The following is a 55,881-nucleotide window of genomic DNA, read 5'->3' as shown; positions in this document are numbered from 1 at the left end:
ATATGTTGTGCCGTAATTCCAGAAAATCGTGTGTTATAGTCGACTATCTCATGGTCAGGTTTCACATATGAATCGTATACAACACTTCCGTCCATACCGACAACGGTTACTTTTGTCAATTCGAGGCCTTTAACTGTGTAGCACATTTCACAATCAACAGCACAAGCATCATTATACGAGTATATACTCATCATAGGATTTCGCTTCGTAGAGACATAACCAGCGTCACTTATTCTATCGGAAGGTCCACTCCAAACGTGACATCCACTCTCAGTACAACCTTCAGAGCCCTTTTCTTGACCGCAACATTCATAACTGAGTAGTCCGTCTTTATTGATTTTTTGAGCTTCCCCCAATGATGGCAACATTTTTCTCGCGTAATGTAATAATCTGCAGCTACGTGGAATATTTTTTTGCATCTAGAGCACGTTTTGACATAAACCTTCTCACCAGGAGGGTGACTTTGTTCTTCCCATTTCGAAGTAACGTTCCCTAAGAGAATTGATTCAGAAGGATAACCTAAACTCCTTAGACAATCTTGAGGAACCAAATATTTGGGTAGTAAAGCCATAAATGTCTCCGCAGAAACGTCAAAGGCAATTGAATAGGCAAGAGGACCAACTGTCCGTTTTCTTGGCCTGTCTACCAAATATGATGATGGTCTTTGGTTTGTTCGCTGTGAAGGACTAGTCGGTTTCACAGAGTACTGTTTATGATAGTTGCTGTTGAATATCTGGGAATGTGGAACAAGAACATGTGAATCTGCAGGGTACGGGTAGTTGTACGTTAATTGGTTTGCATCAGCGACAAATGGTCCCATCGGCCTTGGAATATAAACGTCTCTGAAGATTTCCTTTCCGTTAAGAGATTTCTTCAATTCGATCCGTTTAAACATCGTTCTCTGAAAAATAGTAAAATGAATAATCAATATTGAAGAAATATCAATGGTAAGACTTATTTTAATAATATTCTGGACAATTAATTTCCAATACACCTCAAAGAGAGTATCAACAGACGTTAATGAAATAATTTAATTTCCCTGAATTCCCACAATTATTTTACGGGTAGTAACAAAAAGGTGAAAATTAAACTTCCATCTACTTACCACTATAAAATCACAAATTTCTTATATTAAATTTGAAAATCCAATCAAAACTCACTCCACTTGAGATTCGACAATTACCACACACTCAATGAGGAATGAATCTGGTGCATGCCTTTAAATACCAAATCAACTAATTTATTCAGGTAAGATTCCCGATCACTTCGTTTACCTGTGAGACAGGTAAACGTGGCGCAGAGCATGAGGACCGCGTGTCCTATGCTCTTTCTTTTCGAATAAATGAGATGATGATTGAAAACTCGCAAGTATTTCGAAAACATATATAAAATGAGTCGAATCGAAAATTAGAACTCTGTTTTGCAGCATTTTACCAAAGAAAAAATTCAGTAACAGAATAGATTATCGGATCCTTAGTGTGCTACCAGTTTTTCTAAAGCTCTATTATCACTGGAATTACAGACGAATATAAAAAATATTCATTTAAAACCCGAAACTCCTACTGGTTACGTGAGCAGGATATACCGTATGGCACCAGCCCAATGAAATAATCTTGCGAGAGAAATTTCTATTATTATTATTATCACATGATAATTTTCTCTGAAACCAATTTTGTTCGCATTACGCAATTGAATGGCAGAAATGAGTCAAAGAGATGAAAAGGGACAGTTGATAACTACTTAGCAAACTGATGGGAAAGATTCTTTAAGGTTGGAGGGATAGCGGGGTCTCAATATCAATCATTAACTGTGGAAAAATAAATTGATCCCTCAACAATGGTTTGAACGATAGCACACAAAAATTTAAAAAAAAACATTTTCGCATAGCCTACAATCATAAAAAGGCGGGTCTGTAGTGACATTGAAAAATTATTATTTTTAATGAACAATGCAAATTTATAATTTTCTAATCTGGTTGATTGTTGATATCAAATCGATTTTTTTTCCAACGGTAATCTATTTTGAGACTCACAACTAATAAAGCTCAGATTTCTTATTTAACAATTATTGCACTTTCAAATCTTTCTGTTAAAGTAGAAACAAATTGTTAATAAACTGATGCATAAATAACTGGAAAGTCACGATAAAAATTCTTGACATTGAATTTTTATTCATTCATCTATCTAGTAGGTGCCTGAATTTTTTCAATTCAGAATTTCGATTTTCAACTACATGTAGAATATAAAAATTATAAAAACTATCTCAACAATTTAATAAAATGAATCACTATATAAATAAGATTCACGACGCTCAACGGAATTATGGAAAGCAAATTGAATTTTTATTTTCTATTTTTCCAACGGTAACTATTATGACACTTTTCAAAAATAGCCACAAATAAAAAAAACTCAGATACGTTTGTAACATTTATTGCACTTGCAATGTTTCTGTTTATGTAATAACAAATTGTTAATTAAATAATGCATAAATAGCTGGAAAGCCCCGATAAATATTTTTTGACATCAGATTATTATTCAGTCATTTATCTAGTAGGTGCTTGAATTTTTTTCAGTTCTGAATTTTGATTTACAATAAGTTGAAAATAATAATTATACATTGGAAGTCCAACGTTGGCGCGATTTGCACAAACCGGTGTACTCGTTATCAGACTGTAGGACATCGGTCCTAGAGTTCTAAGAGGAGTTTATTCCGAGTTTATTTCTCTTCTTGTCCTTTTTCCGAATTATGAAAATACCGAATTGTCTTTGAGATATGTGCAAAAAACCAAACCCTTTGTTTTTCAGTCAATTGCTCATAACTCTCGCAATCTTTGTTATTTTCAGTCGAGATATAGTCCCAGATTATATTTGTATAATATCACAAATACAAATAATATAAACAAAATAATCAAAATAATAACAATTACTGAATGAAATAATTCAATATTTTTTTATTATCAGAAATATTGTTCCTAACCCAACCCAATACTCTTACTCAAAAAAATATCAAATTGAAATTATTCTTAAGTCCTAATGTAAACCAATGGCCATTCTTATTTCTGCAAACTTTGGTCCTGGTAAAGGTTTGGTGAAGGCATCAGCTTGTTCACCTGTCGGAATGTATTATAGTATGATTGTATTTTGCTCAATCTGTTCTCTCGAGAAGTGATATTTGATATCAATATGCTTTGTTCCTTTATGATCAGTCAGGTTGTTAGTGAAGCATATGTAACCGTTACAATCCTCAAATGTACTACTTCGAAGTGATTCTAACCAGATAGCTTCTCTTACTACTTCAGTTGATGAAACGGCAACTATAACTTTCATTTTTGCCCCAATCAGAATCTACATAGCCAACAATCAGACTGACATAATCGCATTTAAAATATGTTAATTTAATTTCAATTGTACCTTTTATGTATCTCAATACTCTTTTCAGACCACTTTTCGTCAGTCAGGAAATTCTTACTCTACCTTGTTTATTCCTTTTAGAAACAGTTTGCCTAATTCACAATAAATACTCCAACTCAGCAGTAAATAATGACAGACGTTACCACATGAGAGGATTGTTAATAAACGTAAAATGAAATCAAAACTGAAAAAATAAGTGAATCTAAATGATAACAAACTGAAAACCGTATACGAACTCGAATAATGACAAGAAGTACAATATACAATAAATAACCATACTCTTCCTCACAATGAATTCCACTTCGTTTGTTTTCCCTTCTCTTTACTCACCACTCAGTATGTAAATAATCAATGCAATACAGGTTGATGACTACAACACAAGCATTGCAGTTTGCCAAATGATTGGCTACTTTTTCTGTAGCTCTTTTATTACAGGTTAAAAAATAATGCTTAACTTCTTAAGTAATCATAACATACTATGCAAATCTCAATATGGATTCCAAAGCCATAAAAGCACAGGCAATGCAATTTTCTTTTTTCTGGAAGATGTATATATTGGTTTGAATAATGAAAAATCTCTTGGGGCAGTATTCTGTGATTTCTGAAAAGCGTTCGACTGCGTGAACCATGAAACACTTTTATTTAAACTTCAGTGCTATGGCTTTAGAGGCTTGTCATATAACTGGCTTTACAGTTATCCAACAGGCAGGAAGCAGTTATTAAAACTCCAAGGAAATATATCGCATATTGAGAATAATTCATCAGGTATACCACAAGGTTCGGTTCTGGGTCCTATCATTTTTCTGCTTTATCTGATCTGGTAACCAATGATATTAAAGGAAAGTTCACAATTTTTGTGGATGACACCACGATCCTTTGGCGTAGGACAATTGAAGATAATCTCAGAGACATCATAACTCTGGATTCTGGATATCTATAGGGTTAAACAGTGGTGCGATTTGCACAAACCGGTGTTTCATATGTTTCAACACAAATAAAACGAACACCTAGTAGGTGCCTGAATCTTTTCAATTCCAAATTTTGATTTTCAATAAGACGAAACAATATTTATTCATTAAAAGTCCAACGTTGGCGTGAATGGCACCAACCGGAGTACCCGTGTTCGGACGTATCTTCAACTCTCTTCGAAAATTATAAATATTGGTCCTACAGTTCCGAGAAGTATGACTTTATTCCGAGGAAACTTCTCTTCTTCTTGAAACTTTCTCCGAATTATGAAAATAGCGAATAATTTTGGAGATATCTGCAAAAAACCAAACTCATTGTTTTTCATTCAAGTGCTCACAACTCTCGAAATCTTTGCAAGTGGCATTATTTCCAATGGAACTATCCAGACTGAGATATGGTTCCAAAATATATTTGTTATAATATCACGAATAGTATAAACAACATAATTGAACCAACAACAATATGCTGAATTAAATTATTCAGCACTTATTTATTAACAAAAGGGTGAAGAAGGGATGACTAAATGTGAAAGTCCGCTTTCACTTTCCAGAACATTAGCTGCAAGCAAGCGACAGCATCCTCATAACTGTCGTGACCTATTGCTCCTATCTGTATATCACGATTCAAAATGGTCGATACCAAATCCTTCAGCGACCTTCGATATGGAAGACCATTTTTGTGAGGAAATACATGAGCAGTGTCAACAATGTTTTGATGAACTAGCTTCAAGGCCCGCAAGTCATTGTCCAATGCGTGGCCTATTAGAATCGTCCCTTCGTGGATGAACTTCATCAAATCCCTCTGTACCTGTCTGATGTTTTGAGTATTCTTCATTGCCATATGTTGTGCCGTAATTCCAGAAAATCGGGTATTGTAGTCGACTATTTCATGGTCAGGTTTCACATATGAATCGTATACAACACTTCCGTCCATACCGACAACGGTTACTTTTGTCAATTCGAGGCCTTTGACTGTGTAGCACATTTCACAATCAACAGCATAAGCATCTTTATACGAGTATATATTCATCATAGGATTTCGTTTCGTAGAGACATAACCAGCGTCACTAATTTCATTGGAAGGTCCACTCCAAACGTGAAACCCACTCTCAGTACACCCTTTAGAGCCCTTTTCTTTACTGCAGCATTCATAACTGAGTAGTCCGTGTTTATTGATTTTTTTGAGCTTCCCCCAATGATGGCAACATTTTTCTCGTGTAATGTAATAATCTGCAGCTACGTGGAATATTTTTTTGCATCTAGAGCACGTTTTGACATAAACCTTCTCACCAGGAGGGTGACTTTGTTCTTCCCATTTCGAAGTAACGTTCCCTAGGAGAATTGATTCAGAAGGATAACCTAAACTTCTTAGACAATCTCGAGGAACCAAATATTTGGGTAGTAAAGCCATAAATGTCTCCGCAGAAACATCAAAGGCAATTGAATAGGCAAGAGGTCCAACTGTCCGTTTTCTTGGCCTGTCTACCAAATATGATGATGGTCTTTGGTTTGTTCGCATTGAAGGACTAGTCGGTTTCACAGAGTACTGTTTATGGTAGTTGCTGTTGGAGGTTTGGAAATGTGGAACAAAAACTTGCGATTCTGCAGGGTACGGGTAATTGTACGTTAATTGGTTTGCATCAGCGACAAATGGTCTCATTGTTCTTGGAATATAAACCTCTCTGAAGATTTCCTTTCCGCTAAGAGAGTCCTTCAATTCGATCCGGTTAAACATTGTTCTCTGAAGAATGGTAAAAAGAATCATTAATATTGAACATCAATTTCAATTTCCCTGAATTCACCCAATTATTTTACGGGTAGTAACCGATAGGTGAAAATCAAACTTCCGTCTACTTACCTCTTAACACAAAAAAAATCACTGATTGCAGCCAAATGTCTTATATTAAATTTGAAAATCTAATAAAAAATCACTACACTTGAGATTCGACAATTTCCACACACTCAATGAGGAATGAATCTGGTGCATGCCTTTAAATACCAAATCAACTAATTTATTCAGGTAACATGGCCGTTCAATTCGTTTACCTGTGAGACAGGTAAACTATATTATGCTCTATCTTTTCGAAGAAATGAGATGATGATTGGAAACTCGTGAGTATTTTACCAAAGAAAAAATTCAGAAGAGATTATCTGACCTTTAGTGTGCCACCAGTTGACTGACTATAGTTTTTCAGTAGCTCTATCATTACAGGAATTACCGACGAATATAATAAAATTCATTTTAAAACCCAGAAACTCCTGTTCGTTAAGTGAGCAGGATATACCGTATGTCACTAATCTTGCGAGAGTATTTTCCATTATTACTATCACATGACAAATTTCTCTGAAATTAATTTTGTTCGTCTTACGCAATTGAATAGCAGAAATGAGGCAAACAAATGAAAAGTGACAGTTGAGAACTACTTGGCACACTGATGGGAAAGTTTCTTTATGGTTGAGGAAATAGCGAGGTCTCAATATCAATCACCAATGTAAAAATACATTTATTTCTCAACAATATTGATTTTAACAATTTTTCGAATAATATCAGACAAGGAATTTGAATAATAATTTTCACATCATAAAAAGACGGATGTATAGTTATATTGAAAAAATATTATTTTCAATGATTAATGAATATTTTTAATTTTTATCCTGCGTAAATTGTTGATATCAAATTGAAAAATATCATTTTTCCAACGGTAATCTATTATGAGATCTTTACAAAATAGCTACAAATAAAAAAAACCTCAGATTTGTTTTTGACAATTATTGGACTTGCAATGTTTCTGTTAAAGTGGAAATAAATTGTTAATTGACAAATGTATAAATAACTGGAAAGTCACGATAAACATTTTTTCACGATGAATTATTATTAATTCATTTATCTAGTAGGTGCCATTTCTGAATTTTTATTTTCAAAGAATTGAAATGATATTCATTAATTGGAAGTCCAACGTTGACGTGATTTGCACAAACGAAAGTACCCGTTTTCAGAAGTATATTCAACCTTCTGGGAAAATTATAAATTTTGGTCCTACAGTTCCGAAACGTACCAGTTCATTTCAAGAAATTTCCTCCTCTTCTTGAATCTTTTTCCGAATTCTGAAAAAACCGAATTGTTTTTGAGGTATTTGCAAAAAACCAATCCCATATTTTTTCAGTCAATTGCTCATAACTGTCGCAATCTTTGCAAGCGGCATTATTTCCAATGGAACTATCTATGTTTCAGATTATATTTGGTATAATATCACGAATAATATAAACGATATAATTAAACCAACAACAATATGCTGAATGGAAGTATTCAATAGTTATGTATTAACATTGTTATTGTACAGTCCATAGCAGTCAAAGCTTCATCGGTAAAAATGGGATGATTAAATGTGAAAATCCGTTTTCACTTTCCAGAACTTTAGCTGCATACACGTGACAGCACGTTCACAACTGTCGTGACTCAATACAACAGTGTATGGGAATTTTAAAAACATCACGAAGGAATTCAGATACAAAAATACAGCAAGGACACCCTGTACATATATTGAAACACACAGCTTTGACCGGAAACTACCAAATAAGAGTGGAAAATTCAAATATTAACATTCTTACATCAAAACACATCGAAATACGAAAAACTGATAACAGATATAGATTAGAAAGAAATGTCAGATAAAATTAAATTAACATCTGTGATGAAAAAACGAAAAAGGCCTGATAAACTAATTGTTATTATTTAGGAATGATGTAAAATTCAAAATGTATTATTGTGAATCACTTTCTTAGAAACTGACATCAAGTGATTCTTTTGGAAAATATTGATATTTACATAGAAGTGAGGTTAACTGTTTTTATACGAAACTATAAAATGAAAATGTATCTAAATTCAAGAGCTAATGTTAAATTAGTAGAATAGATAATTTTCCTGAAAAATAATTTGAAAATTTGTATATGTGAAAATTGATAGATGGTGACTAGGGGAACGAAATAGATTTTCAATTTTTTTATCAACAAAGATTCTTCTTGAGGCAAGGAAAGAGACGCCACGCTAAATTTTTCTCTCTCTAAAATTTGAAATATATAGTATAGATATAAATTAAGAAGTGAAAAAAAAAATATATAACCCCTTTAATTTAAACAGAATAGTAGTTAATACTGATTTGTAATAATAAATTCAGTGAAAAAACCTACCTGTCCAGCCAAGTCTAGTAAGATATCCATGAGTTCCAGCTTTGCAGAAATATCACACCACACACACACACCAGCGTTGGAGGAAAGTAAAGTATTTACCTACACCATTTCTAAATAATATATGCATATATTAATGAAAGTATCCAAGAACTGAACAAGACCATCAAAATTAAACCATCAAAATTAAATTGTGAATCAAAAACTCGAGTCTGCAGAAATACAGTGACCTGCAATAGTAAACTGACATTTGCCAAATATGTTCGTGTATTCACTTTGAATAGTTCGTTGTAGATTTAGGACATTTTTAGATTTAAGGAATTTTCTATTTTGACAATTGATATATATATATATATATATATATATATATATATATATAATATATATATATATATATATATATATATATATAATATATATATATATATATATATATATATATTAAATTCTGATATCATTTCATGTTTGGTTTTTGAAATTCGGTTACGGCGTTGTTGAGTTATTGCTTAAAATGTAAAATGTAAACGACTATTATTTTTAAAAATATCTCATACAATTATTCTCTCTGCATCAGATCACATGAAAATTAATCAAAATTTGGGTGTTCGAAGTAATGGTTTCAATTTTGAGTTGTGGAATTCAGTCAGGAATCATTTTGAATATGAAACAATTGCGAAATTGAAAGAGGTTGAACAAATCTTTAATTAATAACAATGTAAATAATATAACTTGATAAATCATTTCATAAGAATGGTAGCTCCCTAGAAATAAGTCATAAAAATTGTTCAAAGTGATGCCCATTAGATATTATACAGGCTTCGAAACGTCGAATCACTTCTCTCGTACAAGTCGCTCTTATAATATCAGGCGTAATATCACTGCACGCTAGTCGAATTTTCATTTTCAGATCATCCACATTCAAAGGGGGAGTAGTGAAAACAATATCTTTTAAATAACCCCATAGGAAAAAATCGAGCGGTGATAAATCTGGGAAACGAGCCGGCCACCGAATTGGACCCTTATTACCAATCCATCTATTTGGGTACGTTCTATCCAGATATTCAGTAACAACCTGTGAATTGTTGAATTGTGAGGAGGAGCACCATCTTGTTGCCACCAAATTCCTTGTCGTTCTGCTATGGGAATATCTTCCATCAACTGGATCAAATCATTTTCTAGAAAATGTAAATATCGCAATCCATTGAGATTTTCATTGAAAAAGTAAGGTCCTATGATGCGGCCATTGAACAATCCACACCATACATTAATACCCCAAGTAGTTTGAAAATTACTTTCGCGGACCCAGTGGGGATTTTCTTGAGACCAATAGTGACTGTTATGTCGATTCACAACTCCATTATTGTGGAATCGCGATTCATGGCTCCACAAAATTTGACTGAATATGTTAGGACTTTCATGTAATATTACCTGAATACAAGCAATGAATTCAAGTCGTCGTTCAAAGTCCGTGGGCTTCAAACCTTGTACCAACTGAATTTTGAATGGGTGGTACATTAGATTTACTCACACCGACTTCTTCTGCAAGAGTACGGATAGAAACATATGGATGAATAATAATATAAGCCAACACATTGATCTCTAAATCTTCAGTTCTAACAGATCTCGTATGATGACGATGCTTTATAGTAGAAGGAAATGACCCAGTTCGCAATTTTTCTACAACTCTCGAAAAAGTCATAAGTGACGGAATGGGTCTGTCTGGAAAACGTTCTTGGTATAGACGTTGTGCTTGACGGCAGTTTTTCTGACATTCCCCAAAAATTAATAAAATATCAATGCAATCACTTGGACTGAACGCGAAAGGCATACTGGAGTTTTCGCACAAAGAACACAGTTACTGTTTTGCAAAGAATCACTGAATCGAACTGACAAGTAGATACAATTCAACAACATTTGTTACTATGGCATCAACAAGCATAAGCTACTTGATGAAATTGTGCAATATAAAGCAATTCACTCTCAATTTAGTCACATTCTCAAGAATTTCAATATTATATTCAACTGATATCGATATCGTATGGTAGAGGTGAGAATAATGGTTTGTATTCAGTAGTAGTCTAATTCAATTTAATAAAAGATATAGACTGGATTCGTGTACGAGTAAATAAGTTTTTTTGAAACTTTATATTTAAGGAAAAGTGCAATAACTCAACAACGCCGTAACCGAATTTCAAAAACCAAACATGAAATGATATCAGAATTTAACGTAGCCTCTGAATATGTAATGATATACAGGGCGTTCTATTTTAAAAAATGGAATTTTGGTCTGTAGCACCTACACCAAACACCCTGTATATTTAAAAATTATATCAAAATATAGCTCTCATGAACTCCTAAAACTTTTGTATGAAACATTTTTGTGTATCTCCTTCAACAAACCAGATATTGCCTGTCACATGAAATGTGGGACACCCGGTATATATATATATATATATATATATATATATATATATATATATATATATATGTATATATATAATTTTTGAATTCAACATATTTTTACTCTGATAATTAAAACTATTCTACATTTTCTAATATCAATTGTGTCTTCTTCGAAATTTATTCACAGGAAAATCTACAAGAAAAGTCAAGTTTGGGTAAGAAATTGTTGTGTTTGTGCCTGAATCCACCTGAGAGAATGAGAAAAATCTCTATACACTGAGGTAAAGGATTTAAACTCAACATGTGAGTCAAGCCTAGTAAAATTTTCATCACAAGTAAAAATAATAATAATAAAAATTAAAAAATGTAGATTTTTCAAAACTCAAATCAAAATTCAAAATCATTTAATAACAACATCATTTATCTTATAATTGCTTCAATTGTAGTGCATATGTCATATATTTTTTCATGAAAATTGGGAAGCAAAAAAGTTTATTAGAATATTTTGATGCTTCAGTATTCCGCAATGATCTGAAACTGCTTCTACTGAAAAACAGTGAACACATGCACAATATCTGTCTTTTCTGTGGACAAATCGTTAGCGACATACAGTTTTCATTCAAGTGTAAAACTTGTCTGAGATATATACATAAAAAATGCCTTTTAACAATTTTTTATATAGATTATGGAATGAAAATTACAGAAAAAACAATAAATGGAATGTGTGAACTGTGTAGATTATATTGAATCAAACTTTTTGAAAATGACAACCCTACATCTTTTGCATTCAATAACATGTTTTTATTTTTAGTTGGTTTTTTCTAACTCTGAATTTTATTTTTCTCAAGTCTCTATGCAACCCCCTTCGAAGCCCAGAATAATGTTTTGCTTCTCACAGTATAATACCATTATTGAATTCAATTATTGTAATGCATATAAAGTTATGGTTAGAAGATTTTTCCTTCTGGGATTTTCAATTAATCATTGAATTTATATATCCCCTTGACCACCCTGAACGACCGATCTCATTTTGTGATTTTGACAGAATTATTGTGACTTCTATGAGTTATGATTCATTTTTGTATTCATAACCCCATTTGACCCCTTTCGACGGGCAGTCTCACATTGTGATTCTCAAAGATCATTATTATGATCGAATCCTATTTTTTCAACATGAAATTATTTTGACAGGATTTTTCCTGGTATGAGTTTCAATTTATTTTTGTATTCATAACCGTATCTTAACCCTTTTGACGGTCCGTCTCATGTTGTGATTTTCACAGATTGTTTTTATGATCGAATTCGATTTTTCTAGCATGGAACTTTTGTGACAGGATTTTTCCTTCTATGAGTTCCGATTTATTTTTGTATCCATGTTATTATTTTCACAGATTGTTATTACGATAGAATTCGATTTTTCCAGCATGAATTCGTTGTGACAGGATTTTTCTTCTATGAGTTTCAATTTATTTTTCATTCATAACCCCATTCGACGGGCGGTCTCATGTTGTGAACTTCAAAGATTTTTATTATGATCAAATTCGATTTTTCCAGCATGAAATTTTTGTGACAGGATTTCCCTTCTATCAGTTTCGATTTATTTTTGTATTCATACCCCATTTGACCCCTTTCGACGGGCGGTTTCATGTTATGATTCCCACAGATTGTCATTATAATCGAATTCGATTTTTCCAGCATGAAATGTTTGAGGATTTTTCATTTTATGAGTTTCGATTTATTTTTTTATTCCTCCAGCATGAAATTGTTGTGACAGGATTTTTGCTTCTATGAGTTCCGATTTATTTTTTTTGTTCATAACCCATTTGACCCACTTCGTTTTATGTTTTGTCGAGATCATGTCCTGACCTGGTGAACAATTGTTTTTGAGCGTTGATATGATATTGATGATCTCATTCCTTGTCGTAGGTTCCAGTACAATTGTAGAGTTTACTGTTGGATCATTTGAAAGCTTTTGGGGTTGTTCGAACTAGGATTTATTTACAGCATTTTTATTCCCATTCCAACAAAATATTTATTGAACATATTGAATTTTTGTTCATTATCGGGGATTACAGCTTTTTCGGTATTGGTTATTAGTATGCTGGTTAAAGAATATTTACTAGTATGTCGGTTTAGTCTCATTGATTATTTGTCAAGTTTTTCTGCTACCACCTTTTACGGATTGAAATTTATTTTTGTAATATTCATTTTTCCTTTTCATCAGTAAGTTATTGAGTTCATTTCTATATTATTTGTACTCTCTGGCATGTACTGATGAACGACTATGCAATCTTTTTTTTTTGAGCATGTCCCTATGTCTCATGGATGTTATTGAAGCTTTTGTAATACAAGGTTTCATTTTATATTGCTTCTGCTTGACATTTATAGTATAAGATGACATTTCATTGAGATGAAAAAGATGAGAAATTGATTTTCTTCATTGAATTAATTTTATTTGATAGCTCTTCCTTTTCTTTTATTCTGTGTGATTGCAATGTAAGTTGGGTAATGATCTGTAATATGTGAATGGAAGATAGTCGGATGGAAGATTGTATTGTTTGAGAAGCATTGCATTATTCATTCATTTATCTAGTAGGTGCCTGAATTTTTTTCAGTTCTGAAATTTAATTTTTAATGGGTTGAAAATAATAGTTATTCATTGGAAGTCTAACGTTAGCGCAATGTGCCCAAACCAGTGTACTCGTTATGGGACTGTAGTACATTGGTCCTAGAGTTCTAAGAGGAGGTTATTCCGAGAAAACATCTTCAACACTGTACTTCCAAATTTCAAGGATGTTTTTCTTATATCATCCCTTCCTATATGAAAGAAATTTTACCCCTTTTAAATTACAATATTCATCAAGAAAAAAAATCACAAATGCTTACTGCTCAGTGCTAATTTGAAAGATTTAAAATTCAATATACGGTAGTACAATGAAAATGTTAAATTGACCAAAATATTATTAATAAAACTAAGAGTAACTAGCAACTAGATGATGTATTATCTTTTTTCTTCTCTATTATTGTTATGATACTAAATAAGTAAATTTATAATTATTTTCTTATACTTACTGTATAATTTTTGGGAAGGGTGGAAGATAGCCTTTGGCTAACTCCTTTCCTTTTATGTATAAATGTATTTTTATGCATAAAAAATGATATATTATTATCATTATAACTCTTATGATATCACGAATAAAATAGACAACAATAATATGCTAAATGAAATTATTCAGTAGTTATTTATTAACAAAAGGGGGAAAAAAGGATGACTAAATGTGAAAGTCCGTTTTCACTTTCCAGAACATTAGCTGCATACACGTGACAGCACGTTCACAACTGTCATGACCTCCTATCTGTATATTACGATTCAAAATGGTCGCCGTCAAATCCTTCAGCGACCTTCGATATGGAAGACCATTTTTGTGAGGAAATACATGAGCCGTGTCAACATTGTTTTGATGAACTAGCTTCAAGGCCCGCAAGTCATTGTCCAATGCGTGGCCAATTAGAATCGTCCCTTCGTGGATGAACTTCATCAAATCCCTCTGTACCTGTCTGATGTTTCGAGTATTCTTCATTGCCATATGTTGTGCCGTAATTCCAGAAAATCTAGTGTTATAGTCGATGATTTCATGGTCAGGTTTCACATATGAATCGTATACAATACTACCGTCTATACCGACAACGGTGACTTTGGTCAATTCGAGGCCTTTAACTGTGTAGCACATTTCACAATCAACAGCATAAGCATCTTTATACGAGTATATATTCGTCATAGAATTTCGTTTCGTAGAAACATAACCAGCGCCACTTATTCCATTGGAAGGTCCACTCCAAACGTGAAACCCACTCACAGAACACCCTTTAGAGCCATTTTCTTTACTGCAGCATTCATAACTGAGTAGTCCGTTTTCATTGATTTTCTTTAGCTTCCCCCAATGATGGCAACATTTTTCTTGTGTAATATAATAATCTGCAGCTACGTGGAATATTTTTTTGCATCTACAGCATGTTTTGACATAAACCCTCTCTCCAGAAGGGTGACTTTGTTCTTCCCAACTTGTAGCAACGTTCCCTAAGAGAATTGATTCATATGGATAACCTAAACTTCTTAGACAATCTTGAGGAACCAAATATTTGGGTAGTAATGCCATAAATCTCTCCGCAGGAACGTAAAAGGCAAATGAATGGGCAAGAGGTCCAAATTTCTGTTTCCTTGAACATTCTACCAAATATGATGATGGTCTTTGGTGTGACCGCAGTGAAGGACTAGTCGGTTTCACAGAGTACTGTTTATGGTAGCTGCTATTGAATGTATTCGGGTAGTTGTAAGTTAATTGTTTTCCATTAGCGACAAATGGTCCCATCGACCTTGGAATATTAACCTCTTTGAAGATTTTCTTTCCACTAAGAGAGTCTTTCAATTCGATCCGTTTAAACATTGTTCTCTGAAAAATTATAAAAACGAGTATTAATATTGAACATATATCAATGGTAAGAATATTTTCAATAATATTCTGGACAATTGATTTCCAATACACACCAAGTCAAGTCAACAGAGGTGAATAAAATAATTCAATTTCCCCGAATTCCCCCAATTATTTTACGGGTAGTAACAGATAGGTGAAAATCAAACTTCCATCTACTTACCACTGTAAAATCACTGATTGCAGCCAATTTCTTAATTGAATTTGAAAATCTAATCGAAAATCACTCCACTTGAGACAATCGACAATCGACAATCACCACACACACAATGGCGAATGATTCTGGTGCATGCTTTTAAATACCAAATCAACTATTTATTCAGGTAAGATGCATGATCAATTCGTTTACCTGGGAGACAGGTAAACGAGGCGGAGAGTATGAGGAGCGCGTGTCCTATGCTCTACCTTTTCAAAGAAATGAGATGACGATTGTAAACTCGCGAGTATTTCGGAAACGAATATAAAATGAGTAGAATCGAAAATTAGAAATCTGTTTTGGAGCATTTTACCAAAGAAAAAATTCAGTAACAGAAGAGATTATCGGATCTTCAGTTGCCACCAGTTTGTCTTTCGGGATACAAGTTTGAATACATTTCCGATGTCCTAACACTGTTTCTTTCATATTTGTAATAAATTTGTATCATATCTCTTCTTTCCTCATTCGTTAAAGTCAATAACAAAATGTCATTGAGTGTAACAAATTGAAAGTTAAATTTAGAAACATCAAAGTCAAAGCCTATTATATGTTAAGAATTCATTTTTTTCAATATCTCCAATTTTTCGGAAAAGAATTCAAATCAGAAAAAATCCATTGCAGCGCCCATAAGAAAAATAAAGTTGATGATGGTGGCCGGAAGACGAAACGTCGGATAGCAACTCTGAAAACACCATTATGTAGCAGAAAAAAAGTGGAAATATGAGAGTGCAATTTATTTTCGAATCCTTCGATTTTGCTGGCGAAGCCAGCAAAAAAAATAACCATTTTCCGATATTTCTGTTTTTTCCGGATATCTCCGGATATACTCGGAATTCAGAACTTTCTTAACGGCATATTGTTACTCAGGTAAATGCCCAACTTTGCCTCAATTTAATCATCTTCGTATCTCTCATAGTTTTCGAGATCTCAATGGTGAGAATCGAATTTGAAACACCCTGTATCTAAAATATGAATACAAATCTAGATAGATGTATGGAGAATCCCGCGGATTTCAAAAAAAGTCCACACAGAGCTCAACAGCTTTACCTAAATGTGGCCCAATTTGTCAAATTTTGCTCAATCTATTATTACAATATGCTTATGAAGGAAAGAAAAGTAAGAAATTTGATATTCCTGTCACGGAGGTAGATGGAGCAGGTGAAAAGAAAGATGAAAATATATTCATGACATTTTTTATTTGAGAAATTAAAGAAAATTATAGAAACGGAGAGACGGTAACCAGTTGGGTTGGAATGCACTGTGGTTCGTCAGTAAATAATGAAGAAAAGAGAATTGAAACTTTCTATGTTTTTACCACTTTCATTTGTAACTAACGTTACTGCAGTTTCGTCCTATAAGGACATTTTCAAACTTATACATTAAACTAACTGGTTTATTACATTAGCCCTTATGTACCACCCCTGTAAGTAATAATAGAGGCACAGTATACTATATACAGTAATCCCACTTCGGGTGATTTTTGGTTTGAATTTTCTACACGCAGACCCAGGAGTTGCAGTCTCAGGTCTGCGCAAACGACGAGTTCAAGACAGGCACGCAATCAAAGCGTTTAAAACACTGCTCAACATAACAAATATTCATATAAACTACTCAAAAAAATACAGTCGATTTTAAAAATTCATGGGATCGGATGTGACAAAATATACTTTAATTTCAACAAGAAAAAAGACAAGATGAAGAACGAGTTTTGTTATTCATGAACCATGGTACTGTGCAAGAGCTCTCTAGGAGGAATAACGAGTCCCTGTGTGTATACAACCGTAATAGCATGGTCTGCACTGATGAGGAACACTTCAAAACGGTTCGCAGTTGGTTCCTTTTTCGAATCAGGCGAAGTCCCACTATTTGTCCTAGAGAGCTCTTGCAAAGTTGTTTTCTTCAAAGTGAGAATCTTTGCAATTATGTCTGAGGCGACTTGGATTCCGAAAGGTTAACAGTCGTAAGGTATTTTTGATAGTCAAATTTACATTATATAAGAAGTTGCTGACTAATAGGACATGTTTCATTTAGAATAACTGTTTTTAATCTACGCAGCAACTTTTCGGGGTTGATTAGACATCTAGACTTGTATAGATTCAAATATCAACATTTGTCAATATATGTCGAGTTATTAGCTAAAGAAGTAGTTGTTTTCTGTCGGAAAACATATATAATGGTATAGTCAAAATGCATTTGGACTTGTCAGTGATTTTATTATCAATTTTTACTTGGATAAAAGCTGGAAGCAGCAAAACAACCTATTATCTTACAGTGTAAATAATTCATAACTTCCGACTCCGAAAACTCTCACATACATTTATAGTTAGTACATACATACAAAAAAATTATTTTTGTATGATTGAACACTACATACTTAATTACTTTTTTACTTCTTCAAGTCCTGAATAGTAACTACATAATTCAGAAAGAATAGGCTCTACAGATTCCTTAATCTTGAGTGATGAATTCGATTAGGAATATTTTTAATAATTGGTCCTTAATATAATCGAATCGGCAAACTCGTCCGCCATCTTGAATTCTCCAATCAATAAATGAATATGCTATATTGGGCCCCAAAAATCACTACAAAGAAATTTCGCATGGATTCGTACCATGGTTCATGAATAACAAAATACGTTCTTTATCTTGTCTTTTTTCTTGTTGAAATGAAAATATATTTTGTCACATTCGAATATGAACATCTGCCGATTCATGAATTTTTAAAATCTACTTGAAACTTAGTTCATCATTGCCCAAATGATCTGGGTTACTTCAATATTACACAAATGCAAAATTATCATTTGTACAATTTTCTCAGGTGCCCAACATGGTTTTCATAGACTGTTTTTTTTTTGAGCAGTTTATATGAATAGTTGTTATGTTGAGCAGTGTATACACGCTTTGGTTGAGATTGTAGTAGGGAGAAATGTCATTAGTGTCAAATACGTCATCATTATAAAAAATGAAACTCCTGGACACCGACATCAAAGGGACCGACGCTGAGTGAAACTACTGTATACAGAAATACTGTGATAGAGGTACTTGGCTTCATTGAGTACCTGAATTTACAATGCGGATGTGCTAATTTGAAAACGGATGACTAAATTAAATCAATTTGATCATTTTCCAGGTGGCGCCCGCAATATTTATGCTTGTGAATTTCCCAGGATTCTAAATAATTGAGTTTGTAACCCTTCCTTGCTTAATGCAAAATTTCCGTATCGTTTAGATTCGGGAACTTGTGGTTGCATGCCAAGGAATGATTTGAAAACGTCGAATGATTTTTTCCTAGTCTGAAGGACCTTTCATGTTCAGCATACCGTTTTTGAAAATTTCGACCACACTATCCCACATAAACTCTATTACACTCCGGACACTTGAGCTTATAAACTCCAGATTTTTCCAACTTGTCCACCTTATCTTTGGCATTGAAAAGGAAATCAGATAACCTGGCATGTGGTGTGAATGCCACTTCCACATTGATTTTTCTGAAAAACCCGCAATTATCTCTGTTCTTTTTCCAAAAAATGTTAGAGTGAATTTACGGCTTTGTTTCTAACTAACTTCTGCGTTGAAACCATTATTACGACCTATCTCTGTAATTATATCAATTTCCCTAGCTAGATTGTTAGAAGACAAAGGCAGTGAGAATGCTCTATGCAACATTGAATTGTAGGCTGCTAATTTATGACTGTCTGGATGGAAAGAAACGCTTGGGATGGTAATGTTTGTATAGCTAAACTTTCTGAAAACATTGAACTAAAATTTATTCTGATTGTGTGTAATGGACTGGTCTATGAAATTTATCTGTTTCTGTTTCGAGTGTGAACTGAATGTTGCTATTGAGATTATTCATGAATGTCATAAATTGGTAAATAAACAGGCGAGAATATCGTCTACATATCTGTACCAAAAATGAATATGTTTTTTACCCAGGTCGGAATTTACTATAGTGGTCTCTAAGATGTTCATAAATATGTCTGCTAAAAGTGAACTAAGGGTGAACTAAAGGAACTAATTGGTGAACCTGAATTCTGTTTATAAAATTTGTTGTTGAACTGTAGGTAGCTCTGATTTAGGCACACATCGAAAGCTGTTGAAACTTTAAAGGAAGTAGTATGGTCTACTTTGGCTTGATCTAATATGTCTAAAGGTACGTATTCATTTGCAACAAAACAGTCGAAACGAACAAAGCGCGCAGGGCGCGCAGAACAAATTCCCCTAGCGAGTACGTCGCGCCGAACGCGCCAAACATTTGTGGGTATATGCAATTTGCACAAAATTATTCGTTCGCCGGTTTTCAGTTAGTAAGGGAGTGTGGAGGATCACGAGCATTTGTGGTTTTTGCGTGAGTTTTTGCTGGTTATATTATTTTATTAATTTGATATAAATAATATTTTAAAATAAATTGATAAGAATTGGAGTAAGGAAAAATGTTTGGAATCGATAGATGAGTATAAAAGGCAACTAATGTTATGGGATCCAAAAAAATAAATGTCATTATAATAAAATAAAAAAGCATGTTGCTTGGGTGGCGATTTCAAATAAAATGGGGTGTACCACAAAAAAGGTGAAAACTAAAATGGAAAGTCTTCTATCGAGTTTTCGACGGAAAAAAGCTAAAGGGACAGAATCCATTGGAACCGGAAGAGGTTTTTATTCCAATGTTTTTGAATTCAAATGTTATTTTAAAAATAGTGTAGTTTTTCCAAGTAAATAAAATAAAAAACTTTTGATATGCAGATACGTCTATATTGATGCTTAGCTATTAATTAGGAAAACTTTTTTTTGTTAGTTTTGCAAGAAAGGTATTCTTTATAAAAAGTATTTCATAAATTTCAAAATCTTTAATAACAGTCAAAATATTTTAAATTAATAGTGACGTATAGATTATTTTTTTGTTATGATGTAATTTTTACCCACTGTATGTAAATATTTTTCTTTTTTTTTAGCAAGAGAAGAAATATACATATCAAAATGGTATGCTTTCCAACGTATGGGTTTTTGTTAGATAAGGATAAACCAAGAGAAACAATAGATTCAGTTGAGGTATGTAAATCTAATCACAAGTCATGTTTGAAATAAAATACTTCAATTTCAAAATTAATTCTTTAACATATATTGAGCAAAGCTATTACGGAGTTCTTTAGCTGTAGATGCCGATTTTCTTGGAATATTTGTAAGAGGCAACAGTGATGTTTCTGAAGGTTTTTTCTGCCTCCAACTGCCAGGGATAAAATTGCCTTGATCGTCTTCTTGGTCAAAACTTCCCGGAGGAGTGTAAATATTATTGGATTGGCGGCTTTTCCTCAGATAATTATGTGAACAGCAAGCCGCCATTACTACTTTTTGTGTTTTTTCAGGGCTAAGCAATATTGGTTTTCTTAGGACCCTAAATATTGCTGATAAAATTCCAAAAACGTTTTCCACTATCCTTCTTGCGCGGCTTAGTCGATAGTTAAATGTTCTTTCAGGCGTTCTTTTTTCATGTATTCCAGAAAAGGGCTTCATAATATAATTCGTTAAAGCAAGTGCCTCATCTGTTAGGAAAACGGCATTGGTTTATTCGAATTGGACAACGGAGAATCTTCTGGCAAACCTAGATCATTATTTTCTAATTTTTCGGTAAAGCGTTGTATTTTTGTATACTCCTCCATCTGATATCCTTCCTTGGCATCAAATGTCAACAAATATAAAATTGTAGTCGGCATCAACAAGGGCAAGTAAAACTATACTGAAATTTAATTTATGATTATAAAATTCACTTCCACTGTTAAAAGGGGCCTGTATTGTAACATGCTTGCCATCCATTGACCCGATACAATGAGGAAATTGCCACTTTTCTTCATACTGTCTACTAATCTGTAACCTTTCTTCGGAATTGCTAGGCATCTAAAAATAATTTTTAACGTAAAATCACAATTTTTATTTAGGTAATGTTTGGTCTTTCAACTTCTTTTGACGAGTTCTGCAAGCCATTAAAATAAATGACTCAACTTTGAAAACATCATGTATCGACTAAAGTATAAATCAGACGAATCGTCTTAACAATATCTTGTATTTTAGGAAAATGATAATGCACCACTTTCTGAAAGTGATAAAGGAGATGTAGCCACAGAAGCCACCAACTCACAAAAAACCGAAATACAAACTGAAAAATACGCCGGTATCTCCAAAACCACGTACATCTGACTTATGAAGTTATGGTTAGAAGATTTTTCCTTCTGGGATTTTCAATTAATTATTGAATTTATATATCCACTTGACCACCTTGAACGACCGATCTCATTTTGTGATTTTCACAGAATTATTGTCACTTTTATGAGTTTCGATTCATTTTTGTATTCATAACCCCACTTGACCCCTTTCGACGGGCGGTCTCACATTGTGATTCTCAAAGATCATTATTATGATTGAATTCGATTTTTTCAATATGAAATTATTCTGACAGGATTTTTCCTTGTATGAGTTTCAATTTATTTTTGTATTCATAACCCCTTCTTAACCCTTTTGACGGTCCGTCTCATGTTGTGATTTTCACAGATTGTTATTATGATCGAATTCGATTTTTCTAGCATGAAATTTTTGTGACAGGAGTTTTCCTTCTATGAATTTCGATTTATTTTTGTATTCATAACCCCATTTGACCCCCTTCGACGGGCGGTCTCATGTTGTGATTTTCAAAGATTGTTATTATGATCAAATCCGATTTTTCCAGCATGAAATTGTTGTTACAGGATTTTTCCTTCTATGAGTTTCAATTTATTTTTCATTCATAACCCCATTTGACCCCCTTCGTTTTATCTTTTGTCGAGATCATGTCCTGACCTGGTGAACAATTGCTTTTTAGCGTTGATATGATATTGATGATCTCATTCCCTGTCGTGGGTTCCAGTACAATTGTAGAGTTTACTGTTGGATCATTTGAAAGCTTTTGGGGTTGTTCGAACTGGGATTTATTTACAATGGTTTGCATTTTTATTCCTATTCCAACAAAATATTTATTGAACATATTTAATTTTTGTTCATTATCAGGGATTACAGCTTTTTCGGTATTGGTTATAGGTATGCTGGTTAAAGAACATTTACTAGTATTTCGGTTTATAGTCTCATTGATTATTTGTCAAGTTTTTCTGCTATCACCGTTTACGGATACAAATTCATTTTTGTAATATTCATTTTTTCGTTTTTATCAGTTATTGAGTTTATTTCTATATTGTTTGTACTCTCTGTCATGAACTGATGAACGACTATGCAATCTTTTTTTTTTTGAGCATGTCCCTATGTCTTATGGATGTTATTGAAGCTTTTGTTATCCAAGGTTTCATTTTATATTGCTTCTGCTTAACATTTATAGTATGAGATGACATTTCAATATAATTTTGGAAATCATTCAAGAATTTACTATAACTAATTTGAACTCTTCTATTACTAAAAACTCCTTCCCAATCCTCGTTCATCAGAAATGCTTCCAGCTCGGAGAAAATTTATTTTCTTTATTGAATTAATTTTATTTGAAAGCTCTTCCTTTTTTTGTGTGATTGCAATGTAAGTTGGGTAATGATCTGTAATATGTGAATGGAAGATAGTCGGATGGAAGTTTGTATTGTTTGAGAAGCATTGCCCAAATAGTTCAGCCTGTACTAACAATTTCTAGTTTTAGTTCTTTTTTTTTCAGTTTCTCAAGTTATCTAGTTTTAATTTCTATTGTAGATTATGCTTACCTGAATAAAATTTACTTACTCACTATATTATTTTTCAATGATTAATGAATATTTACAATTTTCAACCTGGGTAAATTGTTGATACCAAATTGTTTTTTTTTTCATTTTTCAAAACTAGCTTAAAAAGAACTCAGATTTATTTTTAACAATTATTGCACTGCAATATTTCTGTAAACGTAGAAACAAATTGTTATTAACTGGAAAGTCACGATAAAAATTCTTTGACATCGGATTATTATTCATTCATTTATCTAGTAGATGCCTGAATTTTTTTCAGTTCTGAAATTTAATTTCCAATGGGTTGAAAATAATAGTTATTCATTGGAAGTCCAACGTTAGCGCGATGTGCCGAAACCAGTGTACTCGTTATCGGACTGTAGGACATTGATCCTAGAGTTCTGAGAGGAGATTATTCCGAGAAAACTTCTTCTCTTCTTGAATCTTTCTCCGAATTATGGCAATACCGAATAGTTTTTGAGATATGTGCAAAAAATCGAATCCATTGTTTTTCAGTCAATTTCTCATAACAATCACGATCTTTGTTATTTCCAGTCGAGATATGGTTCCAGACTGAACATGTCAACCCATTTTGTTAAAAATGAAGGAGCTGAATATGAGGTGCAGAGTGCAATATTTGATAAAAATGTTTTTGTTTAAGTTGCTTCAAAGTAAAACATCTAATTATTTATATAGTTTACTAAGCAGGCATTCTGACATACATATGGACAATTTGAGAATTAACTCATTCAACATTCCTTAACACTGTACTTCCAAATTTCAAGGATGTTTTTCTTATATCGTCCCTTCCTATCTGAAAGAAATTTTACCCCTTTTAAATTATAATATTCATCAATTTAGGAAAGAAATAAAATCACAGATGCTTACTGCTCAGTGCTAATTTAAAAGATTCAAAATTCAATGTACGGTAGTACAATGAAATTGTTAAATTGACCAAAATAATATTAATAAAAATAAAAATTACTAGCAACTAGATGATGCATTATTTTTTCTCTTCTCTATCATTGATATGATACTAAATGAGTATGTTTGTAATTATTTTCTTATACTTACTGGCTAACCCCTTTCCTTTTATGTATAAATGTATTTTCATGCATAATAAATGATATATTATCATTATTATCCTTATAACTGTTATGATATCACGAACAATATAAACAACATAATTAAAACAACAATAATATGCTAAATGAAATTATTCAGTAGTTATTTATTAACAGAAGGGGAAAAAGGGATGACTAAATGTGAAAGTCCGCTTTCATTTTCCAGAACATTAGGTGCATACACGTGACAGCACGTTCACTACTGTCATGACCTCCTATCTGTATATTACGATTCAAAATGGTCGCCGTTAAATCTTTCAGCGACCTTCGATATGGAAGACCTTTTGTGTGAGGAAATATATGAGCCGTGTCAACAATGTGTGACAACCAGTTTATTAATAACGCTACCAATAAAGGGAAAGCAGTGTGGACATTGGTACAAAAGTACACAGGGAAAACAGAAAAGAAGAACGTTTCAATTCTAAGAATATTGATAAAGAAGAAAAAGATAAAAAATTAATCTTAAACAAAGTAAATAGCTTCTATATAAATCAATGTTCTGAGTCTATCGTCATGACAACAAATGAACATACAAGTTTACATCCAATAAATATAACCCTATTTCTTGCACCAACAACTGAACATGAAGTAATCTCTACAATAATGTCACTGAAAAATCTAAAATCGGTTGGCTATGACGAAATCCCGGTAAAACTCTTGAAATATGTTGCACGTGAACTATCAACCCCTAGCAATTATTATAAACATGATGCTTAATAAAGGAATATTTCCTGACAAATTAAAAATAGCTCATATAAAAGCAATCTTCAAAAAGGGTGACAAAGATCAAATAAAAAATTACAGACCTATAGCATTATTATCAAATATTAGTAAGATTTTTGAAAGAATCATATATAATCGTCTTATATCCTACCTTGAAACTTTCGAACTATTAAGTGATACACAAAACGGTTTTCGAAGGGTAAATCGACAACAAGAGCAATTTATCAAGCTTTATGTTCAGTCATAAATAGTCAAAACAACAAGAAACATAGCTTAATGATTAACTTAGATCTTTCAAAAGCTTTTGACAATGTCAATCATAAAACATTGCTAAATAAACTTGAGGCTTATGGAATCAGGGGAACCTCAGCTAACTTGATAGAATCATACTTATATAATAGAAAACAGTACGTGGTCGAAAAATGTCACATCACAAATGAGGTTATAAGGTCTGATGAACTAACAATAATTAGAGGGGTACCACAAGGATCAATTCTAGGTCCATTGCTGTACATTCTCTATACCAATGAACTACAAATGGACAACAACCTAAACACTATACAATTTGCTGATGACACAACCGTTATCCTTGAAGAACAAAATGGAGATGACTTGGAAAGAAATGTGTTCAATGCTTTAAGTACCCTGGAAGCTTGGTTTGCACAAAATCACCTAAAGCTGAACCCTAATAAAACACAGGCAATCAAATTCTCACAGTCAGCTGAAAATGATTATACTTTTTCGGATGGTAAATCAACAATAACAACTAGTAAAAGTTCAAAATTCCTGGGAATTGAGCTAGATTTCAGACTAGATTGGAAATCTCATCTGGATACTTTGTCAGAAAATGTTGCAAGGCATTGCTATGCCCTAAGAGTCATCACTAAAACAATAAATGTTCAAGCGTCAATGTCTGTCTATTATGCACAAGTCCACTCAAGACTTAAATACGGCTTAATTTTTTGGGGTGCATCTGTGAACGTTAAAAAAATTTTTTCACTTCAAAAACGTTGCCTTAGAATTATTCATAAATCCAAACAAACTGATAGCTGTAAACCTTTATTCATAGAAAAGAAAGTACTAACCCTATACAGTCAGTATATTCTCGACAGCATAATGTTTATTAAAAGCAATCCAAAGCTTTTTAACGACTTTGATAAAGCACACATCTACCCAACAAGAAATAAAGCAGATTTGGTTACTAATATTCCTAATTTTACTTTTATTCAGAAAAATATACCGTATACTCTAATAAAAATCTATAACAAACTTCCAAATGCACTAAAAAGCCTCTCTAAAACAACACTCAAAAATAAACTTAAAAACTTTCTTCTAAATAGAGCATACTACTCAACTGATGAATATTTTAAAGATACCATCCCTTCAGATTTTACCTGCTAAAATGTCTCACATTTAATTGATTTTAATTGTTAAACGTTTTTAACTGTATATTTATTACACTGACATGTTGTTCTACGCTCATCTGGGCATTTTACTTCATTGTAATTGAACAAATAATAAATAAATAAATAAATAAATATTCTATCGGAAGGTCCACTCCAAACGTGACATCCACTCTCAGTACAACCTTTAGAGCCCTTTTCTTGACCGCAGCATTCATAACTGAGTAGTCCGTTTTCACTGATTTTTTTAGCTTCCCCCAATGATGGCAACATTTTTCTATTGTAATATAGTAATCTGCAGCCACGCGGAATATGTTTTTGCATCTAGAGCACGTTTTGACATAAACCTTGTCACCAAGAGGATGACTCTGTTCTTCCCAACCCGAAGAAACGTTCCCTGGCAGATTTGATTCAGATGGATAACCGAAAGTTACTAGAAAATCTCGAGGAACCAAATAGTTAGGTAGTAATGTCATAAATGTCTCCGCAGGAACGTAAAATGAAATTGAATGGGCAAGAGGTCCAACTTTCTGTTTACTTGAACTTTCTACCAAATATGATGATGGTCTTTGGTGTGTTCGCAATGAAGGACTAGACGGTTTCACAGAGTACTGTTTATGATAGTTGCTGTTGAATATCTGGGAATGTGGAACAAGAACATGTGATTCTGCAGGGTACGGGTAGTTGTACGTTAATTGGTTTGCATCAGCGACAAATGGTCCCATCGGCCTTGGAATATAAACGTCTCTGAAGATTTCCTTTCCGTTAAGAGATTTCTTCAACTCGATCCGTTTAAACATCGTTCTCTGAAAAATAGTAAAATGAATAATCAATATTGAACAAATATCAATGGTAAGACTTATTTTAATAATATTCTGGACAATTAATTTCCAATACACCTCAAAGAGAGTATCAACAGACGTGAATGAAATAATTTAATTTCCCTGAATTCCCATAATAATTTTACGGGTAGTAACAGAAAGGTGAAAATTAAACTTCCATCTACTTACCACTATAAAATCACAAATTTCTTATATTAAATTTGAAAATCCAATCAAAACTCACTCCACTTGAGATTCGACAATTACCACACACTCAATGAGGAATGAATGCATGCCTTTAAATACCAAATCAACTAATTTATTCAGGTAAGATTCCCTATTTTTCAGAGAACGATGTTTAAACGGATCGAATTGAAGAAATCTCTTAACGGAAAGGAAATCTTCAGAGACGTTTATATTCCAAGGCCGATGGGACCATTTGTCGCTGATGCAAACCAATTAACGTACAACTACCCGTACCCTGCAGAATCACATGTTCTTGTTCCACATTCCCAGATATTCAACAGCAACTATCATAAACAGTACTCTGTGAAACCGTCTAGTCCTTCATTGCGAACACACCAAAGACCATCATCATATTTGGTAGAAAGTTCAAGTAAACAGAAAGTTGGACCTCTTGCTCATTCAATTTCATTTTATGTTCCTGCGGAGACATTTATGACATTACTACCTGACTATTTGGTTTCTCGAGATTTTCTAGTAACTTTCGGTTATCCATCTGAATCAAATCTGCCAGGGAACGTTTCTTCGGGTTGGGAAGAACAGAGTCATCCTTTGGTGACAAGGTTTATGTCAAAACGTGCTCTAGATGCAAAAACATATTCCGCGTGGCTGCAGATTACTATATTACAATAGAAAAATGTTGCCATCATTGGGGGAAGCTAAAAAAAATCAGTGAAAACGGACTACTCAGTTATGAATGCTGCGGTCAAAAAGGGCTCTAAAGGTTGTACTGAGAGTGGATGTCACGTTTGGAGTGGACCTTCCGATAGAATAAGTGACGCTGGTTATGTCTCTACGAAGCGAAATCCTATGATGAGTATATACTCGTATAAAGATGCTTGTGTTGTTGATTGTGAAATGTGCTACACAGTTAAAGGCCTCGAATTGACAAAAGTAACCGTTGTCGGTATGGACGGAAGTGTTGTATACGATTCATATGTGAAACCTGACCATGAGATAGTCGACTATAACACACGATTTTCTGGAATTACGGCACAACATATGACAATGGAGAATACTCGAAACATCAGACAGGTACAGAGGGATTTGATGAAGTTCATCCACGAAGGGACGATTCTAGTTGGCCACGCATTGGACAATGACTTGCGGGCCTTGAAGCTAGTTCATCAAAACATTGTTGACACGGCTCATATATTTCCTCACACAAAAGGTGTCCATATCGAAGGTCGCTGAAAGATTTAACGGCGACCATTTTGAATCGTAATATACAGATAGGAGGTCATGACAGTAGTGAACGTGCTGTCACGTGTATGCACCTAATGTTCTGGAAAATGAAAGCGGACTTTCACATTTATTCATCCCTTTTTTTCCCCTTCTGTTAATAAATAACTACTGAATAATTTCATTTAGCATATTATTGTTGTTTTAATTATGTTGTTTATATTGTTCGTGATATCATAACAGTTATAAGGATAATAATGATAATATATCATTTATTATGCATGAAAATACATTTATACATAAAAGGAAAAGGGTTAGCCAGTAAGTATAAGAAAATAATTACAAACATACTCATTTAGTATCATAACAATGATAGAGAAGAGAAAAAATAATGCATCATCTAGTTGCTAGTAATTTTTATTCTTATTAATATTATTTTGGTCAATTTAACAATTTCATTGTACAACCGTACATTGAATTTTAAATCTTTTAAATTAGCACTGAGCAGTAAGCATCTGTGATTTTATTTCTTTCTTAAGTTGATGTATATTATAATTTAAAAGGGGTAAAATTTCTTTCAGATAGGAAGGGACGATATAAGAAAAACATCCTTGAAATTTGGAAGTACAGTAAACTTAGTAAACTATATAAATAATTAGATGTTTTACTTTGAAGCAACTTAAACAAAAACATTTTTATCAAATATTGGACTCTGCACCTCATATTCAGCTCCTTCATTTTTAACAAAAATGGGTTGACATGTTCAGTCTGGAACCATATCTCGACTGGAAATAACAAAGATCGTGATTGTTATGAGAAATTGACTGAAAAACAATGGATTCGATTTTTTGCACATATCTCAAAAACTATTTGGTATTGCCATAATTCGGAAAAAGATTCAAGAAGAGAAGAAGTTTTCTCGGAATAATCTCCTCTCAGAACTCTAGGATCAGTGTCCTACAGTCCGATAACGAGTACACTGGTTTGGGCACATCGCACTAACGTTGGACTTCCAATGAATAACTATTATTTTCAATCCATTGGAAATTGAATTTCAGAACTGAAAAAAATTCAGGCATCTACTAGATAAATGAATGAATAATAATCCGATGTCAAAGAATTTTTATCGTGACTTTCCAGTTAATTAACAATTTGTTTCTACTTTTACAGAAATATTGCAGTGCAATAATTGTTAAAAATAAATCTGAGTTCTTTTTAAGCTAGTTTTGAAAAATGAAAAAAAAAACAATTTGGTATCAACAATTTACCCAGGTTGAAAATTGTAAATATTCATTAATCATTGAAAATAATATAGTGAGTAAGTAAATTTTATTCAGGTAAGCATAATCTACAATATGAATTAAAAATAGATAACTTGAGGAACTAGAAATGAAAAGAACTAAAACTAGAAAATGTTAGTACAGGCTGAACTATTTGGGCAATGCTTCTCAAACAATACAAACTTCCATCCGACTATCTTCCATTCACATATTACAGATCATTACCCAACTTGATGACAGTACTACCAACTGTCGAAAGCGCTCGCAGATAATTATTAGAAGATATAAAGCTTCAAATCCTTTTTGTAGAATTTAATATTGAAATATATATATATATATATATATATATATATATATATATATATATATATATATATATATATATATATATATAATATATATATATATATATATATATATATATATATATGTGTGTGTGTGTGTGTGTTTATGTATATATATAAAAGGATTTGAAGCTTTATATCTTCTATTGATTATCTGCGAGCGCTTTCGACAGTTGGTAGTACTGTCATCTTCTGGCACTCCTCAAAATGAACTGGTCATCTTGTTGTCTGTCTCTTTATACGTTCAGAGCGTCTTAACTCAGGTATTTCAGGTACTTTAGGAAATTTGCCTGTATTTGTTCTGCATGAGGTACTCTTCTTCGTGTTAGATCTTCTCTAAGAATGTGTATGGTTTTGTTTAATATATTGAATGTGATGTCTTGTTGTGTTTTGATTTATGACTGTTGAATTTATGGATGTTCAAGTTTTCCCAAATGTCTATGCGGTTTCCTTTGTTGATTTGTTTTATTAGTTTTATGTTCTCTGGTGGGGAGAAATTATTTGTTTTGTATGGCGTGTGTTGCAAAGTTTGATTTATATACTGTTGGATGTGTGTATGACTTATGGCATACACAACGAAAAAACCAACAACTAACTAAGTTGTTTTAGAGATACTTGCAGAAAACCAAACCCAGGCAATCTTTCCAAGCGGAATTATTTCCAATAGAACTATAAACTGAGATACGGTTCCAGAATATATTTTTTATGTCACGAATAGTTTAAACAAATAATTAAAACAGCAACAATATGCTGAATTGAATTATTCAGCAGTTATTTATTAACAAAAAGGTGAAGAAGGGATGACTAAATGTGAAAGTCCGCTTTCACTTTCCAGAACATTAGCTGCAAGCAAGCGACAGCATCCTCATAACTGTCGTGACCTATTGCTCCTATCTGTATATTACGATTCAAAATGGTCGATACCAAATCCTTCAGCGACCTTCGATATGGAAGACCATTTTTGTGAGGAAATACATGAGCAGTGTCAACAATGTTTTGATGAACTAGCTTCAAGGCCCGCAAGTCATTGTCCAATGCGTGGCCTATTAGAATCGTCCCTTCGTGGATGAACTTCATCAAATCCCTCTGTACCTGTCTGATGTTTTGAGTATTCTTCATTGCCATATGTTGTGCCGTAATTCCAGAAAATCGGGTATTGTAGTCGACTATTTCATGGTCAGGTTTCACATATGAATCGTATACAACACTTCCGTCCATACCGACAACGGTGACTTTTGTCAATTCGAGGCCTTTAACTGTGTAGCACATTTCACAATCAACAGCATAAGCATCTTTATACGAGTATATATTCGTCATAGGATTTCGTTTCGTAGAGACATAACCAGCGTCACTAATTCCATTGAAAGGTCCACTCCAAACGTGAAACTCACTCTCAGAACACCCTTTAGAGCCCTTTTCTTTACTGCAGCAGTCATAACTGAGTAGTCCGTTTTCATTGATTTTATTTAGCTTCCCCCAATGATGGCAACATTTTTCTCGTGTAATATAATAATCTGCAGCTACGTGGAATATTTTTTTGCATCTACAGCATGTTTTGACATAAACCCTCTCGCCAGAAAGGTGACTTTGTTCTTCCCAACTTGTAGCAATGTTCCCTAAAAGAATTGATTCAGATGGATAACCTAAACTTCTTAGACAATCTTGAGGAACCAAATATTTGGGTAGTAATGCCATAAATGTGTCCGCAGGAACGTAAAAGGCAAATGAATGGGCAAGAGGTCCAACTTTCTGTTTCCTTGGCCTTTCTACCAAATATGATGATGGTCTTTGGTGTGACCGCAGTGAAGGACTAGTCGGTTTCACAGAGTACTGTTTATGGTAGCTGCTGTTGAATGTATTCGGGTAGTTGTACGTTAATTGTTTTCCATTAGCGACAAATGGTCCCATCGATCTTGGAATATTAACCTCTTTGAAAATTTTCTTTCCACTAAGAGAGTCTTTCAATTCGATCCGTTTAAACATTGTTCTCTGAAAAATTATAAAAAGGAATATTAATATTGAACATATATCAATGGTGAGAATATTTTTAATAATATTCTGGACAATTGATTTCCAATACACACCAAGTCAAGTCAACAGAAGTGAATAAAATAATTCAATTTCCCCGAATTCCCCCAATTATTCTACGGGTAGTAACAGATAGGTGTAAATCAAACTTCCATCTACTTACCACTGTGAAATCACTGATTGCAGCCAAATTTCTTATATTGAATTTGAAAATCTAATCAAGAATCACTCCACTTGAGATTCGACAATCACCACACACACAATGGCGAATGATTCTGGTGCATGCTTTTAAAAACCAAATCAACTATTTATTCAGGTAAGATGCCCGATCAATTCGTTTACCTGGAGACAGGTAAACGAGGCGGAGAGTATGAGGAGCGCGTGTCCTATGCTCTTCCGAAGAAATGAGATGACGATTGGAAACTCGCGAGTATTTCGGAAACGTATATAAAATGAGTAGAATCGAAAATTTGAAATCTGTTTTGCAGCATTTCACCGAAGAAAAAATTCAGTAACAGAAGAGATTATCGGATCTTTAGTTGCCACCAGCTTGTCTTTCGGGATACAAGTTTGAATACATATCCGATGTCCTAACACTGTTTCTTTCGTATTTGTAATAAATTTGTATCATATCTCTTCTTTCTTCATTCGTTAAATCAATAACAAAATGTCATTGAGTGTAACAAATTGAAAGTTAAATTTAGAAACATCAAAGTCAAAGCCTATTATATGTTAAGAATTCATTTTTTTTCAATATCTCCAATTTTTCGGAAAAGAATTCAAATCAGAAAAAATCCATTGCAGCACCCATAAGAAAAATAAAGTTGATGATGGTGGCCAGAAGACGAAACGTCGGATAGCAACTCTGAAAACACCATTATGTAGCAGAAAAAAAGTGGAAATATGAAAGTGCAATTTATTTTCGAATCCTTCGATTTTGCTGGCGAGGCCAGCAAAAAAATAACCATTTTCCCATATTTTTGTTTTTTTCCGGATATCTCCGGATATACTCGGAATTTCAGAACTATCTCAACGGCATATTGTTACTCAGGTAAATGCCCAACTTTGCCTCAATTTAATCATCTTCGTATCTCTCATAGTTTTCGAGATCTCATTGGTGAGAATCGAATTTGAAACACCCTTTATCTAAAATATAAATACAAATCTAGATAGATGTATAGAGAATCCCGCGGATTTCAAAAAAGTCCACACAGAGCTCAACAGCTTTACCTAAATGTGGCCCAATTTGTCAAATTTTGCTCAATCTATTATTACAATATGCTTACGAAGGAAAGAAAAGTAAGAAATTTGATATTTCTGTCACGGAGGTAGATGGAGCAGGTGAAAAGAAAGATGAAAAATATTCATGACATTTTTTATTTGAGAAATTAAAGAAAATTATAGAAACGGAGAGACGGTAACCAGTTGGGTTGGAATGCACTGTGGTTCGTCAGTAAATAATGAAGAAAAGAGAATTGAAACTTTCTATGTTTTTACCACTTTCATTTGTAACTAACGTTACTGCAGTTTCGTCCTATAAGGACATTTTCAAACTTATACATTAAACTAACTGGTTTATTACATTAGCCCTTATGTACCACCCCTGTAAGTAATAATAGAGGTACTTGGCTTCATTGAGTACTTGAATTTACAATGCGGATGTGCTAATTTGAAAATGGGTGACTAAATTGAATCGATTTGATCATTTTCCAGGTGGCACCCGCAATTTTTATGCTTCTGAATTTCCCAGGATTCTAAATAATTGAGTTTGTAACCCTTCTATGCATAGTGCAAAATTTCCGTATCTTTTAGATTCGGGAACTTGCGGTTGCATGCCAAGGAATGATTTTAAAACGTTGAATAATTTTTTCCTAGTCTGAAGGACCTTTCATGGTCAGCATACCGTTTTTGGAAATTTCGACCACATTATCCCACACAAAAACACTATTACACTCCGGACACTTAAGCTTATAAACTCCAGATTTCTCCAACTTGTCCACCTTATCTTTGGCATTGAAAAGGAAATCAGATAACCTGGCATGTGGTCTGAATGCCACTTCCACATTGATTTTTCTGAAGAAACCCGCAATTATCTCTGTTATTTTTCCAAAATATGTAAGAGTGAATTTACGGCTTTGTTTTCTAACTAACTTCTGCGTTGAAACCATTATTACGACCTATCTCTGTAATTATATCAATTTCCCTAGCTAGATTGTTAGAAGACTAGAAGACAGAGGCAGTGAGAATGCTCTGTGCAACATTGAATTGTAGGCTGTCTGGATGGAAAGAATCGTTTGGGATGGTAATGTCTGTATAGCTAAGTTTTCTGAAAACATTAAACTCAAATTTATTCTGATTGTGTGTAATGGACAGGTCTATGAAATTTATCTGTTTCTGTTTCGAGTGTGAACTGACTGTTGCTATTGAGATTATTCATGAATGTCATGAATTTAGGCTCTGATATGTCTAAAGGTACGTATTCATTTGCAACAAAACAGTCCGAACTAACAAAGCGCGCAGCGCGCGCAGAACAAATTCCCCTAGCGAGTACGTCGCGCCGAACGCGCCAAACATTTGTGGATAAATGTAATTTGCACAAAATTATTCGTTCGCCGGTTTTCAGTTACTAAGGGAGTGTGGAGGATCACGCGCATTTGTGGTTTTTGCGTGAGTTTTTGCTGATTATATTATTTTATTAATTTGATATAAATAATATTTTAAAGTAAATTGATAAGAATTGGAGTAAGGAAAAATGTTTGGAACTGATATATGAGTATAAAAGACAACTAATGTTAATTAGGAAAACTTTTTTTTATTAGTTTTGCAAGAAAGGTATTCTTTATAAAAAGTTTTGTATATACAGAGTATTTCATAAATTTCAAAATCTTTAATAACAGTTAATAATATTTTAAATTAATAGTGACGTATAGATTATTTTTTTGTTATAATGTAATTTTTACCCAATGTATGTAAATATTTTCTTTTTTTTTGTAGCAAGAGAAGAAATATACATATCAAAATGGTATGCTTTCCAACGTATGGGTTTTTTGTTAGATAAGGATAAACCAAGAGAAACAATAGATTCAGTTGAGGTATGTAAATCTAATCACAAGTCATGTTTGAAAATAAAATACTTCAATTTCAAAATTAATTCTTTAACATATATTGAGCAAAGCTATTACGGAGTTCTTTAGCTGTAGATGCCGATTTTCTTGGAATATTTGTAAGAGGCAATAGTGATGTTTCTGAAGGGTTTTTCTGCCTCCAACTGCCAGAGATAAAATTGCCTTGATCGTCTTCTTGGTCAAAACTTCCCAGAGGAGTGTAAATATTATTGGATTGGCGGCTTTTCCTCAGATAATTATGTAAACAGCAAGCCGCCATTACTACTTTTTGTGTTTTTTTCAGGGCTAAGCAATATTGGTTTTCTTAGGACCCTAAATATTGCTGATAAAATTCCAAAAACATTTTCCACTATCCTTCTTGCGCGGCTTAGTCGATAGTTAAATGTTCTTTCAGGAGTTCTTTTTTCATGTATTCCAGAAAAGGGCTTCATAATATGATTCGTTAAAGCAAGTGCCTCATCTGTTAGGAAAACGGCATTGGTTTATTCGAATTGGACAACGGAGAATATTCTGGCAAACCTAGATCATTATTTTCTAATTTTCGGTAAAGCGTTGTATTTTTGTATACTCCTCCATCTGATATCCTTCCTTGGCATCAAATGTCAACAAATATAAAATTGTAGTCGGCATCAACAAGGGCAAGTAAAACTATACTGAATTTAATTATAATTATAAAATTCACTTCCACTGTTAAAAGGGGCCTGTATTGTAACATGCTTGCCATCCATTGACCCGATACAATGAGGAAATTGCCACTTTTCTTCATACTGTCTACTAATCTGTAACCTTTCTTCGGAATTGCTAGGCATCTAAAAATAATTTTTAACGTAAAATCACAATTTTTATTTAGGTAATGTTTGGTCTTTCAACTTCTTTTGACGAGTTCTGCAAGCCATTAAAATAAATGACTCAACTTTGAAAACATCATGTATCGACTAAAGTATAAATCAGACGAATCGTCTTAACAATATCTTGTATTTTAGGAAAATGATAATGCACCACTTTCTGAAAGTGATAGAGGAGATGTATCCACAGAAGTCACCAACTCACAAGAAACCGAAATACAAACTGAAAATACGCCGGTATCTCCAAAATCACGTACATCTGACTTATAAAGTTATGGTTAGAAGATTTTTCCTGCTGGGATTTTCAATTAATTATTGAATTTATATATCCACTTGACCACCTTGAACGACCGATCTCATTTTGTGATTTTGACAGAATTATTGTGACTTTTATGAGTTTCGATTCATTTTTGTATTCATAACCCCACTTGACCCCTTTCGACGGGCGGTCTCACATTGTAATTCTCAAAGATCATTATTATGATCGAATTCGATTTTTCAATATGAAATTATTTTGACAGGATTTTTCCTTGTATGAGTTTCAATTTATTTTTGTATTCATAACCCTTCTTAACCCTTTTGACGGTCCGTCTCATGTTGTAATTTTCACAGATTGTTATTATGATCGAATTCGATTTTTCTAGCATGAAATTTTTGTGACAGGATTTTTCCTTCTATGAATTTCGATTTATTTTTGTATTCATAACTCCATTTGACACCCTTCGACGGGGGGTCTCATGTTGTGATTTTCACAGATTCGTATTATGATCGAATTCGATTTTTCCAGCATGAAATGTTTGTGACAGGATTTTTCCTTTTATGAGTTTCGATTTATTTTTTTCATTTCTCCAGCATGAAATTGTTGTTACAGGATTTTTCCTTCTATGAGTTTCAATTTATTTTTCATTCATAACTCCATTTGACCCCCTTCGTTTTATCTTTTGTCGAGATCATGTCCTGAACTGGTGAACAATTGCTTTTGAGCATTGATATGATATTGATGATCTCATTCATTGTCCTAGGTTCCAGTACAATTGTAGAGTTTACTGTTGGATCATTTGAAAGCTTTTGGGGTTGTTCGAACTGGGATTTATTTACAATGGTTTGTAAATGTTTATTCCTATTCCAACAAAATATTTATTGAACATATTTAATTTTTGTTAATTATCGGGGATTACAGCTTTTTCGGTATTGGGATAGGTATGCTGGTTAAAGAACATTTACTAGTATTTCGGTCTATAATTTCATTGATTATTTGTCAAGTTTTTCTGCTATCACCTTTTACGGATTCAAATTTATTTTTGTAATATTCATTTTTCGTTTTTATCAGCAAGTTATTGAGTTTATTTCTATATTGTTTGTACTCTCTGTCATGTACTGATGAACGACTATGCAATCTTTTTTTTTTGAGCATGTCCCTATGTCTTATGGATGTTATTGAAGCTTTTGTAATCCAAGGTTTCATTTTATATTGCTTCTGCTTAACATTCATAGTATAAGATGACATTTCAATATAATTTTGGAAATCATTGAAGAATTTACTATAACTAATTTGAACTCTTCTATTACTAAAAACTCCTTCCCAATCCTCGTTCATCAGAAATGCTTCCACCTTGGAGAAATTTATTTTCTTCATTGAATTAATTTTATTTGAAAGCTCTTTCTTTTTTTGTGTGATTGCAATGTAAGTTGGGTAATGATCTGTAATATGTGAATGGAAGATAGTCGGATGGAAGTTTGTATTGTTTGAGAAGCATTGCCCAAATAGTTCAGCCTGTACTAACAATTTCTAGTTTTAGTTCTTTTTTTTCAGTTTCTCAAGTTATCTAGTTTTAATTTATATTGTAGATTATGCTTACCTGAATAAAATTTACTTACTATATTATTTTCAATGATTAATGAATATTTACAATTTTCAACGTGGGTAAATTGTTTATACCGAATTGTTTTTTTTTTTCATTTTTCAAAACTAGCTTAAAAAGAACTCAGATTTATTTTTAACAATTATTGCACTGCAATATTTCTGTTAAAGTAGAAACAAATTGTTAATTAACTGGAAAGTCACGATAAGAATTCTTTGACATCGGATTATTATTCATTCATTTATCTAGTAGATGCCTGAATTTTTTTCAGTTCTGAAATTTAATTTCCAATGGGTTGAAAATAATAGTTATTGGAAGTCCATTGGAGTCCATTGGAAGTCCAACGTTAGCGCGATGTGCCCAAACCAGTGTACTCGTTATCGGACTGTAGGACATTGATCCTAGAGTTCTGAGAGGAATTATTCCGAGAAAACTTCTTCTCTTCTTGAATTATTTTCCGAATTTTGGCAATACCGAATAGTTTTTGAGACATGTGCAAAAAATCGAATCCACTGTTATTCAGTCAATTTCTCATAACAATCACAATCTTTGTTATTTCCAGTCGAGATATGGTTCCAGACTGAACATGTCAACCCATTTTTCTTAAAAATGAAAGAGCTGAATATGAGGTGCAGAGTCCAATATTTAATAATAATGTTTTTGTTTAAGTTGCTTCAAAGTAAAACATCTACTTATTTATATAGTTTACTAAGCAGGCATTCTGACATACATATGGACAATTTGAGAATTAACTCATTCAACATTCCTTAACACTGTACTTCCAAATTTCAAGGATGTTTTTCTTATATCGTCCCATCCTATCTGAAAGAAATATTACCCCTTTATAATTATAATATTCATCAATTTAAGAAAGAAAAAAAATCACAAATGCTTACTGCTCAGTGCTAATTTTAAAGATTTGAAAGTCAATGTACGGTAGTACAATGAAATTGTTAAATTGACCAAAATATTATTAATAAAACTAAGAGTAACTAGCAACTAGATGATGTATTATCTTTTTTTCTTCTCTATTATTGTTATGATACTAAATAAGTAAATTTATAATTATTTTCTTATACTTACTGTATAATTTTTGGGAAGGGTGGAAGATAGCCTTTGGCTAACTCCTTTCTTTTATGTATAAATGTATTTTTATGCAAAATAATATTAATAAAAATTACTAGCAACTAGATGATGCATTATTTTTTCTCTTCTCTATCATTGTTATGATACTAAATGAGTATGTTTATAATTATTTTCTTATACTTACTGGCTAACCTTTTTCCTTTTATGTATAAATGTATTTTCATGCATAATAAATGATATATTATCATTATTATCCTTATAACTGTTATGATATCACGAACAATATAAACAACATAATTAAAACAACAATAATATGCTAAATGAAATTATTCAGTAGTTATTTATTAACAGAAAGGGAAAAAAAGGGATGACTAAATGTAAAAGTCCGCTTTCATTTTCCAGAACATTAGGTGCATACACGTGACAGCACGTTCACAACTGTCATGACCTCCTATCTGTATATTACGATTCAAAATGGTCGCCGTTAAATCTTTCAGCGACCTTCGATATGGAAGACCTTTTGTGTGAGGAAATAAATGAGCCGTGTCAACAATGTTTTGATGAACTAGTTTCAAGGCCCGCAAGTCATTGTCCAATGCGTGGCCAATTAGAATCGTCCCTTCGTGGATGAACTTCATCAAATCCCTCTGTACCTGTCTGATGTTTCGAGTATTCTCCATTGTCATATGTTGTGCCGTAATTCCAGAAAATCGTGTGTTATAGTCGACTATCTCATGGTCAGGTTTCACATATGAATCGTATACAACACTTCCGTCCATACCGACAACGGTTACTTTTGTCAATTCGAGGCCTTTAACTGTGTAGCACATTTCACAATCAACAGCACAAGCATCATTATACGAGTATATACTCATCATAGGATTTCGCTTCGTAGAGACATAACCAGCGTCACTTATTCTATCGGAAGGTCCACTCCAAACGTGACATCCACTCTCAGTACAACCTTCAGAGCCCTTTTCTTGACCGCAGCATTCATAACTGAGTAGTCCGTCTTTATTGATTTTTTTGAGCTTCCCCCAATGATGGCAACATTTTTCTCGTGTAATGTAATAATCTGCAGCTACGTGAAATTTTTTTTGCATCTAGAGCACGTTTTGACATAAACCTTCTCACCAGGAGGGTGACTTTGTTCTTCCCATTTCGAAGTAACGTTCCCTAAGAGAATTGATTCAGAAGGATAACCTAAACTTCTTAGACAATCTTGAGGAACCAAATATTTGGGTAGTAAAGCCATAAATGTCTCCGCAGAAACGTCAAAGGCAATTGAATAGGCAAGAGGACCAACTGTCCGTTTTCTTGGCCTGTCTACCAAATATGATGATGGTCTTTGGTTTGTTCGCTGTGAAGGACTAGTCGGTTTCACAGAGTACTGTTTATGATAGTTGCTGTTGAATATCTGGGAATGTGGAACAAGAACATGTGGTTCTGCAGGGTACGGGTAGTTGTACGTTAATTGGTTTGCATCAGCGACAAATGGTCCCATCGGCCTTGGAATATAAACGTCTCTGAAGATTTCCTTTCCGTTAAGAGATTTCTTCAATTCGATCCGTTTAAACATCGTTCTCTGAAAAATAGTAAAATGAATAATCAATATTGAAGAAATATCAATGGTAAGACTTATTTTAATAATATTCTGGACAATTAATTTCCAATACACCTCAAAGAGAGTATCAACAGACGTGAATGAAATAATTTAATTTCCCTGAATTCCCACAATTATTTTACGGGTAGTAACAAAAAGGTGAAAATTAAACTTCCATCTACTTACCACTATAAAATCACAAATTTCTTATATTAAATTTGAAAATCCAATCAAAACTCACTCCACTTGAGATTCGACAATTACCACCACTCAATGAGGAATGAATCTGGTGCATGCCTTTAAATACCAAATCAACTAATTTATTCAGGTAAGATTCCCGATCACTTCGTTTACCTGTGAGACAGGTAAACGTGGCGCAGAGCATGAGGACCGCGTGTCCTATGCTCTTTCTTTTCGAATAAATGAGATGATGATTGAAAACTCGCAAGTATTTCGGAAACATATATAAAATGAGTCGATTGTAGGCTATGCGAAAACATTTTCGCATAGCCTACAATCATAAAAAGGCGGGTCTGTAGTGACATTGAAAAATTATTATTTTTAATGAACAATGAAGATTTATAATTTTCTAATCTGGTTGATTGTTGATATCAAATCGATTTTTTTTCCAACGGTAATCTATTTTGGGACTCACAACTAAAAAAGCTCAGATTTCTTATTTAACAATTATTGCACTTTCAAATCTTTCTGTTAAAGTAGAAACAAATTGTTAATAAACTGATGCATAAATAACTGGAAAGTCACGATAAAAATTCTTGACATTGAATTTTTATTCATTCATCTATCTAGTAGGTGCCTGAATTTTTTCAATTCAGAATTTCGATTTTCAACTACATGTAGAATATAAAAATTATAAAAACTATCTCAACAATTTAATAAATGAATCACTATATAAATAAGATTCACGACGCCCAACGGAATTATGGAAAGCAAATTGAATTTTTATTTTCTATTTTTCCAACGGTAACTATTATGACACTTTTCAAAAATAGCCACAAATAAAAAAACTCAGATACGTTTGTAACATTTATTGCACTTGCAATGTTTCTGTTTATGTAATAACAAATTGTTAATTAAATAATGCATAAATAGCTGGAAAGCCCCGATAAATATTTTTTGACATCAGATTATTATTCAGTCATTTATCTAGTAGGTGCTTGAATTTTTTTCAGTTCTGAATTTTGATTTACAATAAGTTGAAAATAATAATTATACATTGGAAGTCCAACGTTGGCGCGATTTGCACAAACCGGTGTACTCGTTATCAGACTGTAGGACATCGGTCCTAGAGTTCTAAGAGGAGTTTATTCCGAGTTTATTCCTCTTCTTGTCCTTTTTCCGAATTATGAAAATACCGAATTGTCTTTGAGATATGTGCAAAAAACCAAACCCTTTGTTTTTCAGTCAATTGCTCATAACTCTCGCAATCTTTGTTATTTTCAGTCGAGATATAGTCCCAGATTATATTTGTATAATATCACAAATACAAATAATATAAACAAAATAATCAAAATAATAACAATTACTGAATGAAATTATTCAATATTTTTTTATTATCAGAAATATTGTTCCTAACCCAACCCAATACTCCTACTCAAAAAAATATCAAATTGAAATTATTCTTAAGTCCTAATGTAAACCAATGGCCATTCTTATTTCTGCAAACTTTGGTCCTGGTAAAGGTTTGGTGAAGGCATCAGCTTGTTCACCTGTCGGAATGTATTATAGTATGATTGTATTTTGCTCAATCTGTTCTCTCGAGAAGTGATATTTGATATCAATATGCTTTGTTCCTTTATGATCAGTCAGGTTGTTAGCGAAGCATATGTAACCGTTACAATCCTCAAATGTACTACTTCGAAGTGATTCTAACCAGATAGCTTCTCTTACTACTTCAGTTGATGAAACGGCAACTATAACTTTCATTTTTGCCCCAATCAGAATCTACATAGCCAACAATCAGACTGACATAATCGCATTTAAAATATGTTAATTTAATTTCAATTGTACCTTTTATGTATCTCAATACTCTTTTCAGACAACTTTTCGTCAGTCAGGAAATTCTTACTCTACCTTGTTTATTCCTTTTAGAAACAGTTTGCCTAATTCACAATAAATACTCCAACTCAGCAGTAAATAATGACAGACTTTACCACATGAGAGGATTGTTAATAAACGTAAAATGAAATCAAAACTGAAAAAATAAGTGAATCTAAATGATAACAAACTGAAAACCGTATACGAACTCGAATAATGACAAGAAGTACAATATACAATAAATAACCATACTCTTCCTCACAATGAATTCCACTTCGTTTGTTTTCCCTTCTTTTTACTCACCAATCAGTATGTAAATAAAAAATGCAATACAGGTTGATGACTACAACACAAGCATTGCAGTTTGCCAAATGATTGGCTACTTTTTCTGTAGCTCTTTTATTACAGGTTAAAAAATAATGCTTAACTTCTTAAGTAATCATAACATACTATGCAAATCTCAATATGGATTCCAAAGCCATAAAAGCACAGGCAATGCAATTTTCTTTTTTCTGGAAGATGTATATATTGGTTTGAATAATGAAAAATCTCTTGGGGCAGTATTCTGTGATTTCTGAAAAGCGTTCGACTGCGTGAACCATGAAACACTATTATTTAAACTTCAGTGCTATGGCTTTAGAGGCTTGTCATATAACTGGCTTTACAGTTATCCAACAGGCAGGAAGCAGTTATTAAAACTCCAAGGAAATATATCGCATATTGAGAATAATTCATCAGGTATACCACAAGGTTCGGTTCTGGGTCCTATCATTTTTCTGCTTTATCTGATCTGGTAATCAATGATATTAAAGGAAAGTTCACAATTTTTGTGGATGACACCACGATCCTTTGGCGTAGGACAATTGAAGATAATCTCAGAGACATCATAACTCTGGATATCTATAGGGTTAAACAGTGGTGCGATTCAAATTTCATATGTTTCAACACAAATAAAACGAACACCTAGTAGGTGCCTGAATCTTTTCAATTCCGAATTTTGATTTTCAATAAGACGAAACAATATTTATTCATTAAAAGTCCAACGTTGGCGTGAATGGCACCAACCGGAGTACCCGTGTTCGGACGTATCTTCAACTCTCTTCGAAAATTATAAATATTGGTCCTACAGTTCCGAGAAGTATGACTTTATTCCGAGGAAACTTCTCTTCTTCTTGAAACTTTCTCCGAATTATGAAAATAGCGAATAATTTTGGAGATATCTGCAAAAAACCAAACTCATTGTTTTTCATTCAAGTGCTCACAACTCTCGAAATCTTTGCAAGTGGCATTATTTCCAATGGAACTATCCAGACTGAGATATGGTTCCAAAATATATTTGTTATAATATCACGAATAGTATAAACAACATAATTGAACCAACAACAATATGCTGAATTAAATTATTCAGCACTTATTTATTAACAAAAGGGTGAAGAAGGGATGACTAAATGTGAAAGTCCGCTTTCACTTTCCAGAACATTAGCTGCAAGCAAGCGACAGCATCCTCATAACTGTCGTGACCTATTGCTCCTATCTGTATATTACGATTCAAAATGGTCGATACCAAATCCTTCAGCGACCTTCGATATGGAAGACCATTTTTGTGAGGAAATACATGAGCAGTGTCAACAATGTTTTGATGAACTAGCTTCAAGGCCCGCAAGTCATTGTCCAATGCGTGGCCAATTAGAATCGTCCCTTCGTGGATGAACTTCATCAAATCCCTCTGTACCTGTCTGATGTTTTGAGTATTCTTCATTGCCATATGTTGTGCCGTAATTCCAGAAAATCGGGTATTGTAGTCGACTATTTCATGGTCAGGTTTCACATATGAATCGTATACAACACTTCCGTCCATACCGACAACGGTTACTTTTGTCAATTCGAGGCCTTTGACTGTGTAGCACATTTCACAATCAACAGCATAAGCATCTTTATACGAGTATATATTCATCATAGGATTTCGTTTCGTAGAGACATAACCAGCGTCACTAATTTCATTGGAAGGTCCACTCCAAACGTGAAACCCACTCTCAGTACACCCTTTAGAGCCCTTTTCTTTACTGCAGCATTCATAACTGAGTAGTCCGTTTTTATTTATTTTTTTGAGCTTCCCCCAATGATGGCAACATTTTTCTCGTGTAATGTAATAATCTGCAGCTACGTGGAATATTTTTTTGCATCTAGAGCACGTTTTGACATAAACCTTCTCACCAGGAGGGTGACTTTGTTCTTCCCATTTCGAAGTAACGTTCCCTAGGAGAATTGATTCAGAAGGATAACCTAAACTTCTTAGACAATCTTGAGGAACCAAATATTTGGGTAGTAAAGCCATAAATGTCTCCGCAGAAACATCAAAGGCAATTGAATAGGCAAGAGGTCCAACTGTCCGTTTTCTTGGCCTGTCTACCAAATATGATGATGGTTTTTGGTTTGTTCGCATTGAAGGACTAGTCGGTTTCACAGAGTACTGTTTATGGTAGTTGCTGTTGGAGGTTTGGAAATGTGGAACAAAAACTTGCGATTCTGCAGGGTACGGGTAATTGTACGTTAATTGGTTTGCATCAGCGACAAATGGTCTCATTGTTCTTGGAATATAAACCTCTCTGAAGATTTCCTTTCCGCTAAGAGAGTCCTTCAATTCGATCCGGTTAAACATTGTTCTCTGAAAAATGGTAAAAAGAATCATTAATATTGAACATCAATTTCAATTTCCCTGAATTCACCCAATTATTTTACGGGTAGTAACCGATAGGTGAAAATCAAACTTCCATCTACTTACCTCTTAACACAAAAAAAATCACTGATTGCAGCCAAATGTCTTATATTAAATTTGAAAATCTAATAAAAAATCACTACACTTGAGATTCGACAATTTCCACACACTCAATGAGGAATGAATCTGGTGCATGCCTTTAAATACCAAATAAACTGATTTATTCAGGTAAGATGGCCGTTCAATTCGTTTACCTGTGAGACAGGTAAACTATATTCTGCTCTATCTTTTCGAAGAAATGAGATGATGATTGGAAACTCGTGAGTATTTTACCAAAGAAAAAATTCAGAAGAGATTATCTGAGAACAATGTTTAAACGGATCGAATTGAAAGACTCTCTTAGTGGAAAGAAAATCTTCAAAGAGGTTAATATTCCAAGGTCTATGGGACCATTTGTCGCTAATGGAAAACAATTAACTTACAACTATCCGAATACATTCAATAGCAGCTACCATAAACAGTACTCTGTGAAACCGACTAGTCCTTTACTGCGGTCACACCAAAGACCATCATCATATTTGGTAGAAAGGCCAAGGAAACAGAAAGTTGGACCTCTTGCCCATTCATTTGCCTTTTACGTTCCTGCGGAGATGTTTATGGCATTACTACCCAAATATTTGGTTCCTCAAGATTGTCTAAGGAGTTTAGGTTATCCATCAGAATCAATTCTCTTAGGAACGTTGCTACAAGTTGGGAAGAACAAAGTCACCCTTCTGGCGAGAGGGTTTATGTCAAAACATGCTGTAGATGCAAAACAGTATTCCACGTAGCTGCAGATTATTATATTACACGAGAAAAATGTTGCCATCATTGGGGGAAGCTAAGGAAAATCAATGAAAACGGATTACTCAGTTATGAATGCTGCAGTAAAGAAAAGGGCTCAAAAGGGTGTTCTGAGAGTGGGTTTCACGTTTGGAGTGGACCTTCCAATGGAATAAGTGACGCTGGTTATGTCTCTACGAAACGAAATTCTATGACGAATATATACTCCTATAAAGATGCTTATGCTGTTGATTGTGAACTGTGCTACACAGTTAAAGGACTCGAATTGACCAAAGTCACCGTTGTCGGTATGGACGGAAGTATTGTATACGATTCATATGTGAAACCTGACCATGAAATCGTCGACTATAACACCAGATTTTCTGGAATTACGGCTCAACATATGGCAATGAAGAATACTCGAAACATCAGACAGGTACAGAGGGATTTGATGAAGTTCATCCACGAAGGGACGATTCTAATTGGCCACGCATTGGACAATGACTTGCGGGCCTTGAAGCTAGTTCATCAAAACATTGTTGACACTGCTCATGTATTTCCTCACAAAAATGGTCTTCCATATCGAAGGTCGCTGAAGGATTTGGTATCGACCATTTTGAATCGTAATATACAGACAGGAGCAGTAGGTCACGACAGTTATGAGGATGCTGTCGCTTGCATGCAGCTAATGATCTGGAAAGTGAAAGCGGACTTTCGCATTTAGTCATCCCTTTTTGAGGTCTACTAGCCCAACAGCAGGATGTTTCATAAAAATACCTGGTATGAATTATTTTTTTGATCGACTCTGAAAATGACTCATGAAAATGGTCTTCCATATCGAAGGTCGCTGAAGGATTTTGGGATTTTGGCGTCGACTAGTAATATACAGATAGGAGCAGTAGGTCACGACATTTATGGGGATGCTGTCGCTTGCATGCAGCTAATGTTCTGGAAAGTGAAAGCGGACTTTAACATTTAGTCATCCCTTTTTTCCCCCTTCTGTTTATAAATAACTACTGAATAATTTCATTCAGCATATTGGTTTTTTGCAGATATCTCAAAAAATATTCGGTATTTTCATAATTCGGGAAAAGTTTCAAGAAGAGGAGAAGTTTCCTCGGAATAAAGTCATACCTTTCGGAACTGTAGGACCAATAATGATAATTTTCAAAGAGAGTTGAAGATACGTCCGAACACGAGTACTCTGGTTGGTGTCAATCACGCCAACGTTGGAGTTTGAATGAATAAATATTATTTCGTATCATTGAAAATCAAAATTCTGAATTGAAAAAATTCATGCACCTACGAGATAAATGAATGAATAATAGTCCGATGTCAAAGAATTTTGATGGTGACTTTCCAGTTTGTTTCTACTTCAACAGAAACATTGCAAGTAAAATAATTGTTAAAAATAAATCGGAGTTTTTTTATTTGTAACTATTTTTGAAAAGTCTAATAATAGATTACGTTGGATATATGAAAAAAAAAACAGTTTGATGTCAACAATTCGTTGAGGTTGAAAATTATGCTATTGTTATAAACAATATTGTTGAAAAAATCAATTTATTTTTCCACAGTTGATGATTGAGACCCCGTCATTTTTCCAGCTAAAAAGAAACTTTCCCATTAGTTTGCCAAGTAGTTCTCAACTGTCACTTTTCATCTGTTTGCCTCATTTCTGCTATTCAATTGCGTGAGGTAAACAAAATTGATTTCAGAGAAATTTATCATGTAATAATAATAATGGAAAGTACTCTCGCGAAAATATTTCATTGGGCTGGTAGTAATTGCTGATTTTGGGATTGGCAAGGGTAAATTCCGACTTCCTCTCGTGTGGTATAGACGTTACCACCACACATTTAATGCGGAGTTGGAGTATTTTTTGTGAATTAGGCAAACGGTTTCTAAAAGGAATAAACAAGGTTCAGTAAGAATGTTCTGACTGAAGAAAAGTGATCTTGTGATTTTGCCCTACATATGTATCTGACAGCCCTTTTTTGTAGAACGAATACTGAATTCAGTTGCTGACTACAAAAGCCCCTAAAGGCAATTCCATATCTCAAGTGCGACTATCGGGGAAAAATACACAGTTCTGGCTGAGGATTGATTGAGTTCGTTAAAAACAACTTGAATTGCATAGCAGCCAGATGCTATTTTTTTGCACAAATTTGTTATATGCTCATCAAATTTCAATTTGTCATCTAAAAATACCACTAAAAATGTTCTGTGAGTTTTGTTAACTATATATAGCGTGATTTTCTATTAGTAAGTCGTCAAAATTGAGTTTGAAGCAAACTATGTTCGTTTTATTCGTGTTGAAACATAAGTAATTTGAATCGCACCACTGTTTAACCATATAGAGATCCAGAATCCAGAGTTATGATGTCTCTGAGATTATCATCATTTGTCCCACGCCAAAGGATCATGGTGTCATCCGCAAAATGTGTGAACTTTCCTTCAATGTCAATGGTTATCAGATCATTCAGTTAAAGCAGAAAAAAAGGATAGGACCCAGAAACGAACCTTGTGATACACCTGATGAATGATTTCAATTATGTCTTTGGAATTTTACTGACTGCTTCCTACCTGTTAGATAACTGTTAGGCCAGTTATATGACAATCCTCTAAAGCCATAGCACTGAAGTTCAAATAATAGTGTTTCATGGTTCACGCAGTCGAACGCTTTTCAGAAATCACAGAATACTGCTCCAATAGATTCTTCATTATTTAAACCAATGTATTCATCTTCCAGAAAAGAGAAGATTGCATCGCCTGTGTTTTTAATGGCTCTGGAATCCATATTGGGATTCGCATAGTATGTTGAGATTACTTAAGTAGTTGAGCATTCTCTAATCAATCAATAATAATAGAGCTACAGAAACAGTATAGCCAATCATTTGGCAAACTGCAATGCTTGTGTTTTAGTCATCAACCTGTATTGCATTGATTATTTACATACTGAGTGGTGAGTAAAAAGAAGTCACCATCAAAATTCTTTGACATCGGACTATTATTCATTCATTTATCTCGTAGGTGCATAAATTTTTTCAATTCAGACTTTTGATTTTCAATGATACGAAATAATATTTATTCATTCAAACTCCAAAGTTGGCGTGATTGACACCAACCAGAGTACTCGTGTTCGGACGTATCTTCAACTCTCTTTGAAAATTATAATTATTGGTCCTACAGTTCCGAGAGGTATGACTTTATTCCGAGGAAACTTCTCCTCTTCTTGAAACTTTTCCCGAATTATGAAAATACCGAATAGTTTTTGAGATATCTGCAAAAAACCAAACCCATTGGTTTTCAGTCAATTGCTCATAACTCTCGAAATCTTTGCATACGGCATCATTTCCAATGGAACTATATGGTTCCAGAATATATTTGTTATAATTTCACGAATAGTATAAACAACATAAATACAAGGACAACAATATGCTGATTGAAATTATTCAGCAGTTATTTATTACCAAAAGGGTGAAAAAAGGATGACTAAATGTGAAAGTCCGCTTTCACTTTTCAGAACATTAGCTGCATGCAAGCCACAGCATCCCCATAACTGTCGTGACCTACTTCTCCTATCTGTATATTACTAGTCGACGTCAAAATCCTTCAGTGACCTTCGATATGGAAGACCATTTTCATGAGGAACGTTCAACCTTGGTGTAATATGTAAAATCTAGCTAAAAAAATGAAGTTAACAGAGTCGATCAAAAAAATAATTCATACCAGGTATTTTTATGAAACATCCTGCTGTTGGGCTAATAGATCTCAAAAACATAATCAAAAATTGATGACCCGTGTGAGGAATTACACGTTAAAAGGTAAGATCTGGTTAATCCTTAGTTTGCACAAGTTTCGACTCCTGAGAGCTGTCGTTCTTAGGGGTGCGACAGCTGGTTAACGGAAAAACAGATTTTAAACAGACATACAAAAACAGATTTGCACCAACCAGAGTACCCGTTTTCGGAATTCTGAAAATACCGAATAATTTTTGAGATATTTGCAAAAAAACAAACCCAGGCAATCTTTCCAAGCGGAATTATTTCCAATAGAACTATATAGACTGAGATATGGTGCCAGAATATATTTGTTATATCACGAATAGTTTAAACAAATAATTAAAACAGCAACAATATGCTGAATTAAATTATTCAGCACTTATTTATTAACAAAAGGGTGAATAAAGGGATGACTAAATGCGAAAGTCCGCTTTCACTTTCCAGATCATTAGCTGCATGCAAGCGACAGCATCCTCATAACTGTCGTGACCTACTGCTCCTGTCTGTATATTACGATTCAAAATGGTCGATGCCAAATCCTTCAACGACCTTCGATATGGAAGACCATTTTTGTGAGGAAATATATGAGCAGTGTCAACAATGTTTTGATGAACTAGCTTCAAGGCTCGCAGGTCATTGTCCAATGCGTGGCCAATTAGAATCGTCCCTTCGTGGATGAACTTCATCAAATCCCTCTGTACCTGTCTGATGTTTCGAGTATTCTTCATTGCCATATGTTGTGCCGTAATTCCAGAAAATCTGGTGTTATAGTCGACGAATTCATGGTCAGGTTTCACATATGAATCGTATACAATACTTCCGTCCATACCGACAACGGTGACTTTGGTCAATTCGAGTCCTTTAACTGTGTAGCACAGTTCACAATCAACAGCATAAGCATCTTTATACGAGTATATATTCGTCATAGAATTTCGTTTCGTAGAGACATAACCAGCGTCACTTATTCCATTGGAAGGTCCACTCCAAACGTGAAACCCACTCTCAGAACACCCTTTTGAGCCCTTTTCTTCACTGCAGCATTCATACCTGAGTAGTCCGTTTTCATTGATTTTCTTTAGCTTCCCCCAATGATGGCAACATTTTTCTCGTGTAATATAATAATCTGCAGCTACGTGAAATACTGTTTTGCATCTACAGCATGTTTTGACATAAACCCTCTCTCCAGAAGGGTGACTTTGTTCTTCCCAACTTGTAGCAACGTTCCCTAAGAGAATTGATTCAGAAGGATATCCTAAATTTCTTAGACAATCTTGAGGAACCAAATATGTGGGTAGTAATGCCATAAATCTCTCGGCAGGAACGTAAAAGGCAAATGAATGTGCAAGAGGTCCAACTTTCTGTTTCCTTGGCCTTTCTACCAAATATGATGATGGTCTTTGGTGTGACCGCAGTGAAGGACTAGTCGGTTTCACAAAGTACTGTTTATGGTAGCTGCTATTGAATGTATTCGGGTAGTTGTACGTTAATTGTTTTCCATTAGCGACAAATGGTCCCATCGACCTTGGAATATTAACCTCCTTGAAGATTTTCTTTCCACTAAGAGAGTCTTTCAATTCGATCCGTTTAAACATTGTTCTCTGAAAATTATCTCTCTGAAAAATTATAAAAAGGAGTATTAATATTGAACATATATCAATGGTAAGAATATTTTTAATAATATTCTGGACAATTGATTTCCAATACACACCAAGTCAAGTCAACAGAGGTGAATAAAATAATTCAATTTCCCGAATTCCCCCAATTATTTTACGGGTAGTAACAGATAGATGGAATTCAAACTTCTATCTACTTACCACTGTAAAATCACTGATTGCAGCCAAATTTCTTATATTGAATTTGAAAATCTAATCAAAAATCACTCCACTTGAGATTCGACAATCACCACACACACAATGGCGAATGATTCTGGTGCATGCTTTTAAATACCAAATCAACTATTTATTCAGGTAAGATGCTCGATCAATTCGTTTACCTGGAGACAGGTAAACGAGGCGGAGAGTATGAGGAGCACGTGTCCTATGCTCTATCTTTTCGAAGAAATGAGATGACAATTGGAAACTCGCGAGTATTTCGGAAACGTATATAAAATGAGTAGAATCAAAAATTAGAAATCTGTTTTGCAGCATTTTACCAAAGAAAAAATTCAGTAACAGAAGAGATTATCGGATCTTTAGTTGCCACCAGTTTTGTCTTTCGGAATACAAGTTTGAATACATTTCCGATGTCCTAACACTGTTTCTTTCGTATTTGTAATAAATTTCTATCATATCTCTTCTTTGTTCATTCGTTAAAGTCAGTAGCAAAATGTCATTGAGTGTAACAAATTGAAAGTTAAATTTAGAAACATCAAAGTCAAAGCCTATTATGTTAAGAATTCATTTTTTTCAATATCTTCAATTTTTCGAAAAAGAATTCAAAACAGAAAAAGCCTAATGCACCGCCCATAAGAAAAATAAAGATGATGGTGGCCGGAGGACGAAACGTCGGATAGCAACTCTGAAAACACCATTATGTAGCAGAAAAAAAGTGGAAATGTGGAAGTGCAATTTATTTTCGAATCCTTCGAAAAATGAAGCCAGCAAAAAAAATAACCATTTTCCGAAATTTCTGTTTTTTCCGGATATCTCCGGATATACTCGGAATTTCACAACTTTCTCAACAGCAGGTAAATGCCCAACTTTGCCTCAATTTAATCATCTTCGTATCTCTCATAGTTTTCGAGATCTCAATGGTGAGAATCGAATTTGGAACACCCTGTATCTAAAATATGAATACAAATCTAGATATATGTATGGAGAATCCCGCGGATTTCAAAAAAAGTCCATACAGAGCTCAACAGCTTTACCTAAATGTGGCCCAATTTGTCAAATTTTGCTTAATCTATTATTACAATATGCTTATGAAGGAAAGAAAAGTAAGAAATTTGATATTCCTGTCACGGAGGTAGATGGAGCAGGTAAAAAGAAAGATGAAAATATATTCATGACATTTTTTATTTGAGAAATTAAAAAAAATGATAGAAACGGAGAGACGGTAACCAGTTGGGTTGGAATGCACTGTGGTTCGTCAGTAAATAATGAAAAAAGTAATGAAGAAAAGATAATTGAAACTTTCTATGTTTTTACCACTTTTATTTGTAACTAACGTTACTACAGTTTAGTCCTATAAGGACATTTTCAAACTTATACATTAAAATAACTGGTTTATTACATTAGCCCTTATGTACCACCCCTGTAAGTAAATAATAGAGGTACTTGGCTTCATTGAGTACCTGAATTTACAATGCGGATGTGCTAATTTGAAAACGGGTGACTAAATTAAATCGATTTGATCATTTTACAGGTGGCACCCGCAATTTTTATGCTTCTGAATTTCCAAGGATTCTAAATAATTGAGTTTGTAACCCTTCCTTGCATAGTGCAAAATTTCCGTATCGTTTAGATTCGGGAACTTGCAGTTGCATGCCAAGGAATGATTTTAAAACGTTGAATAATTTTTTCCTAGTCTGAAGGACCTTTCATGGTCAGCATACCGTTTTTGGAAATTTCGACCACATTATCCCACATAAACACTATTACACTCCGGACACTTGAGCTTATAAACTCCAGATTTCTCCAACTTGTCCACCTTATCTTTGGCATTGAAAAGGAAATCAGATAACCTGGCATGTGGTCTGAATGCCCTTCCACATTGATTTTTCTGAAGAAACCGGAAATTATCTCTGTTATTTTTCCAAAATATATTAGAGTGAATTTACGGCTTTGTTTTCTAACTAACTTCTGCGTTGAAACCATTATTACGACCTATCTCTGTAATTATATCAATTTCCCTAGCTAGATTGTTAGAAGACAAAGGCAGTGAGAATGCTAAGTTTTCTGAAAACATTGAACTCAAATTTATTCTGATTGTGTGTAATGGTCAGGTCTAAAATTTATCTGTTTCTGTTTCGAGTGTGAACTGAATGTTTCTATTGAGATTATTCATGAATGTCATAAATTGGTGGATAAACAGGCGAGAATATCGTCTACATATCTGTACCAAAAATGAATATGTTTTTTACCCAGGTCGGAATTTACTATAGTGGTCTCTAAGCTGTTCATAAATATGTCTGCTGAAAGTGAACTAAGTTGTTGAACTGTAGGTAGCTCTGATTTGAAAACACATCGAAAGCTGTTGAAACTTCAAAGGAAGTAGTATGGTCTACTTTGGCTTGATCTAATATGTAATATATAAAATGAGGGGCTTATACTCGTTGTACGGTATGTTGAAGAACATATTCTTCACATCGAATGAAACTAAAATTGAATTATGTGGCGTGGTTTGGTTCCTTATGTTTTCTACTGAAATCAGTGAATTTTTAATGCTGTGAGGTGGGACAAAATTGGTAATATTTTTGAACAACTTGTTAAGACGAATTTCTAGTTACCTTACTGGACTATTTATATACGAAACTACCGGTCTTATGGGATTATCCTCTTTATGTGTTTTTATCAGGCCATATAGTTTAGGGCAAGAGGGGTTCATGTTGGTGATTCTCCGTTTCTCTGATTCCGTGAAAATGATTTTAGTATCTAAGAGGAAATTTTTCAGTTCATTTTGGTTATTTTTCGTTGGGTCTTTCTTGATGACAGTAAGGTTTTCATTTTGAATGACTGATTCAATTTCCTGAACATATATTTCTCGTTCAAGGATAACGATGGCATTCGATTTATCAGTTTTCGTGAAAACTAGATCATTTTTTCTCATTTTTTGTTGTATAGTTTTTATTATGCCTGTTTCTTTACTGTTTGATAAAGAGAATAGATGGTTCTGAATTACTTCATTGATCTTGTATGCCCCTATAACTCTATTATCTGTCTGTTTGAATGCAACAGCTGTAGCTGTTATTAACGTATCCAACGTTGGAGAAATCTCGAATTTATAAGCTTAAGTGTCCAGAGTGTAATAGTGTTTATGTGGGACAATGTGGTCGAAATTTACAAAAACGGTATGTTGAACATGAAGGGTCCTTCAGACTAGGAAAAAATGATTCAACGTTTCAAACCATTTCCTGGCATTCAACCACAAGTTCCCGAATCTAAACGATACGGAAATTTTGCACTATGCAAGTAAGGATTACAAACTCAATAATTTAGAATCCTTGGAAATTCACAAGCATAAACATTGCGGGTGCAATCTGTCAAATGATCAAATCAATTTAGTTTACTCACCGGTTTTCAAATTGGCACATCCGCATTGTAAATTGTAAATGCAGGTACTCAATCAAGCCAAGTACCTCTATTATTACCTACAGGAGTGGTATATAAGGGCTAATGTAATAAACCATTGTAAAGCCGTGGAGGATCCCGAAGGAAACCCAGGAAAAAGCTCCCCCAGCCAGACTCCTGGGAGCAATGGAAGACCCACCGGAGCCGACCCACCGGAGCCGATCCAGGAC

At 33.8% G+C, this 55,881-nt stretch overlaps 5 protein-coding genes across 5 annotated transcripts; 2 read left to right on the top strand and 3 right to left on the bottom strand.

Moving 5' to 3' along the window:
- Window positions 1–4,898: 4,898 nt before the first annotated feature.
- Window positions 4,899–6,113, bottom strand: LOC141481515 (putative exonuclease GOR). The gene has a single exon (XM_074173137.1). It carries the CDS (start codon window positions 6,111–6,113, stop codon window positions 4,899–4,901), a length of 1,215 nt encoding a protein of 404 aa, XP_074029238.1.
- Window positions 6,114–28,380: 22,267 nt separating this feature from the next.
- Window positions 28,381–28,881, top strand: LOC141481514 (putative exonuclease GOR). The gene has a single exon (XM_074173136.1). The coding sequence runs from the start codon at window positions 28,381–28,383 to the stop codon at window positions 28,879–28,881; it is 501 nt and encodes a 166-aa protein (XP_074029237.1).
- Window positions 28,882–30,825: 1,944 nt separating this feature from the next.
- On the bottom strand, window positions 30,826–32,907 carry LOC141481495 (putative exonuclease GOR). Its single transcript, XM_074173125.1, has one exon. The coding sequence runs from the start codon at window positions 32,474–32,476 to the stop codon at window positions 31,298–31,300; it is 1,179 nt and encodes a 392-aa protein (XP_074029226.1). The 5' UTR covers window positions 32,477–32,907; the 3' UTR covers window positions 30,826–31,297.
- Window positions 32,908–46,849: 13,942 nt separating this feature from the next.
- Window positions 46,850–47,362, top strand: LOC141481513 (putative exonuclease GOR). The gene has a single exon (XM_074173135.1). The coding sequence runs from the start codon at window positions 46,850–46,852 to the stop codon at window positions 47,360–47,362; it is 513 nt and encodes a 170-aa protein (XP_074029236.1).
- A 3,474-nt stretch (window positions 47,363–50,836) lies between these two features.
- On the bottom strand, window positions 50,837–52,015 carry LOC141481512 (putative exonuclease GOR). Its single transcript, XM_074173134.1, has one exon. The coding sequence runs from the start codon at window positions 52,013–52,015 to the stop codon at window positions 50,837–50,839; it is 1,179 nt and encodes a 392-aa protein (XP_074029235.1).
- Between the last annotated feature and the right edge of the window lie 3,866 nt (window positions 52,016–55,881).

This window comes from Leptinotarsa decemlineata, unplaced genomic scaffold (genome assembly GCF_025532065.1).
Source record: "Leptinotarsa decemlineata unplaced genomic scaffold, Ldec_3_MD MMD2_tig00000199_RagTag_RagTag, whole genome shotgun sequence".
In the NCBI taxonomy this organism is placed as follows: domain Eukaryota; kingdom Metazoa; phylum Arthropoda; class Insecta; order Coleoptera; family Chrysomelidae; genus Leptinotarsa; species Leptinotarsa decemlineata.
The sequence above is the reverse complement of the archived record's forward strand: the minus strand, read 5'-3'. Positions and strand labels throughout refer to the sequence as shown.

Coding starts and splice junctions, on each gene's coding strand:
- LOC141481512 (XM_074173134.1), bottom strand. CDS start 52,015: ATGTTTAAACGGATCGAATTGAAAGACTCTCTTAGTGGAAAGAAAATC.
- LOC141481513 (XM_074173135.1), top strand. CDS start 46,850: ATGACGAATATATACTCCTATAAAGATGCTTATGCTGTTGATTGTGAA.
- LOC141481515 (XM_074173137.1), bottom strand. CDS start 6,113: ATGTTTAACCGGATCGAATTGAAGGACTCTCTTAGCGGAAAGGAAATC.
- LOC141481495 (XM_074173125.1), bottom strand. CDS start 32,476: ATGTTTAAACGGATCGAATTGAAAGACTCTCTTAGTGGAAAGAAAATT.
- LOC141481514 (XM_074173136.1), top strand. CDS start 28,381: ATGAATGCTGCGGTCAAAAAGGGCTCTAAAGGTTGTACTGAGAGTGGA.